This window comes from Pleurodeles waltl, chromosome 3_1 (genome assembly GCF_031143425.1).
Source record: "Pleurodeles waltl isolate 20211129_DDA chromosome 3_1, aPleWal1.hap1.20221129, whole genome shotgun sequence".
Classification (NCBI taxonomy): domain Eukaryota; kingdom Metazoa; phylum Chordata; class Amphibia; order Caudata; family Salamandridae; genus Pleurodeles; species Pleurodeles waltl.
Genome location: NC_090440.1, coordinates 1,453,841,543 through 1,453,913,631, shown reverse-complemented (window position 1 = coordinate 1,453,913,631; position 72,089 = coordinate 1,453,841,543).

Below are 72,089 nucleotides of genomic sequence, written 5' to 3'. Positions count from 1 at the left end.
CAGCAGGGGAGCACGTGCTTCCCGCATATAAATTATACACCCTGGGGAGGTGGCAGTCCCCGGGACATGACTGTAATACTTTGTGGGGGCCTCCTGGTATTGTAAATAAATGCCCCCAGGACTAGGCCCACCCGAGAGCTTAGTTAAAAACAAGCACGGGAGCCTGTGCTTGTTTTTTTTAATTTTAACTGCAGATTCGTGACCCGTTGCAAATTGACGGTGCTCATACCCTGGCCCCTTTTGTATTTTTCGTGATTTTTTTCTGGGACTCAGCTTCAGCCAAGTCACAAGATGGTTGACAACACGTCAACAGCTTCTGTTGTTGAAGTGCTTCCAGCCAATCAGATTCAGGAGTGGACGCAAATCCTTTGCGTCCCTAGATATACAAATTTGGATTTTCTGTAATTTCTCTAAAACTAATGAGCGGAATTACACCAAAACAAAAAAATCACTCTTTCTGGACCAGGACCTACTTTTCTGCCAAATACTGTCCAGTAGTTTTGGCGCAATTGCTTTTCCAAATTGATAAGGAAAAATGAATGGGGAAAATCTGTTTTTGGACCCCCCTTTTTCTCAGCCCCCCTGAACAGATCACCCCAAAACTTTCCAGACAGCAGCTGATGTGACTGGCATTCTTTTGGGAAAGTTATGTGAAGATTCATAAAGCAGAGTCAAAGATATAGGCAAGTACAAAAATGTCTTTTTATATAGACACTATGTCCTAACTATAAATAGTTAGTGGCGAACGCCACTTAGGTCCTAGTTTATATAGGAATTTTTATTTATTTTTGTCAATAATTTTGGTACAGTTTGATGAATCGTCACCTAAATTGTCAAAACTCGTTTGCCACTCACTTCAGTTGCTGTCTTGAAAGTTTCTGTATGATTCGTGAAGCAGGGGTCGAGAAAAAGGGGAGTCCCAAAATGCTTTTTCCCCATGCAATTTCTTATAGGGATTTTAGACACGACTACAGTTTGAACCCCTGGATGGAACAACACCAAATTTGGCAGAAAGGTAGCTCTTGGTCCAGAAAGAGCCCTTTTTAGGTTGCGCATAGCAGCGCGCAAGCGCTGCTTTTCCGACGTGTTGTATTTATGTGGGTTTTTAACCACGCCAACCTCACGCCCATCACTTTCACTTGTTCATGGGCTTGCCTTTCATAAACCCTTTGATGATATTGGTAAATGCTCTATTTTTGTCCCTCCTTTGGGCAGTTTTGTTACTGTCTTGGTCATCGACCCTGTTACCTGGATAATTGCATGTTTGTCGATACGTTTGACTGTGAGCGAACTCCTTTTTCCTTTTGTGTCTCTCCTTCATGCTCAAGCTCATGGCGGCCATGGAGCTTTGAATCAGCTTGCTTATGTTAACTGTTATACTTTACATTTTAATTTATGTTGCAAGAAAAGTTAGTGTTAACGCGTCCTTCTATGTTAATTTATACACATCGGGACTCGTTTTAGGCCGATGAATCTTTGGACCCAGTGGTGAGACACCGTAAGACGAGATAACTGATTAATATACCAATCAATATGTCAATAATACTGTCAACATATATCACCACAATATATCTCACTTTAGACATTAGTAAACCTTCGGCGCAACCATGACCTTTCAGTCATAAATAACCACACCTTATTGAAGTTTTGTGAATTTTATTCCCTATTGATTACAATCTAATAGCAAATGTATTAATCTCAAAACCAAGAAGCAAAAGAGCATAGTCACAATGCGGCAACTATGATAAGGTTTCAACAATGCGATGATCCTAAACATAATATAGTAATAAGGAGGTAAACAAGTCAAAATGCATAGAACCTCTAATATGTGTTAGTTCAGCATAGCACCACGTCAGTCAAGTCAACTACGTCAGTCAAAGTGAATGCCTCATCTAGCCACTAATTAGCATCAGCATGTTGGGCTTCATGCAAAACAATTTAGAACATCAATTTGTAAAACATCTAACTAAGGTCTCTTATCAAAAATACACAGCAGTTGGTACCTAGAAAGAAAAGGCAAACAAATGAATTTCCATTAGCAACAGTATAATTACCCTCCTCGAAATAGGTCAGCATACAGGATCAGACTTCGTCTTCGGACATCAGTTAGATCGCCGTCAATCTATCTAATCGAATAGCAGGGGACACTTCCCTCATAAGGAAGAAAGTGTAATGGGCAGTCTATGGGTGAGGATGGTTTTGTCTAAGTCTCAAATCACCAAATAGAGTGACAGAGTTTCTGGATGCAATTGATATCATTCCCTACCTAATGCTCTCGAGTCTCCTGTGTCATGAGTTTTTATCCCTTTTTCGTAATACATTCCCCCAAAATTCTATTGGACAATCACTACACCCCACTATCTGTAACCTATCAAATTATACATTAAGTAATGCATTTGTCATTCTATGATAATTTTCATTCTTCTAATTGGTCTTCATAATTGACGTTTTTCGTAGGTGGCACATCTGGGGTTACTTCATTTTCTGGCACACTCTTCGGGTCAAGAGTTCTCTTTTCCGCGATTTAATGTCCTTGAAAGAGTCCATATTTGTTGCAAAGCCTATAATTTTTATACTAAAGCTGCTAGCATGCGGATGGAAACATAACTGGTAATGATACAATAAGCGGAGAAAAGAACAAATGCTGGGTCATGGCCTTTTGCGAGTCAGCACACTGAAGAAATAGAAAAATATGCTTTAATATGAGAGCTACATAGCTAGTTTTCGACTCACGCTAACTTAAGATGTATGAATTCTAAAGCAATCTTTATACGTGTTAATATTTTCAGTTAGTCATAATACAAGCAATTAATTCTTACAGTCGACATTAGTTTATGCATGTGAAAAATTCTCCACGTTTAAAATACGTTTCAATGAATAATATTATTAATGCAGCATTGTTAAATATAAGCATTTCACATCTAAAATAGGTAATGTTTAAACTACGCTTTCTCAGTCCCTCCTCTGATGACGCTCGTCGTCACTCAATCTTTCTCTTCTGATTTTAATTTTTCACCTTGCGCATAATACGCATTTCAACATCTTGCCCTTTATGTGAGCTTTCCCATATTTCATTGAACATTTTCTCTCTTTCACTTTCTTCATTTCTTCTGGTTCTTTTGGTCCAATTTCTTTTTATTTTGTCATTAATTTTACATGCCCCCCATAATCCTAATAGACAAATTAAAACAATTAATAGACCCATCCTAATTTTTGCAAGTACCCCACTCCAAATGTTGGTAAATCAGCTTCCCACTCAGGCAATTCCTTTCCCAAATTTCTCCCAAACACCAAGGGGCATATTTATACTCCGTTTGCGCCGAATTAGCGTTGTTTTTTTCTACGCAAATTCGGCGCAAAACTAACGCCATATTTATACTTTGCCGTTAGACGCATCTAGCGCCAAAGTATGAGGAAAGAGCGTCATTTTTTTGCGTGAACGCCTTCCTTGCGTTAATGAGATACAAGGTAGGCGTTCCCGTCCAAAAAAATGACTGCGACACAAATGCGTCGTATTTATACTCCCGGGCAAAAATCACGCCCGGGAGTAGGCGGGGCAAAAAACCCCGCATTTGCGCCTCTTTTTAACGCCTGGGTCAGGGCAGGCGTTAAGGGACCTGTGGGCTCAAAATGAGCCCACAGCTGCCCTCCCATGCCCCCAGGGACCCCCCCGCCACCCTTGCCCACCCCAGGAGGACATCCAAGGATGGAGGGACCCATCCCAGGGACACTCAGGTAAGTTCAGGTAAGTATAAATCTTTACTAAGACAGGAGTCATGTAAATGGCGTCTGGGCGTCATTAAAAATGGCGCAAATCGGGTGGAGGCGATTTTTTAGCGCCAACCTGACTTGCACCATTTTTAAGACGCCCTAACGCCATTTTCCCCAACGCCAGCGCTGCCTGGTGTACGTGGTTTTTTTCCACGCACACCAGGCAGCGCCGGTCTGCTAGCGCCGGTTAACGCCATTCAATAAATACGGCGCCCGCATGGCGCTTCAGAATGGCGTTAGCCGGCGCTAAACTTTTTGACGCTAAACTGCGTTAGCGCAGTTTAGCGTCAAAAAGTATAAATACGGGCCCAAGTTCTTTCAGATCCTTCAAATCTGTACTATCTCTGGTAAGGTTAGTAAGCATGTTTCTAATTTTCTTACTGTTATCTGGAATAAATGAGCAACAATGACGCTCATTAAGCATTTTGCAAACACCTCCACTCTTTGCTAAAAGAATGTCTAAAGCAAGCCGATTTTGAAGAGTCATAGCTCTTTCGGCAGCAAGTTCAGTATCCATCAGGAGTATAGCTCCTGTAAAATTTGTCAGCATGTTATCCACAATAGTAGACAACTTTTGAATTTTCATAGAATTCAAGATAACCCCTACTGATGGGATTATGGCTCCAAATATATCACCAATGACAGCCGCCACTGATTCTCGTTTTTGTCTAGGATGTTGTAATTCAGACGTTTTAGGTATTTGTTTCAAGTCATCAATCTGGTATATCTTTGGAAATACTATTCCCAAATAACATGTCCCATACCATCCCTTAGGGAGACGGTAATATGCATTCAGTCCACAAATATAATAGATTCCAGGGATTGCTAGATCTTGTCCATTTAACATAAAGGTCCATTTACTCTGAAACAAAAACACATGCCTACATTCACTCGTACCCACAAACAAATTGTCTTGATCGGATTTTGGTCTATATATACAGAGCCTACCTACGTGTAATGCATCTATAGCTAATTTGCCTTGTGTCTTGATTGCAGTATAAGCATAATCATTTGCATGAGTATGTTTTTCTAGGCCTTTTTCTAACCTTTCTTTCAGTGCTTTGCATCTATCATCTGTGTGATCTAAAAAGCTTTTCTCTACAGGAGACAATAAGCAAGTCAAATTGTTGCGATGTGCATAAGCAGTTCCAAATGTAAATGTTGGCTCAAAGAATCCTCTAACTTTTTTAATATCATGCTCTTTAGCTAATTTATTTAGGAATTCAATCACAGGCACAAAAGAAAACACAACATCCAAATTTGAATAAAAGTATTGCACATGCTCTTGATTATAGAATCTTGTTAATAGCAAGCTGCAACTAATTCCATAAGTAAGAGGGAGGCTATGATAAGTAACTCCCTCCTGCACAGATGAAGGAATTTTAGTACATACATAATAATCTTTCGCATCCATGGTTTCTACATACTCATTTAATAAGCGATAGAAGACATTAGTAGAAAGTTCCCCTTTTGCATTAGTTCCCTCATGCATATGTCTTGCGTCTTGCTCAAATCTCTCCCACGGTGATAGTTTAGTAGTGGTAGTTTCAGGTTTCGAAGTTGCATTAATAGCTTCTTTCTCTCTCCATGGCATTCCCACAATCACTCCCACAATCATTACTGCACATATAACACCTATTATAAGACCTAACCAACCACACACCTTACTTCCTTTGCTACTGTAAGCCATGTTTGTATAGAATCAGAATAGCAGATCAACAATCAACTTGAGAAGAAAACTCTTTTTGCGTATGTTACAGCGTCTTCACTCACTGCAGGACCCTTTTCGTCAATTCAGGTTAGCAGCTTGTCGTAATCAGGTTTCTTTAAAGTCAAATCCAGGTTTAGTGTCACTTTCCAGTAGTTTCTAAAGTCTCTTTCTCTTTTCAGTTTTCACGAATTCAATTTTAGCCGAGTTTCCCTTTGAATATCTTCAGGTACCGTAGTATTGGCCTGGTACTTCTCGATCAAAACAGAATGCTAAGAATTCTTATTGCCATTCAGAGGTTGTAGCATATGCCCATTCAGGACCTGTATATCTTCTGTTTGCTATTCTTTTTCTTTTTAGCCTTCGTTCACCTTGTTGTTCTCCTTCACTCAGATCATCTGCTTGTGAAGTATCACTTTCTTCTATTATTGTCTCATTCGATATCTCTCTTATTTTAGGATGTGACTTGTCTGGCCAATTATCACCTCTATGTGTCTTGGTTCGGTGTTTTCCTTCAGGACGTTGGACAGCACCCTCCTCTTGTGATACGGTGTTTCCTCTTGACGGACCTGCAACTGGTTCAAGAGACTCTGACACGTTTTGATTTGCATCTACAATTTCTCCTTCTCTTTCGTCTTCTGGTTCTATGCTGAGTTCGGACTATAATCCGTATTCGTCTACTTCTGGGAGAACCTCTCCTTGATTTAGTTCTCCTGCTGCCTCAACTGAGATAGGCACTCTGTCACCTCTCTCGAACTCATTAACAGTTTGAGGGACAAGGCTGTTCTCAGTGGGCTCTCCAGTAGTCTCAGTTCCTTCTTGACTGATCTCTGACTCTGAGATTTCTCTTCCTGAAGTTGCTGTACCGGAAACTTCAAGTTCCTCTTCAACAGGACACGTTACCTTTTTTGTGTGACTGGCATGTATCCAGTTGGGAACCCCGGCACACTTCACAGCAGTGGTGGTCGTCAATATTACTTGATACGGCCCCTTCCAACGCAGCTCAAGACACAATTTTCTCACGTGCTTCTTGACAACCACCCAATCTCCAGCTTGCAGAGAGTGACCTGGTTCGCCAATTGGTGGCAATGCGTTAGCTTCCACCTGGTGAGAGAAAGTGCGAATCACGTCAGCCAAACCTTTGCAGTAATTCAACACCATATCATCTGTAATATTCACTAGTGCATTTGCAGGTACCGCTGGTAATCTCATTGCTCTGCCCATGAGGATTTCATGGGGGGACAGTCCAGTTTTCTTATCTGGGGTGTTTCTCATAGACATCAGTACTAGAGGTAAAGCATCTGGCCATTTCATGTTTGTTGCAGAACACATTTTTGCTATTCTTGATTTTAAGGTACCATTCATCTGTTCAACTAGTCCTGATGCTTCAGAGCGATAGCTACAATGCAACTTTTGTTCAATGTTGAGTGCGGCACACAGAAGTTTAATCACCTCATTGTCGAAGTGTCTCCCCCTATCTGATTCTATAGAAACCGGAAACCCGAATCTTGGTATCAGTTCTCTGAGTAGTCGTTTTGCAACTGTAAGACTGTCATTCCTACGTGTGGGATATGCCTCAATCCAATGACTGAAAACACACACAATCACCAACACGTACTTCAATCCTCCACAAACAGGCATTTCGATAAAATCCATTTGCATTTTGTTGAATGGACCTCCAGCTCTCCCAATGTGGCTCAAAGTTACCACAGTCCCTTTTACAGCATTCATCTGTTGACAGATGACGCACCTGTGGCAAGTGATTTCTGCGGCATGTCTGAATTTTGGATTGAACCAATCAATCTTAAAGGATCTGATCATGGCGTCTCTTCCTAGATGGGCCTGCCCATGGTATAACCGTGCAAACTGCGACAAAAGACTATTTGGCAGAACCAGTTTTCCCTCTTCTGAAACCCACAAATCATCTGCCCTTTGTACACACTGCATTCTCTGCCAGGAACGTTTTTCTTCTTTGCTAGCACGACTTTGTAATGTCTTTAGTTCGTCTAAGGTATCAACCACTCGTAATGCTAGACTTAAACTCATGTCGTTTTCAGGTTGTGGTAACAATTCCCACTGCTCTTTAAATGATATACAATTTAATGCACAAAATCTTGCGACCTTATCTGCATAGCTGTTTCCCATTGACACAAAATCTTGTGATCTGGTGTGGGCACTGCACTTCACCAAGGCAATTTCAAGAGGTAACTGAATCGCATGTAACAAATCTCTTATTTGTTCGCCATTTTTCACAGGAGAACCAGAGGAGGTCATGAAACCCCTCTGTGACCAGAGTTGGCCAAAATCATGCACAATTCCAAATCCATATCTGCTGTCAGTATAGATAGTGACTTTCAAATTTACAGCTGCGTGGCATGCTTTTGTAAGGGCTATTAATTCTGCCACCTGTGCGGAAAACACTTTCTCGAGCCAGGAGGCTTCGACAATGCCAGTTATGGTACATACTGCGTAACCGGCTCTCAATGTTCCTGCTGAGTCTCTTAGAAAGGACCCATCAACAAACATAATGCAATCGTTTTCTTTTAACTGGGTATCCTGTATGTCTGGGCGACGTTTGGTACAGAGCTCAGTCACCTCAAGACAATCATGCTCAAATTCTTCCCCATCTTTGATTTCTGTATTTTCATTGGGAAGTAAGGTTGCCGGGTTCAGCACAGTGCATCTCTTTAGCGTGACATTTGGTGACCCCAGTATAATCGTCTCATATCTAGTGAGTCGTGCATTTGTCATGTGTTGTGTCTTAGTTCGTGTCAGTCAAAAGAATTTCAACTGAATGTGGAACCATTACTGTCAGGGGGTATCCCATGACTATGCCTTCACATTGTGAAAGACTTTGACCAACTGCTGCAACTGCTCGCAAACAACCCGGTAAGGCTGCTGCGACAGGGTCCAAGGTAGCTGAAAAATATGCTACAGGGCGATTTGCATCTCCGTGGACCTGTGTTAAAACAGACAAAGAACAAGCATCACGTTCATGACAGAACAACAGAAAAGGTTTTTCATAATCAGGCATTCCTAATGCTGGTGCCCTGCACATGCATTCCTTCAATTCTAGAAATGATTCAAGCTCCTCTTTTGTCAAAGTTATTGTGTATGGTTTGTCCTTGACTTCTTTTCCTGTCAATTTTATTAAAGGTTTTGAGATGATCGAGAAGTTGGGTATCCACTGGCGACAGTAGCCCACCATTCCCAAAAACATCCTGACATCTCTTTTTGTTGTTGGGGGATTCATCTGCAAAACAGCTGTTATTCTTTCCTTTGATATTCTTCGGGACCCTTTCTCAATCAGATGTCCCAATTATTTCACTTCTTTTTGACAGTATTGCAACTTTCTGGGTGACACCTTGTGTCCATTCTTTCCCAGGTGATTCAACAATGCAATGGTATCATATTTACAACTGTCTCTGGTTTTACATGCAATCAGCAAATCATCAATGTACTGCACAAGAGTCGAATTAAAAGGCAGCACAAGAGGTTCCAAATCCTTTTTCAATATCTGGTTGAAGATGGATGGTGACTCAGAAAACCCCTGAGGAATTCTGCACCAACTGTACACCTTATCCAGGAATTTGAAACTGAACAAAAATTGACTGTCTTCATGAAGAGGTATCGAGAAAAATGCTTGTGATAGGTCTACTACAGTAAACCATTCAGCATCACAAGGAACCTGGAACATTATTACTGCTGGGTTAGGTACCACAGGGCAGCATTTTATCACAATTTCGTTTATTTTTCTCAAATCCTGCACAATTCGAACCTTCCCACAGGGCTTCTTCAAACCAATAATGGGAGAGTTGCACGGACTGCTCAAAACTTCTTTCAGGACTCCCTGTCTGAGAAAATCTGCAATTATTTGTGATACCTCAATGAGGACATCCTTGGTCATGTGGTATTGCGGTACTTGTGGGAACACTGCATTCGGCTTTATCTGAACCTTGACTGGTTCTACTCCCTTTATCAACCCTACTTCTTTCCCAGTCAAATCCCACACCTTCTCTGTTGCGCTCCCTTGTAAATCAACAGGTAGGTCGATCAAAGTATGCATTGGGAATAAAGTAATCAAAGGGTAGTCTTCATTTGTCTCTCCTCCTTCCTCTATGCATTGACTCTCATCTCCCTCATCGTCACTGTTTGTTTGTACTTCTATTCCATCATTGGAACAGGTAATCGAACATTTTGTCTTACATAGCAAGTCCCTTCCTAATAAGGATACTGAAAACAGCAGCTCCAAAGACGGAAGGGCCCTAGAACCACTAGTATCCTGTGTAGATGCCTGTTGTTATGGAGCAGGGGACTTAGCCAGAGGACAGGGGCCAACGTCCTCTAAGTCAAAACAGTATACAAAAAAGGTTGAGTCCCACTTTGAGAGTTATTGATTTTATTGTTATGCCGACAAAATAGTCCCTTTTTATACAGTCAGTTTCGGTTAGGAAAACACGATGTACGGTCCAAGGTCCAAGCATTTAGTAATAACCAAGAAAAAACGGAAGGAGAATCAGCCAACACGTGTTTCGCCCCCTCTGGCTATGTATTTGCCGGGGCTTTCTCAAGGCTGGAAATAAACAAAAATAACAGGTTGCAATTCAAAATTGTTCATTTTGAAAGAATGAGATGTCATTAAGACACCATCAAAAGAGTGAGCTAAAGTAAGAAATCCCGTGCATAGGTCATAAAGAATGTGCTCAGTCCAGATATGGAATAGTTAGAACCAAGTCTTAGGTAAAAAGAGAGATGATCCGTGGGTGCTAAATGGTGACTGTGGTCAGACCCTGATGTATTGAAAATCCAAGAGATTAAAGTAGCAATCCGTTGCATTACAAGTGTATTCTCAACGTGAAATTGTGGTGGAAAAGAAAGAGTGGTGGGAAATAGGTCAAATCAGTCTGTAGTTATCTTCTAGGATCCCAAGAAAAAGAATATAGGTTAGCAATTATTGATTATCCCCTAGGTGAAATTGTGCTCAAAATTGAAAGGTATAAGTGCTCGGGTGCTAAGCAAAACAAAACAAAAGCAGATAAACATACCACATGCGAAAGAGCAGACATGTATTGATTATAGACTAGAAAGTCCTTTTCTGTAAGGCAACAAACAGTCTATCTGTAGGAACATTCATGGTATGACAAACGTATGTTGTACAATTTATATTCAAATAATAAAACAGCCTGATTAGTTGAAGAGTAAGGGATACACGTAACAGTATTAAAAACCAGTTACATAAGTTTGAAATACACATTCTTTTAAATACAGTATAAAATAAAAGTGCCGTATATTTTAGAGTACAGAGAGAGCGTGACACTATTCGAGGTGAGAAACTCATCTGTGGATTTTGAACACCAGAAAAAAGGGAAAGAAAAGTGCTACAAATTGGTTCATTACATTTGACATGTTAGCCAAAAGTAGTAATATTAGGTGATTAATGTCGAACAATAAACTCATTGAGTTTGCATAGCCCACTTCTCATTGTATGTATATCGTAATTCAGGTACGGCAATAGGGTGGTCTCAATATTCACAATTTAGGTTCTGCTATTATCGGTAACAGAGTTACAAATATCAAAAGAAAAAGCGTTCGCTTTGAAGGGCTAATAATCTGAGACCCTTACCTCAAAGCTGCAGAGTTAGGATGCCGTGCAAATACGGCCGAGAATCTGGAGTGAAGCACGGGGAACAGAACGGGCGCGTCCGCGTCTAGAGTCGCGTTTTTTTAAAACCCGTGTCAGAGGGAATAAAGTAAACAGAGAAAAAGGACTCCCATGTTACGCGCTGGGTAGCGCCATTTTGGTAGGGAAAAGACATAGAACGTAATCATTGCAGTGAGTCAAGAGAATACATAAATGAATATATAAAGGGTTCCGTCTTGTCAGAAACTTATATAGTGAGATCTAATGTGTGGGCATTATAAAAGTGTAACAGTAATCCATAGAGGATAAGGAATTACATGCTCACTACGGATTGGAAAGAGCTATAGTAGTGATTCAAAGAAAGTACATTTACATTGAGCAAACTAAAAAACAGTTTTTTTCAAAAGGTCAAAGGATAAGATTTTAGAGGACAGTGTTAGTAGCAGATACATGAGAAGCGGAAAAGCCACAAGATTCCAAATACTTTATGTTAACCAAAAGTACCATTCATAGTTTATGTTAACCAAAAATGCCATTCATAGTCTTTATTAAGCCCATTGTTAACAGTATCATATTTAATTATTAGACGGCTCTCTTCTTGACGTAGTCGCAGTGGTGTGTTACCTCCTCTGGGGGAGGGGATAATGCGTCTTAAACCACAGAAGGTAAACGTACGTTGGTGTTGGTGACACTTGTTAAAATGTTCTACCATCGGCGCCTGGGTATCAGATTTGTGTATATTCCGAAAATGTTCCTGTATTCGAATTTTTAGGGGCCGTGTCGTACTGCCAATGTAGGTCAAATTACAGGGGCACCAGATGGCATAAATGACAAAGGTGCTGGAACAGTTAATGAAATCGGTGATCCGATGGGTACAATTGTTGATACTTACTGTTTTGGGTTTGGATAGGCCTAATTTGCAGATAGAGCATTTGCTGCAGGTATAGAAACCTGCAGGTTTGGGTGGAAGAAAAGTAGTGGAAACTTTGCGTTGAAAGAATGAAGGGCACAGTTTGTTGCGTAGATTCGGTGCTCTCCTGAACCCTATTTGTGGGTAGCTAGAGATATATTGGTTGATCGAGGAGTTATTCGCCAAAAGAAACCAATATTTTTTAAGTGATTTGCGAATGTGCTTGTGCCCATTGTGGAAGGCCGTAATGAAACGAATGGTCGTGTTCTTGTTGTTTTTCTTGGGTGTGTTCAGCAGAGAGTTTCGATCTATATTCCTCACTTCCTTCCGGATGGTATTGAGTGAAGCCTGGTTGTATCCCCTAGACACTAATCTCCAACCCTTCATGACGAATCTGTCATCATATGTGCGTGATACCAAAGATATCCTACAAAAGCTACAAGATATTGAGTGGCAACCTGATTTTTCCCTTGCAACTATTGATGTTGTCAGTCTCTATACTTCGATCAAACACACTGATGGGCTAACCGCAGTGAGTAAATGCTTGTCTACCAGATCAGTCCAATATTTGACACGCAACGCAATGATCTTGGATTTTCTCAAATTCAGCTTGCAAAACAACTATTTTCTCTTTGATGGCAACTATTATCTACAGCTCCAAGGAACTGCGATGGGAGCAAAATTTGCTCCACCCTATGCTTGCATCCTGATGGGAGCTGTTGAAAACCATTGGCTCTGGTCAGACCGTTCGGATCAATTCATCAAACATATAATTTTTTGGGGACGATACATAGACGATATTTTGCTAATTTGGCAAGGCTCAGAGGCTCATCTCCAAAAATTTATTCAGTCCTTAACACCTAATCCCTGGGAGATTGAAGTAACATATCAAATTTCCAAATCCTCCATTGAATACTTAGACCTATTGATTTATGTTGAGGATAACAAACTTATGACTAAGTTCTTTCGCAAGAAGACATCTGCCAATTCGATCCTTCATGCTACTAGCTGTCATTCGGCTAGCATCATCCGTAATATACCTAAAGGAGAATTTCGACGTGCTAGACTAAACTGCTCCAACTTAAATGATTACGACAGATCATCCTCAGAAATGACTATGAGATTAGTGTCTAGGGGATACAACCAGGCTTCACTCAATACCATCCGGAAGGAAGTGAGGAATATAGATCGAAACTCTCTGCTGAACACACCCAAGAAAAACAACAAGAACACGACCATTCGTTTCATTACGGCCTTCCACAATGGGCACAAGCACATTCGCAAATCACTTAAAAAATATTGGTTTCTTTTGGCGAATAACTCCTCGATCAACCAATATATCTCTAGCTACCCACAAATAGGGTTCAGGAGAGCACCGAATCTACGCAACAAACTGTGCCCTTCATTCTTTCAACGCAAAGTTTCCACTACTTTTCTTCCACCCAAACCTGCAGGTTTCTATACCTGCAGCAAATGCTCTATCTGCAAATTAGGCCTATCCAAACCCAAAACAGTAAGTATCAACAATTGTACCCATCGGATCACCGATTTCATTAACTGTTCCAGCACCTTTGTCATTTATGCCATCTGGTGCCCCTGTAATTTGACCTACATTGGCAGTACGACACGGCCCCTAAAAATTCGAATACAGGAACATTTTCGGAATATACACAAATCTGATACCCAGGCGCCGATGGTAGAACATTTTAACAAGTGTCACCAACACCAACGTACGTTTACCTTCTGTGGTTTAAGACGCATTATCCCCTCCCCCAGAGGAGGTAACACACCACTGCGACTACGTCAAGAAGAGAGCCGTCTAATAATTAAATATGATACTGTTAACAATGGGCTTAATAAAGACTATGAATGGCATTTTTGGTTAACATAAACTATGAATGGTACTTTTGGTTAACATAAAGTATTTGGAATCTTGTGGCTTTTCCGCTTCTCATGTATCTGCTACTAACACTGTCCTCTAAAATCTTATCCTTTGACCTTTTGAAAAAAACTGTTTTTTAGTTTGCTCAATGTAAATGTACTTTCTTTGAATCACTACTATAGCTCTTTCCAATCCGTAGTGAGCATGTAATTCCTTATCCTCTATGGATTACTGTTACACTTTTATAATGCCCACACATTAGATCTCACTATATAAGTTTCTGACAAGACGGAACCCTTTATATATTCATTTATGTATTCTCTTGACTCACTGCAATGATTACGTTCTATGTCTTTTCCCTACCAAAATGGCGCTACCCAGCGCGTAACATGGGAGTCCTTTTTCTCTGTTTACTTTATTCCCTCTGACACGGGTTTTAAAAAAACACGACTCTAGACGCGGACGCGCCCGTTCTGTTCCCCGTGCTTCACTCCAGATTCTCGGCCGTATTTGCACGGCATCCTAACTCTGCAGCTTTGAGGTAAGGGTCTCAGATTATTAGCCCTTCAAAGCGAACGCTTTTTCTTTTGATATTTGTAACTCTGTTACCGATAATAGCAGAACCTAAATTCTGAATATTGAGACCACCCTATTGCCGTACCTGAATTACGATATACATACAATGAGAAGTGGGCTATGCAAACTCAATGAGTTTATTGTTCGACATTAATCACCTAATATTACTACTTTTCGCTAACATGTCACATGTAATGAACCAATTTGTAGCACTTTTCTTTCCCTTTTTTCTGGTGTTCAAAATCCACAGATGAGTTTCTCACCTCGAATAGTGTCACGCTCTCTCTGTACTCTAAAATATACGGCACTTTTATTTTATACTGTATTTAAAAGAATGTGTATTTCAAACTTATGTAACTGGTTTTTAATACTGTTACGTGTATCCCTTACTCTTCAACTAATCAGGCTGTTTTATTATTTGAATATAAATTGTACAACATACGTTTGTCATACCATGAATGTTCCTACAGATAGACTGTTTGTTGCCTTACAGAAAAGGACTTTTCTAGTCTATAATCAATACATGTCTGCTCTTTCGCATGTGGTATGTTTATCTGCTTTTGTTTTGTTTTGCTTAGCACCCGAGCACTTATACCTTTCAATTCTGAGCACAATTTCACCTAGGGGATAATCAATAATTGATAACCTATATTCTTTTTCTTGGGATCCTAGAAGATAACTACAGACTGATTTGACCTATTTCCCACCACTCTTTCTTTTCCACCACAATTTCACGTTGAGAATACTCTTGTAATGCAACGGATTGCTACTTTAATCTCTTGGATTTTCAATACATCAGGGTCTGACCACAGTCACCATTTAGCACCCACGGATCATCTCTCTTTTTACCTAAGACTTGGTTCTAACTATTCCATATCTGGACTGAGCACATTCTTTATGACCTATGCACGGGATTTCTTACTTTAGCTCACTCTTTTGATGGTGTCTTTATGACATCTCATTCTTTCAAAATGAACAATTTTGAATTGCAACCTGTTATTTTTGTTTATTTCCAGCCTTGAGAAAGCCCCGGCAAATACATAGCCAGAGGGGGCGAAACACGTGTTGGCTGATTCTCCTTCCGTTTTTTCTTGGTTATTACTAAATGCTTGGACCTTGGACCGTACATCGTGTTTTCCTAACCGAAACTGACTGTATAAAAAGGGACTATTTTGTCGGCATAACAATAAAATCAATAACTCTCAAAGTGGGACTCAACCTTTTTTGTATACTAATAAGGATACTGGGCTTGAATCGCATACAACAAATCAATGCAGGCCTTGGAAATTACCAATTTCAACCTGCACCGGATCAGTAATCGGATTAGTCAGGTACTGGTTTGCCACACCAACCACTCGTATAGTACGCCCTGAGAGAGGTAATCTCTGGACTTCTGCACTTCGAACTGTAGAGCGTGTAGCTCCTGTGTCGACCAAAAATGAAACCTTATAGCCCATTACTTTTCCCTCTACATATGGGCCTCTCTGATCCACCTCTAAAGATGCTGCAAGCCTGCACTCTTCACTGTCTGAGCTGTCATCTGACCAATCCTCATTCATGCCACTTTCACCTCGTAATGGGAATTGTTGCACAGTGTTGTTTTGGTTGGTTACCTGGCCGGTGACCTGCTGAGGAAGCATCACCTGTTGCTGTCCCATCGGAGCCATGGGTAATTGCATTTGCTGTCTAGGCACCATAGGAATCTGCTGCTGCACTGGTTGCATTGACACTGACTGAAAACGCGGCATTTGCATCTGCTGCATGGGTTGTACCCCTGGCATTTGTACCAAATTATTCAGAAAATTCGGGTTTTGATGTCTCATTTTTGGACCTCGTGGATTTTGTAATGTACCAACATTAATGCTTTGCTGAACTGCACCATCCTGCATCATATTTGGACAATCCCATTTCCAATGCCCCATGCCCCCGGCACACATGACACGGTGACATCTTTTTCATTCCCTGACCGTCGTTTTGAATAGCAACATTATTCATGTCCGAACCGCGGTTCACAAACCCTCGACCTCTGCCTCTCGGCTGTGCCTGAAACACACCATTAATTTGCGGTTGTTGCTGTATCATTTGCTGAACTCCATTCCCCTGTATTCCAGCTTGTGCAGCCCTTATCTGCATCACCATCACTTTCTCCTTCAACTTTTTCTGCTTCAACTCAATCTCATCACTACAGTATTTCGCATACTGCAACACTTCATCAATCGGTTTAGCTTGCCAACAAATCAAATGGTTCTTAATCATCTGGCTGACCTCCGGCCTCAGCCCTTCGACGAACCTAATATAAGGTGATTCATGTCCTTCGGTTCAATAGTCTCAGTACCACTGTAATGTTTGAACGCTTTTAATAATCTCTCGTAATACGCATGTATTGACTCCTTAACCTCTTGAGAGGTCCGGTCGATTTTCTGCCAATCGGTCACCTTCGGCAACACCTTTTGTTTCAAGAACTCAATTACTTTATGATAATATTTCATCACCTCTTCTGAAGGTGCTCCAGTCACCTTATCTCTTGCCGGCTCCTTCGTGGGCCAATCTACCCCTCTCTTGCACTCGAGCCACAAATCTGGCAGAACAATAATCTCAAACAAAGTATTCAAGTCTTCCCAGAGACACTTTGCAAGCTTCACGAACCTATCCGTCTGTTGATACCACTCGATCGGCTTTTCTCTTAGCCTAGGATAATCATTCGTAAAGGATAAAATGTCTCCTCTAGTCCATGGCACGTGTACCAAAACACCACCAGCTGTCTCTCTCATAGGTAAGATTTTTACTGAATCTAGATTAGGTGCGGTCCCAATTTTTTTGGACCCTGGGCTATCTCCCTTTCCCTTATCTCTTTTCTTTGCCCATCGGCCTTCCCATTTCTCTAATGCACCCCAAATCTGTGCACTTTGCAACAATTCTCTCAGGTGTGCCTTCATGCCTGCAGATCTCATGTGTTCAAAATCTTTGGAGTCAAAATCTAATCTGGAATTTCTTTTCAAATGTTTAGTGTTTCCGATATCAATATTGTATTTGTCTGCCAAATTCGCTAATCTCTGATGTACTTTGCCTACCTCTTTGGTAATCTTGGGGCATAAGTACCTCAATTCTGCCTCAGTGTATGATTCCAACCTATTTACTCCCATTGTTCCTTCTACTAACTCGGCAGCTTCTGCCCCTAGTCGTACAAAATTGAGGTATTCATCTTGTTTTTCTTTCTCAGGGTCGACTGTGGTCACTGTAGTCTTTTGTGAGGTACAAGTTTTTTCTAACCACTCATTTAGCTGTTGTACTGTAAAACCCTGCAGTGACATGTTCCCTGCATGTATCATTGGAGTGTGTGTAGTATTTGTACTCATGGTTTGGGGAGTCAAAACTCCCAACCCTGCTTGACGCATTGCTTCGAGAGGTGCCCCTACTGGACTAAGGTCCATTAAAGATCTCGGTGGCTCATTTGCTTGCTCTCCAGGGGCCATTATCTGTGGAGTCCCCTTAGGCCCTCCTCTTATCGCTTCCTGTGTCATCACTCCCTGTTCACACACCCCTGTTTTACCTTGTGCATATAACGGCACTGGGGGACCAACAGTAATAGGTAGTGATATAGCAGCAGGTGTCTGACCTGGACCCAGACTCCTTGGAGCAGCAACACCATAGGTCTGCTCCAGTGTACCCGGTACAGGTACTAACGGTGGTCCTGCTACAGGGTTATACCCAGGTATCAGCTGTGGCGGTTGAGACACTAGTTTCAGGGTCGATTCAATCTGTATTAACTTTGGCTTTGTGTATATCGGGTCTGGCGGCAATATCAAGTTTGTAGTAGTCTCAAGCACTGGGACATCAGGGTAAATTCTTTTTATCTGCGGTGGAGGCTGCAACTGTATCGGCAAGTCTGGTGCAGTGGGTACACTGACACCATTCTGTATCAAAGCCGTATCGCTAGTCTGTACCGTATCAGTAACTCCCTTCTCCTGCGTCTGGTTCCCAGGGTCCAAGCTAGTACTTGGAGCACTGTAACTCACCGCATATGGTGGAGGACGATCATGTAACAATCTATCCATAAATTCCTCATCATCTGAATCATCTTCCTCTTCCCAGGACCTTTTATTTTCTTTAGTTTCGCCTGAATCTCTGTCGGTTTTACAAGAGGCTTTCTTTCCCTGTGTCTCTTCTCCCTGGGTTATTGCTGGGAATAACTTCAACCCATCTATGATTCCCCTTCTCCACATTTTGCTCTTGTTGTCCCACCTAGCCTCGGCATCTGATTTTTCTGCCCTTTTCAACCTTCTCTGAAACCTTTCTTGTCTATGTTTAAGGGCCATCAAGTCCCAAATCGCCAAAGCCTCGTACTGTGCCGGTCTCGGAGGTGGCTTCTGTGTGCTTAACATCCACCTCAGGTTTTCTAATACCTTTGGATTAAACGTCCCATGTTCTGGGAACGCTAAACACCCTTCTTTTTCTGTTAATTTGCGCCACTGTTTCATCCATAAACAAGGTGCGACACCTTTTTCTTCCATCACTATGTAAGCCGGAGTACCCTCAGGTGGTGTAGGTTCACCATCAATTGCTACAATATATACATCTCCTTTTAGAGCGCTTTTGAATGCCTTGACAAAATTCATTTTTGCAATTCTTTATTTCGTATTTAATCAGAAATGGCTTAGTTCCCAGGAAACTCTTCACCTGCCCTTTCTCAACCTATTGCCTCTCACGGACGGCAGCCAATCCGTGCACAACCCCTCTCGGCATCTGACCTATCTCAGCGCGGCACCACTGACGTCACACTCACAAACACTGCAGCTGACAAAGTCTTGCCGCTCGTCCACTCTTCACTGACCCCTTACAACTTTGACAAACTAATGCGAATGATTGCGAGCACCTTAAAATGACAACACAAATCTGTCGGTTTACTACAGGGAGGGTAACACATTTGCTTCAGAACTTTACAGAGATTTCACTTGAAGCCTCGGCCGCTACTCTCTCCTTCTCAGCTCAAATCCTACTCTCGACTTGTCAATGACTCCTTCTAGTGCACTTTAGAATTTGTCAAATCTCCATCGAAGGTTTCACACATACATCATAACTCAAACTCGACTTGTCAGCCATGCCCGATTGACCTATTAAACCGCACAGATTATAACATAAACCACATTTATCATCATACTCCGGAGTCTTAGACCTCAACAGGTCCATACACGATAGTCAACCACATGGATAATTTTGAGCAACAAGCGCTACATTCACATGAAGTATGCCAACTTCCCTACTCTCATACTGTGGAGTACGCCTACTCCTGCTAAACAACACTTAATTTGGCCTAAATACACACAAATTTTCACAATCACCTGCAAGATGCATAAGCTTAAGCAAGCGCAAAGACCCTAACCACACATACTATGGCGCCGAGAACATTCCCAACTCATTTAGGCAGGCTCCGAGATCCCGGGAAAGCCATGGCGAACCTAGCAACCCATCATCTCTCCAAATTGCATTATCACAGAAAAACAAATTAAACAATGAAACTCCGTCCCAGGGCCCCCAAGGGCCAAACCGTCGCTCTGCTACCAGAACTGTTAACACGTCCTTCTATGTTAATTTATACACATCGGGACTCGTTTTAGGCCGATGAATCTTTGGACCCAGTGGTGAGACACCGTAAGACGAAATAACTGATTATTATACCAATCAATATGTCAATAATACTGTCAACATATATCACCACAATATATTTCACTTTAGACATTAGTAAACCTTCGGCGCAACCATGACCTTTCAGTCATAAATAACCACACCTTATTGAAGTTTTGTGAATTTTATTCCCTATTGATTACAATCTAATAGTAAATGTATTAATCTCAAAACCAAGAAGCAAAAGAGCATAGTCACAATGCGGCAACTATGATAAGGTTTCAACAATGCAATAATCACAAACATAATATAGTAATAAGGAGGTAAACAAGTCATAATGCATAGAACCTCTTATATGTCTTAGTTCAGCATAGCACCACGTCAGTCAAGTCAACTACGTCAGTCAAAGTGAATGCCTCATCTAGCCACTAATTAGCATCAGCATGTTGGGCTTCATGCAAAACAATTTAGAACATCAATTTGGAAAACATCTAACTAAGGTCTCTTATCAAAAATACACAGCAGTTGGTACCTAGAAAGAAAAGGCAAACAAATGAATTTCCATTAGCAACAGTATAATTACCCTCCTCGAAATAGGTCAGCATACAGGATCAGACTTCGTCTTCAGGACATCAGTTAGATCGCCGTCAATCTATCTAATCGAATAGCAGGGGACACTTCCCTTATAAGGAAGAAAGTGTAATGGGCAGTCTATGGGTGAGGATGGTTTTGTCTAAGTCTCAAATCACCAAATAGAGTGACAGAGTTTCTGGATGCAATTGATATCATTCCCTACCTAATGCTCTCGAGTCTCCTGTGTCATGAGTTTTTATCCCTTTTTCGTAATACATTCCCCCAAAATTCTATTGGACAATCACTACACCCCACTATCTGTAACCTATCAAATTATACATTAAGTAATGCATTTGTCATTCTATGATAATTTTCATTCTTCTAATTGGTCTTCATAATTGATGTTTTTCGTAGGTGGCACATCTGGGGTTACTTCATTTTCTGGCACACTCTTCGGGTCAAGAGTTCTCTTTTCCGCGATTTAATGTCCTTGAAAGTGTCCATATTTGTTGCAAAGCCTATTATTTTTATACTAAACCTGCTAGCATGCGGATGGGAACATAACTGTTAATGATACAATAAGCGGAGAAAAGAACAAATGCTGGGTCATGGCCTTTTGCGAGTCAGCACACTGAAGAAACAGAAAAATATGCTTTAATATGAGAGCTACATAGCTAGTTTTCGACTCACGCTAACTTAAGATGTATGAATTCTAATGCAATCTTTATACGTGTTAATATTTTCAGTTAGTCATAATACAAGCAATTAATTCTTACAGTCGACATTAGTTTATGCATGTGAAAAATTCTCCACGTTTAAAATACGTTTCAATGAATAATATTATTAATGCAGCATTGTTAAATAGTTAAATATAAGCATTTCACATCTAAAATAGGTAATGTTTAAACTACGCTCTCTCATTAGTTATTTCAAGTAACTGTACCTCGTGCCCTTGCCATGCCCTGCTAATTGCCCCAGACATTACATCGCCCATGACACCTTCTATAACATCATTGTTAATATCAGTGTAAAATGTGCAGTACAAAAATGATGAGAAGACTGTGCATGGTGGGGGCACAAGTTATAGTTACTTTAGGACACGAGATATAGTTACTTGAAATAACTCTAACAGCTGAATTTCTATGGTTTTGTGCCTGTAAAATCTGAACCTAACTATAACGTCCCTGTAACCTTTGGTGTTTTTAAGTGAAAAAAATATACATATATGCATGTGTCTGTGTACATATATATATATGTTTATCTCTGTGGGCCACCTTGGTGTTGGGCCTATCACACAGCCCTAAAGCCCGAACAGTCTTTCTTCTCAACTTGGGTGGAATGTATCCCCAAGCTCAAGGCAAGCAAAAGGACATTTGGATTGTCCTCTTTCTTGGCAAGCTGAATGCCTGCAAAAGGAAAACCTACTAAACCCAGAAAAGTTTGAAAACTAGACACCCAGGGAGGCCTGGGTGGTATGTCTTGCATGGAAAGTATGACATTTTCCTACACACAATGTGCTGCAAATATCAAAATGTACTTACAATTCCTAATTTTCTTCAAAGTTCTGTCACACAAACATCTGGAATCTGTGGGTAATCGTAAAAATTCCTACCACACGGCATTATCACACTTGTCCTAGTAAAAACACCAACCCACTTGTGCAGCTGGTACTAGTGCCTGCGACAGGAACAGATCAAATCATGATTAATGCAAGTGTGGTCATAGTTTTGGGCAGGCAAAGCACCCCACTGTTGACTCCCCTGGATGTCTAGTTTTCAAAAATGTCTGAGTGGCGGCTGAGTCTGGATCTAAACACGTCAGCTACCCCCATTCACAAATAAGATTTTTTTTTAACTGGAAATGTTGATGTTGCCACATTATGTCCTGAGTCTGTTGCATCGTGGGCACTAAATCCACCCACACAAGTGGGGTAGTGTTTTTATCGGAACAAGTGTGTTTTTTGCCTACGTTTCTAGTTTGAAGGGCATTCTGCACATGGAAACATAGGTGATCCACACAAGCCATACCGCCCTAGACTCCCCTGGCTGTCTAGTTTTCAGAAATGTCTGGGACTGGTACCTTTCTTTGGGTAGTAAGTGAGCCCATAATTCACAACTAATTACATTGCAAAAAAAGGTTGGTTTTGGGTGGAAAAAGTTGATTTGTCCATGTTGCATTTTGGGGCCCTTCCTGTTGAGGCAGGTGGGCCCCCCCACACAAATGGTGTATTTGTTTTTGCGACAGATTTACAAAGCTTTATATATAAGAAACCTTCATGGGATTCACATGAGTCACACCAATCTTGGCCTCCCTTGGTGTCCAGCTTTTAGAAATGTCTGAGTTTGAAACATTTCTGTGAGTGCCGGCTATCGCCCAAATTCCACAGCTGTAAAAAATGCATTGTTTTTGCTGGGTGAAATTTGATGTCTCCAGGTTGTTTTGTGTCGCTGGCTCTAGGCCCAGCCACACAAGAGGCATGGGGCCTGATTTAGATCCTGGCAGAGGGAATTACTCCATCACAAACATGACGGATATCCCGTCCGCCGTTTTACAATCCCATAATATCCTTTGGAGATCCTAATACGGCGGACAGGATATCTGTTACGTTTGTGATGGAGTAAACCCCCCACCAGGATTTAAATCAGGTCCATAATGTTTTTATCAGACGACATGTGGAATCACAGAATAGGAGAACATTTGTTATTACCAATTTGATTTCTCTGCATTTTCGATTACCAAAACACATTTCGCAAAATGCCCTCCAAATCACATGATACTATGGCTAACCACAAAAATCTAAGGTGTACAAATAACCACTGTTCCTAAACTCAGTATCTTGTGCACATTTCAAAACTACATAGGTTTCCTTTGTGGCCATTTTTCTTCATTAGATTTTATCACATGAATTGATGCAAGGTCAATACATGATTAAAATTAATTACAAATTGCAGCTCAGTTGTTGACTCTGGGTACTGCATGTTTTTGGAATGCCTACAAACAATATAAATATATATGTATATATATATATATATATATATATATATATATATATATATGCAAAAAAGAAGAGAGAACTTTGAGTTTTACAGCTCGGCAAGGATGGCACTATATCAATCCTATGCTTAAAGATTTTACTGTACAAATGGCAAAAGACTTTGGCCCTCATTACGACTTTGGGAGTCTTTTCGCAATACCCCCTTGATGGTGGCCACCAAACACTGCCATGTTGGCAGTCATCCAACCACTGTATTAAGAGTCACACTGTGAAGACCACCAAAAAACAGGCACAAATCCGACACCGCCAGGACACTGGAGGGCGGGAAAGAGGTGGTTCCACCACCAGGACCGCCAGCCCGACAACTTTCCACCCATCAGATTACGACCCACAAATCACCACAGCGGTTCTTCCATGGCAGAAAACCATTGGCGGTCTGAACCGCCGTGCTCAGAAACTCACCTCAGACAGAATACAACACCACATTAGACATTTTGAATACCCACACCTGACACAAATACACACCAGACACACCTACTCACTGCACTTTATAACACACCCCCACACAACCCACAATCCCTTGTGATCAAAATGACATTCACAGACAGTGAGGACCCACAAACAAACTATTTAACATTTGTACACTATAGGCACATATACATTTCACACTTAACACACAACTACATGAACAACACAATACACACACCACTACTACACACAAACTCTACAACCGACCATCACACACAACTCTAGCACCCTACACTGCATCCTTACACACACAACAGCCACCCCCGCCCACAACACAACCCTCACCATGCCCCGTCAAAAGCACCCACTCTTTATTGACGATTAGTTGAGGGTCGTGGTCAATGAAATCATCAGGGTAGAGCCACAACTCTTTGGAGGACAGGTTCAGCAAACCTCCATTGTCAGGAAAATGAAGTTATGGCAGAGAATCTTCGACAGGGTGAACTCAGTAGGCACCATCCATGCACAAGGGAGGACATCAGGAAGAGGTGGAACGAGCTACAGGAGAAGGTGTATTCCATGACATTAAGACACCAATTTGCCGTACAGAAGACACATGGCATGTTGCTGTGAATCAAAAATTGCATTTAGTCTCCTCAAGCTGCCTTGTGTAGTGGTGGGATGTGTAATTGGTGTACAGGCAGTGTTGTTTGTCCATGTGTGCCTAATGCATGCAAATATTTACCATCTGACATATGTGTTGTTTGGGCTGTGACAGGTTTGGCAGTTTCCGGAATGGTATGTGTGAGGGTGAAGTTGTCATGGTGCGTAGTCCACCTGGTGTACCTTTATGTGTGGTGGCATTGGATGTGGTCCATGATGTAATATGCTCGTTCCAGATGTCCATCTGTTGTGACTCTGAACTCAGTAATTGAGTATGGATACGTTATATGTGCTATATTGCCCACTGTAGATGCACATAGCAGTATGCTAAGTAGTGATATATGTGTTTGGTGTTGGCTGCTCTGGCTCTGTGATAGGGTCTGATTAATCACATTGCTATACCACAGATTCAAATAGTATACATCAGATGTAAACTGTTTGGGTGTCTGACTTGTAATGGCTAAATCAGAGTTGTTGTCCATAAAGGCATCACTGTACAGAGTGGCCTGCCATATCATTTGACAGGCAGGTGCTGTGTAGTCTGTAAGTGGAGTTGTCTTCACTGTAATGGAGATATAAAAGAGGACATGGACTAATCAAGTGTTGTTACCGTAGAGGCCTGCAGTGTTTTGTTCTGTCAGTTGCATATCCAGTGGTTGATAGGGGTATGGAGAGGTATGATGTATATTCTGGCATTCAATTGATACTGCATTCAGGGCATGTTGTGCCAGCTAAAAGGGGTTTTGGTTGGCATCATGGGGATGACACCAGAAGTGCTATCCTACTTAGATATTAATGTAGGTGTGAGGGGTTGGCATACAGGTGTGGGTAGTAGTGACATGTAATGACATGATGTAGGTTATGTGTATTAGCAACTGTGAGGTCCTAGACAGGATATATATTGTCACAGATGTGCATGTTTAGCTGTGTATATGGGAGGTATATGTTAACTCTTTTCCCCCATCTCTCTCTCTCTCTCCCTCCCTCCCTCTCTCTCTCTCTCTCTCTCTCTCTCTTTGCATTAGCATCGTCTGGCAAAGGAGAAGGGGAACAGGCGAGTGGGAAAGCAGCAGCCCACGGAACCAGGAAGCTGCCATCAGTGAGAGCGAGGGACCCATTGGGACGGAGGGCGAGGGGAGTGCCACAGGAGAGACTGGATCTACAACCTCTTCTTCAGAATCCTCCTCCAGTGGACACTCCCTGGTGGTGGCGAACCCATCTGGGACCACCCCAGCACCTTTGTCTGCCACCCCCCTAAGTAGTACTGCCCTTCCTGTAGCTCCTCACCCAGTTCCGGAAGCCCACACACCCTGGAGGGTGGGCATCTCTTTCGGCGCAGCATCTCTCCCCGCCCCAGTCAGCCCTGCTGCACTCAGTGAGGAGGCTATTGAATCCTGAGGTCCAGCTCTGTGGGTCAGTTGACCATTGTGAATGCCATCCAGCGACAGGCAGCTCAAGTCCAACAGAGCAATGTGTTCCTGGAGGGCATTCAGGGTCCCCTGATTGGCCTCCAGAGGTCCTTTCAGGCTCTGCCCTCCACACTGACGGCAACCAGTCTCCCTTTGTTTAACCCCTCCAATTACCTCTTTTAAATCCCAAACCCCTCTCCCCATACGCTGCAAAAGCACACGAACACACAAGCATGCATCCACCTGTGTGTAAAAAGGTGTTCTTCTCTGAGTTTTCCCTGTTCCCTACTCTTCTCCCACCCCATGATACCACCAAGTGCTCTTTGTCTTTCCCCAAGTCCAGCCCTTCCACCTCCAAGTCCTCCCCTGCCACCTCTGCCTGCCACCTCTGCTAGTGCCCATGCCCCTCATCCTGCCAAGAAGTCTACCCCTCCCAAACCCAGGCCCATGAAGCCCCCTCCCAAAACCAAGGACCCCTTTCCCAACGACCCCCTCTCAATCCCAAGCCCAAGGACCCCAAGCCCAGACGCCCCCTTTTCCCTGAGGTGCCTGCCTTCCCCCTTGATGCCCCTACCCTGTGGAGGTCAATTTGCAGTCAGGGGTCAAGTAAGGACACCCAGATATGCCATTTGTGCAGTTTGGACTGGCCAAGGACCTTATATATATGTACATAGTTCAATATTTATTTGATTTATTTTTAATACATCTGGCCCAACATGTTGTTGGATTCGATTCTAACATACTTGTCCTGCCTTTTTTCCTACATGGCTGTTTATTGTTAGTGGTGTTTGGTTTGTGTGTGTGTGAAATGTGTGTGTGTGTGTGTGGGTTGTGCTAGCTGTTGTGCCTGGGCCTCCTGTGTGTGTGGCCCTGCCATTTGTCCCACTGCCATTGCTCTGTATTGTGTGTAGGATATGTTTGTGTTTGGTACATGCATGTGTGTAGCTAAATTGCGTATTGTGTTGCCATGTTTTATGGTGGTGTGTGTTGTGTGCACTTGTGTGGTTGTTGTGTGTGTGTCCGTGTGTCTGGTGATGGCTATGCCATATGCATTGTGTGTGGTGATGGTGTGGTGTGATGTATGCTTTGTTGTATGGCAGTGTGAATGTGTTTATTGGTTGCCTGGTATTGTTACGTGTTGTTGTTAGTATGTGTTATCATGTGGAGGTGTGTAATGACATTGCTTTGCAAGGCATCTGTGTAGTTGCGGTTGTGATGTCGTTGTGTGATTCGGTGGTGTTGTGTATGGTTGTGTTAGACAGTGGCAGTGCTGTGTGTGTGTGGGTTGGTGTGTGGATGGCATGTGTGTGTTGGCTGTGGTGTGTGTAATAAGAGTGTGTGTGTATAGTATGGGTGTGTGTGTGTATGTAGGTGTGTGTGCGTGTATGGGTGTGTGGGTACATGTGTGTGTTGCCGGCACTAGCCTTCCTGACTGTGTATGTTATGTGTGTGTGTGGGTACTAATGCCTTTCACTCCAGTGTGTGGTAGGTGTGTGTACTTACGGTTGTTGCCTTCATCACTATTGCTGGTCCTGGAGTTGGTGTGTGAGCAGGAGCAGTAGGAGGACTTCTATTTCCGGCTCCATGGTGGCTCCCGTCACGTATGTGTTCCTGAAGGTGAGTGTTTCCTTTTATAGAGTTGGTTTCCGCCAGGGTTTTCGTGGTGGTGTGACCGCAGCAAAAACCTTGGCGGTGTGCAGCCTCGTAATGTGTCTAGCAGAAACATGGTCACTGCAGAGCTGAAGGTGCCTACCATTGTCCATGGCAGCCTCACCGCACTGGCAGTAGATTGGCTGAGTTCTGTAGGGAAGACCGCCATAGTCATAATTTAGCGGTCTGCACCACTGGGCTGTTGGTGGTATGTCTGCCGTCGCCAACATGGTGATCCTGAGACCGACAAACTCGCATTGACTCCCTTTGTTCCTAGCTAACTCGGTGTGGATTGCACTGTGCTGATCCTGAACTTAAAAACTTTGCTAGATAAACAGACATTTGAGGTGAGCAACTCTAGAGTGTCGCTGGTGTTGCAGGGTGCGCCTTACTGGAACTTCTCTCCACCTAAACTAGGGAACTACCCAGAGTTCTCTCTTCTTTTTTGCATAATTTATGCATAACTCTAACCCTGAAAGGGTTTTGTTTTGACTTATACGGAGTGTTCCCTTGTGTCTGGACAAAACTAAACCCCCTCTGAAGAGCTATAATGATATCAAAACACGTGTCAGGGGTTGTTTTCACTCATTCCAGTTTGGTAGGGCTGGTATTTTACCAGTCCAAATCTGTAATACTGTGCCTGGAGTGGTAAATGGCTTTTGTCATGTTTCAGCATGTCAAGGATGGCACTATCTCAATTCTATTTTTAAAGATTTTACTACACAAATGGCAAAAGATTTTGTCCCTATCTAGCTTGGTGTGGAGAGCACTGCGCTGATCCTATGCTTAAAAACTTTGCACAGCCTTGATCACATGGTTTGCTATTAAACTTGCCACTTTTTGTATTTCCTGACGCCCTGAGTGTGCGTTATATATGGACTTTTGTTCATTTGCTGTTGTGGATTAGATTTTTAGGGCCTTATTTATACTTTTTGATGCAAACCAGCTCCGCCATATTTATACTTTTTGAGGCAAACCAGCGGTAGCGCTGGTTTGCCACAAAAAATTTAACGCCATTCCAACGCACCAGGTGGGCGCCTTATTTATGGATTGACGGTAGCTGGCACTGCGGGCTGGTTAGAGTAAAAAAAAAAATACTCTAACCGGGCAGCGCAGACGTAGGGACGAATGGGGGTTATGCATCCAAAAATGGTGCAAGGCAGCTTAGAGTAAAAAATCATGGCTCTAACCGGACTTACGCTATTTTTTGATGCACGACCCACATTGAAATTACTCCTGTCTTAACAAAGACAGGAGTCATGCCCCCCTGCCCAATGGCCATGCCCAGGGGACTTCTGTCCCCTGGGCATGGCCACTGGACACAGTGGCATGTAGAGCCCCCCCAAGCCACATAAAAAAAATATATATATACTTACCTCTACTTACCTGTACTTACCTGGGATGGGTCCCCCATCCATGGGTGTCCTCCAGGGGTGGGCGAGAGTGGCAGGGGGTGTCCCTGGGTGCAGGGAAGGGCACCTGTGGACTGCTTCCATGGTTGGAGACCATGGAAATGAGCCCACAGGTCCCTTAAAGCCTGCCCTCACCCAGGTGTTGAAAAACGGCGCAAATCAGGCTGGGTGCCATTTTTTAAGGCTCGCACCCTCCTGTGCGTCAAAATGACGCGGGAGTATAAATAAGGTGCACAGGCCTTAAAGCCATTTTTTGGACGGGAACGCCTACCTTGCATGTTATGAACGCAAGGCAGTTTCATGCATCCAGAAAATGACGTACACTGTTGAATTTTGACGTTTGCGAAGTCGGGCGTCAAAGTATAAATATGGTGTTAGGTTTGTGCTGAATGTGCGTAAATTTTTTTGACTCAAATTCGGCACAAACAGAGTATAATTATGCCCCTTAGTCTGTTCTGCCAGTTTACGCATCACCCTTCATGGGCCGTTAGAGCCCAGAAGGAGCGTTATAGTTGTGGATATCTATCTATCTATCTATCTATCTATCTATCTATCTATCTATCTATCTATCTATCTATCTATCTATCTCTCTCTCTCTCTCTCTCTCTTTATATATATATATATATATATATATATATATATATATATATATATATATGATACACCACTGCTGGTTGTTGGAGCTGGGAAGATGGTGATCCTAGCACAGCAAACCACCCTTTTAAAGAAAATATAACAGATGGACCCTGATTTAAGAAAATGGGCTCTGTACGCAGTGCAGCACCACTTTTCTTGCACCCCTTAAAACCCCCCTAATGCCATCATATGTGCACTGTATCTAAGATACATCGCACCATGACAGCAGTTAGGGGAACTAGCATCCAAAAGTTTTGATTCTAGTTTGGAGCATTGCAGGATTAGCGTAAATAATGTTGATGCTAATCCTGCAAAGCTCTTTGAGGCCCATTGATACAATGACATGCCTTCTTTTAACTCCTGCTCTAAGAAAGAGTTAAAAGTGGCAAAATAAATGACACAAAGAAATCTTTTAGATTTCTTTGCGACATTTTTTCAGCCCCCATAATGGGGGAACGCCTACTTTGCAAGCGTTATGTCTGGCACAGGCATAATGTGGCGCAAAGGGTTACAAGTGGTGCAATGCATGCATTGTGCACTTTGTAAATTTGGTGCAGGAATTTTGGCTTTGTTGGGCCACATTAGCGGCAAAACAATTACTCTAATGTGGTGCATGGAGGCGCTAGGAGCTCTTAAATAAGCCCCATTTTTTCTTTGTTTTATTCCCCCCACCCCCAAAAAAAATGTTCCTATGTTTTGCCTATTTCTTCAGTGCCCTCCAGGACAATCGCAAACCCTGGGTAACTTTAGACACACCAGGATAATAGGAAAAAAGGAGGCAAATTCCGCATGCATGCCATTTGTGGAAAAAAGTTATAAAAGCATAAGTGCAAAGTACTCCAAATATAAAAAATAAGGGGGTCATCACCGAGGATAGAAAAGTCTCAGCAGTGGAGGGGTTAAAGAATTTCTCTAAGATGGAACAAATATATTGACCTTTAATAATATGTTCTTCTACTGTTGCAATGTTGTAAGAATTAATACATGCACTGAGGCCCTGATTTCTACTTTTTTAGTACTGCATATGCGTCATTTTTTGACGCAAAAGTGACGCAAACTTATAAAATTCAATCATATTTTGAAAGTTTGTGCCACTTTTGCGTCAAAAAATGACGCAACCGCAGCGAAAAAAAAGTATACATGCGGCTATGAGTCTTTCTTTAAAATGCAACAAAAACATTTAACTGTTTATTTACTGCTACTTTGGTAATAGATACCCGTAGCAAATTTGTTGCTAACACAAACTACAAAATATTAATTACTCAAGGGTGCCTTTTTCCCACTCTCTGCACTTTCAGCTCACATTTACCCTTTTTACACATACTAAACAGCTAATTCGTATTTCAATGCGTTGCATAGAACACAATAAAAATTAAACATCTCATTATGATTAGCACTCTTGTACTGCTGGCTCTTACATTTCAAATATATCACGGATTTCAACTTGCAAAAAGCTCCTCATCTATTAACGTACGTATACCATGTACATTTGCCTTATGGTATTATATTGTTGTGTCTCAACACCCCCCTCCCCCCATTTCTTTTATAGCACTTTCAGGAACTGCCCATTTCCTCTGGAATTGTGTGTCTACTCATGAGGTAAATCACACAAATTTGTATATCTAATAACAGGGCGATATGAAAAGAAATGCGCCCCTAACATATATTCTGAAGCATTAAATGTTACCAATTGCTAAAAACAATACAAATTAAAAGCCAAACCTATATTTTGATGTTCATTTTTTTTGTGATACATCAGATACCACTTTCCTTCATGCGCCACTGTAGCCCTCAAATTAACAACAGTTGTGCTCATCCCCTCATTGAGTCACAGCAGTGCTGAGCTTGTCACATTTAGGTTAACTTTCAGAATTCCTTAATAATACACTTATTTGTGAGGCGCTCTTGTGCAGCATTATGTTTATGGCAAATTTTCAGTATGTCGTACTTCCAGTCATCGTTCCTTGTCTTGGGAGACATGAGACAGTGTTTCTCCTGTATACTTCTATTTTGCTTGCTTGTGCGTACACATGTTCTTTATATGTGTATTCCTACCTTTAACCAGTACAGTCTTTCGGTGATTAGGTCCCATGCCATGTCTTGCAAGTTTACTATCTATTCAACTTCCTAGAACACAAATAATACTTGGGACTCATAATTTTGCAAATAAAAGACACACACTTGTACAAGTATTAGTGTTAGGTGGAGACAGACAGTGGGGGGCCCGCCCTGGCTCAACGTCCAGCATCCAGATCATAGCATTTAATTACCACATTTCCCCTTATTGGGAATCGAATATTCACTGCAATGTTTCATCAACAATACAACTTTTATTACTTTGACCTTACAGATTATTTCAGGTGGGGGAGTCTTATTCAATGGGCATTCAAGCAAAAGTATGAACTGTGCTGTAGTTTGCAGTTTATACATATTATGTTTACTACTTACAAAAACAAACATCAGCTTCTGACTCATTTTCATATCATTTTGTTGAAGATACAGCGTACCATTGTAATGCAGTTGGTTTAGCAGTTTCATCATTTTTGTAGATACAGATGATGTACAGAAAGATTGAAGTTAAAATGGGCTGGAGAAGGCACAGGGAAGATTGTAATTTAGAGTTGTAGAAGGTGGCTCATCCACTGAGGAATGGACGTTAAGGTGGCGAGCCCAAGGTCAAAGGCCAAGTGGGAGATAGTAACATAAGATCAAATATGGGGTGTTTCATAACAATAATATGTTGCAGGAAGGCAGCCAGCATGGCTGTGACAAAATATAGATTCAATAGCAAGAGAATAGAAGAGAAACAGTGGAGTAAAGACTGAGAGACAAGAGGGACAGTGAGAAAAGGAGCAAAGGCGAGGAGACAAGCGGGTCAAAGAGATGAGGTGTGTGTAATTTCCTTTTTGTTTTTTTTCTATGTTTTGTTCTATGCAAATATGTCACCTTTCAGCCACCACTGAGCTCTTAGATACACTGATAAGAAAAAGGGGAGGGTCCCTAATGCTCATAGTTGAAGCTCATTGAAACAACGTCTCTTTTCCACTTCACCTCTTCCCCTCAATGAGGACTTCAGAAAACATTGGAAATGCTTGATTATCACACATCTTCCGTGAGCATATGAATTGTTGCACCACCTAAGGTGTATTGTTTCCCCATTAATGACCACCTTCCATGTTGTTTCATAAGGGCTTTGAAGCAAATCTATGTGCACCTGAGTGCTATGCATAAAAAAGAGGTAATCTACTATGTGGAAAAGAGCAGACGTGATTGCAGAATTTAGACAATGTTTTGCAGTCAGGCAACAGAGAGCATTGCAATGGGAAAAATGTATGGAGGGACGTATCGTGGTCAGTATCATTGGAGGGGTGTAAGGCTGCTGTGAGAAAATGCCACTTTTTTGTGTTCACTCCCATTTTTGTGGAATCTTATTGCTGGGGTTTCAATTCTGTACTGGGGGCACTGCTGTTAGGCACCCAGATTATGTTCTCTGACCACCTAAAAGATATAGACATTCGATAATCCCTGATTGGCACAACTAACTCTCTGTAAGGTCACAGTGTACAGGGAGTGCAGAATTATTAGGCAAGTTGTATTTTTGAGGATTAATTTTATTATTGAACAACAACCATGTTCTCAATGAACCCAAAAAACTAATTAATATCAAAGCTGAATATTTTTGGAAGTAGTTTTTAGTTTGTTTTTAGTTTTAGCTATGTTAGGGGGATATCTGTGTGTGCAGGTGACTATTACTGTGCATAATTATTAGGCAACTTAACAAAAAAAAATATATACCCATTTCAATTATTTATTATTACCAGTGAAACCAATATAACATCTCAACATTCACAAATATACATTTCTGACATTCAAAAACAAAACAAAAACAAATCAGTGACCAATATAGCCACCTTTCTTTGCAAGGACACTCAAAAGCCTGCCATCCATGGATTCTGTCAGTGTTTTGATCTGTTCACCATCAACATTGCGTGCAGCAGCAACCACAGCCTCCCAGACACTGTTCAGAGAGGTGTACTGTTTTCCCTCCTTGTAAATCTCACATTTGATGATGGACCACAGGTTCTCAATGGGGTTCAGATCAGGTGAACAAGGAGGCCATGTCATTAGATTTCCTTCTTTTATACCCTTTCTTGCCAGCCACGCTGTGGAGTACTTGGACGCGTGTGATGGAGCATTGTCCTGCATGAAAACCATGTTTTTCTTGAAGGATGCAGACTTCTTCCTGTACCACTGCTTGAAGAAGGTGTCTTCCAGGAACTGGCAGTAGGACTGGGAGTTGAGCTTGACTCCATCCTCAACCCGAAAAGGCCCCACAAGCTCATCTTTGATGATACCAGCCCAAACCAGTACTCCACCTCCACCTTGCTGGCGTCTGAGTCGGACTGGAGCTCTCTGCTCTATACCAATCCAGCCACGGGCCCATCCATCTGGCCCATCAAGACTCACTCTCATTTCATCAGTCCATAAAACCTTAGAAAAATCAGTCTTGAGATATTTCTTGGCCCAGTCTTGACGTTTCAGCTTGTGTGTCTTGTTCAGTGGTGGTCGTCTTTCAGCCTTTCTTACCTTGGCCATGTCTCTGAGTATTGCACACCTTGTGCTTTTGGGCACTCCAGTGATGTTGCAGCTCTGAAATATGGCCAAACTGGTGGCAAGTGGCATCGTGGCAGCTGCATGCTTGACTTTTCTCAGTTCATGGGCAGATTTTTTGCGCCTTGGTTTTTCCACACGCTTCTTGCGACCCTGTTGACTATTTTGAATGAAACGCTTGATTGTTCGATGATCACGCTTCAGAAGCTTTGCAATTTTAAGAGTGCTGCATCCCTCTGCAAGATATCTCACTATTTTTGACTTTTCTGAGCCTGTCAAGTCCTTCTTTTGACCCATTTTGCCAAAGGAAAGGAAGTTGCCTAATAATTATGCACACCTGATATAGGGTGTTGATGTCATTAGACCACACCCCTTCTCATTACAGAGATGCACATCACCTAATATGCTTAATTGGTAGTAGGCTTTCGAGCCTATACAGCTTGGAGTAAGACAACATGCATAAAGAGGATGATGTGGTCAAAATACTCATTTGCCTAATAATTCTGCACTCCCTGTATTCTGTAGAAACTATACCCATGGAAAGGAAAATTAAATGTCTCCTTCTTCTGCCATCTACTAGTGTGACAGGAAAAAAATGTAACCTAATTTCTGCAGTTTAAACCTACAGTCTGACTTGTCAAAATAACCCTGTTAAAAGGGGAAAAATGCCTGCTCCTCGCCTGACATGGCTATAGAGGAACATTGTGAGCTCAATGTTAATATGGCTTCGACCCACCTTCTTGAATGGGATGCCTTTAAGGCTGTTAATAGAGGCAAATATCTGGGACAGAACTGGAATATTAGACGGACGCTCACCAGGGACATCTCTCATATTGAACAAGGCTTAGTAGAACACAAATTGCTAGCTATCCTGTCACCAGAGCACAAGGAGAGGCTCCTATTGGCACAGTGGGAGCACAGAGCTCTGCTGGAGCACCTCTTTTGTCGTAACTATGCCGCTCACACTGTCAGACACAGATTGGTCAGATAGGCTGGGTTTCCTATTGGCGTGGATTGTTGACCAAGGACAACCCAGGCACCCCATACTGGCACCGGCTCCCTCCTTTAGACTCAGAAAGTCATACACACCAAAACGTTCAGCAACTATACCTCCTTGTACACCTCGGCTATATCCGTAGGACCCCGATATCATAGACTTCTTCTTAGCCACCATACCCTTGCCAAATATATCCCAGACCAGGGGCTTGAGCTAGATGCCGTCCTTACCCAACTCAAGATCCAGGAGGCCATACGAGTGCTGGCCACAGGAAAAACCCCAGGTCCGGATGGTCTTCCATTCTAATTTTATTCGAAATTCTGGCCCCTGTCTACAGACATTATAGGATGAGGCTTTTCAGGCTGCTTGCCTGCTACCCTCGCAACGTGAGGGGTTACTTATCTCTTTACCCAAGCCAGATCTCGATTTCTCCATTCTAGGTTCATACCTCCCTCTTGCACTACTCAATACAGATTCCAAAATATTAGCCAAATTCTAGCCGACCACCTTGGTCCCTCTGGTAAATGGGCTCCTACACCCTGATCAAAATGGGTTTGTCCCAGTCCAGAGCACATCACTTAATCTACGGAGATTATTTCAAGTCAAAGACCATGCTCCTCAGGTTTTGCCATGATCAGGCTGCCTGGTACTAGACATGGAGATGGCGTTTGACTCTTTAGGATGGGACTTCTAGTTTGCAGACCTGCCGTGCTAGGGACTGGGCCCTAGATTCTTTAACTTTGTCAAACTGTTTTACACATTTCCTTTGGTGTGGGTGAAACCGGGGCACTGATTTCTGCTCCTGTAGAAATTCATAGGGGCACCTACTTTTCTCAATGGCTGTTGAACTACTAGCAGCTGCCCTTCCCACACATGGACAGATGTAGGTGATTCCACTAGGTGAGGGTTCTGCAAAATTGGTCCTGGCCAGATTTTTAGCATATCCACATTTAGAATAATGTAGATTTCTGAAACATCTTTTTTCTAAATGTGGATATGCTCAAAATCTGGCATGGACCCGGCTCTCCAGGACTGACTTGGCAGAACCCTGTACTAGACGATGGGTTACACTCTGTTTTCCTTTTTGCTAATGGCCACCTCTTGTGCCCCCAGGATATACACCCAATCTCTCCGGACCCAACACCCATATTTGACAGGTGATCCTCGATCTCCAGACTCAAACTTAATTGGTCGAAATCATGCCTCTACTCCTTTAGTGCCACCATCCCATATCCTGTATTTCTTCTACTGGGTGCCTGCTTGACCTGGCAACCTGTCATGTTTTGATGTTTAGGCATCCATGTTTATAGTGACCCATAGATCTGTTTGACGTTAACCTTACCCAAATTGAATCCTCGATATGAGCATAATCAGAATTTTGGAACTCGCTTTCGCTCTCAGTTGATGGAAGGATAGCCCATGTCAGGATGATTATGCTGCCCCACTTACTGTATTTCTTTGCCAATCTGCCCCTGTTTGTGCCTAAATCTTTCTTTCAAACACTTGACAAACTCACCAGTGCACAATACATGATGCAGGGTGGCATTAGTTACTGACCACGGATGGGGGCTGGCACTGCCCAACTTTGAGCACTATTACATGGCATCACAGCTGCAATGAGTGGCCAGATGACTGGCAGGGATTCATCTATCAGACAAAGAAACAATGACTCCATCCTGGAGTCAGCTTCATGTTCTACATTTACTTCACCTTTGCACCAGGCATCCGCCCCACCCTCTGCACTGTTGCATGTGGCACATTGGTGCTTTAAGAGGAGCCTCTTGATCAGTAAGCCCACTCAGCCATAAGGCCCTGCATTTCTGATGTTAGGCACTCCTAGGGAGGACTGGATTAACACTGCAAAGGAACTTCTCACATAGCATGAAGCAGGCCTTCACACACTAGGGTATCTTTACCATGAAGGCCCCCTTCTACTATTTGAAACCCTTATAGCCGACAAGAGACCCTCGCCTGGTCACTTTTTATTACACAACTCCATAATTAGGCCACTTGCCTGAGCACCCCATGCATCTTACTGTATAATATCCACAAGTGATGGGCACGGGCCACCACCTGACGCAATAGTTGGCTGACTCGCTGAGTACACATGCTGCAACTTCATTGACCCCCTTACGTCATTATTGAGAAGCAGACATGGACCATCCCTACACAGATAAAGAGTGGAAAGCCATAGTGGGGTACCCAGCGCTCCATTTGTGCAACACCTGATTCCACCTAATACAAAACTACATACTCCACAGGCCTATCTTACTCCTGATAAGATAAATCTCTTTTAGCTCCGTACTGACACTGCCTGCCCTCGCTGCTCCCTCCTTGTTGCCAGACTAGTGCATATGCTATGAGAATGCCCTTTCCTTCACCATTACTGACTGGGTGTGATTTCTCGTTTCACAGGCTGTATGGAACGTTCTGTACTTCATCAGATTCATAGACTTAGGTTTGCTTGTAGCTACATTTTTAATCACCCGCAGCTAGAAGTCGCCTACAGCTCCTGCAGTCACTGCCTGGGAACTCTCTATGCAGGCTTAGGATCGAGCTGAGGGTGCAGCTTTTCATAAGGAAGTCTCACGGGGTTTAAGAAAATACCTGCTAGTGGCTAGTTTGGATGCCATCCATCCTGCTTACCTTTCAGGCTGCCCTCACACCTACAACTATGTCACCTGCGATGTCCATGTCCTCAATGCCAGTGACACCTCCCCCAACCACTGACCTATTGCCAGGCATGTTTACTGCTTATCCCTTACCACTGAACCTTCCTACACAATCATGGATGTCACCTAGCCCTCTTCAACTGTCCCTCTATAATTGCCCTTTACTGTTCTTTACTCCTGTTCCAGATTGGTGCAGATGACAAGCTTTATGTTACTTTTTAGTTATGTTTTCTGGATGCTATTGTTTCACAAGACACATAGGGCCAGATTTACAATGCTTTTTTCTTGTTGCAAAAGGCCCGATCTGCTGAATCTGGCCATTTACAACAAGAAAAAAACATTTCCTAATGTACATACCCAATTTACCGAATTGCAAAAAGAGTTCGCTACTCACAATTAAGAAGGGGCGTTCCACGGGTATCCCTTCCTAATTGTGAGTCTCAGTGGAATGTATGATTGTTTTGTGACCCTGAATGCAGTCGCAAAACAATCAGTTAGCCCCAATTTCAAATTGGTGTAAACCAATTCACAAATGGAAATGTGTCCCCAAGGCACCCCTTCCCCTTTGTGAATGGAAGCAAAAACATTTTTTCAGAGCAGGTAGTGGTCCCATGGACCACTGCCTACTCTGTAAAAATCAAAAGAAAAGTTTTAATTTTTTGTCTAAAATGCACCCCGTTTTCCTTTAAGGAAAATGGGCTTCATTATAAAAAAAAACTGCTTTATTTAAAAAGCAGTCACAGACATGGTTGTCTGCTGTTCCCAAAAGGCCACCATCCCTGTGAGTGTGGCCATTCTCAATAGGGTCACAAATTGCGACCTACCTTATGAATATTGATGAGTTAGGTCATTTGCGACACCATTGGGAATCGCAAACAGTGTACTTAACACTGTTGTACATTTTGTTTCGCGACTTACAATTTGCGGTTCTCAAACAGACCGCAAAATGAGAGTCCCAAAACAAAAGGTCGTACATCTGGCCCCAAGTGAATCCTTTTGTCTGCTGCATTGCTGCTTCTCTGATGCTTGTGACATGTCTTTCTCTTTTATTTCTATGCACTAAACATGTGCCTTATATAATTGTAACATGTAAAGTGTATGCTAAAAAGGAAAATCTTGCAATTAAAAAGTTTATACAAAAGAGGGAAAAATTAGCTTTTAAATAGTAATAAGTCACGTCTTTGTAGGCTCACAAGGAAGGATGCTTTAAAAAGGACATGTAGCAATTTAATGTTGCCATCTCCCAACAGTGACAAGCAACTAAAAGCTATTTTCCCTGTGGAATACTCTGGCTGCCCTATGAGTAAATCTAGAGCACAGATTAAAATATGAATTCTACTTGCTATCCCAACCTTGGACAAACTAGAGAAGTGGTTCAACCGCTATTTTTAATATTTATAAAAAATCCAATTCAATGGTGAAGTTAGAATTTTAATAAATATTTAAGAAATATAGCCTTAAGAAGGTTACCCTTTTACTGCCTGAAGTTCCCGGATGCTAATTTGCATTAGCCTGCCAACAGTCACCTGTCAGTGCTTGACCGAAATGGGGGGTGGGAATTGCCCTCAGAGCAGAACAGTCGCTCAGGCTTGGTGACACAATGGGCAGGGTGTGGGGCATGTGATCCATAAGAGCTCAGGAAAGATAGCTGAGAAAGTTTCAGTAATTTCATTAACTTGAAAAGGGCAGTGGTGAGGCCAGGCATTCATATTTTAGGATAAGGGAAAGCCTGACGAATGGAAGCTTTGATATTAAGGCCCTCTGTAGACAATTAGGCACCATTATTCCCAGAACCAGTTTTGTGTAGCTGAGGAGGACACTGCCCATTTCTCTAAACACACCCCTGACTGGCAGACAGACTTCCTCCAAAGGCAGAAGACTTGTGTAATCTTAGATTCCCCCTAAAATAGTGCATTTTGGACCAGTTTGGAGTAAGATGTTTGGTAAAAGTGTGTAGAGTTGCTCCCTGGGCTACTGAACCGGACCAACCTAGACCTAACAACTAGCTCCTCAGACACTTTCTGGACATGTGAAAGAACAGAAGAGGTACTGCACCTGCTGTTTGAGACCAAGTGTGAGACCTGAACGGTTGGGCCTTCTCCAACTTACAGCTAGTACAAAAAAGTGGACTCCAAGGGTCATTTGGCTGATCTCCTTTGTGACACAGGAACACAACAAGCTGCAGAATCATTTTTCCTGAAGTGCCCACCTGACCCATTGCAACTGTGTGTGATTCGACCCAACTGGTGGCCTCTCCCAGATTAAGTTCTGACCGCCAAGTCCAGTACTTGAGGTACTCATTCCTTGGCTATGTCTTGCTAGCCTTCTTCAACAATCTCTGTAAAGTTGGTACTCAGAAATATTTTGGACTTCCACACCTCCAGTGAACAGGGATGAATCACCCAAGGGTACATACCAAAGGGGTGACCTTACTGAGCAAGAAAATAAAGTTGGTCCAGGTTGGAGCTTCTTGTTGCTCGAAAAGTCTGTTCAGCGAACCCTCAAAAAAGCCTATCTGACTTTGATGCAACCTTCCAGGATGCAGTGTACATCTTTACCCCACTGGAGGACTCAAAGCTCCAAAAAAGAGACTAAGGACCTGATTTAGAGTTTGTTGAACGGGTGACTCCATCACAAATATTACAGATACCTAAGCCGTCTTATTGCAAGTGCATTATATCCAATGGCCCCTGTAGGAAAATGCCACTGTTGGCATGGTCACCCCCCACTTTTTGCCTATTGTTGATGCCAGCTTTGATTGGAAGTTTGCTGGAACCCTGCTAACCAGGCCCTAACGCCAGTGTTCTTTCCCTAAAACTGTACCTTTGTTTCCACAGTTGGCACAGCCCTGGCACACAGTTAAGTCCCTTGTAAAAGGTACCCCTTGTACCAAGGACCCATTGGCCAGGGAAGGTCCCTAAGGGCTGCAGCATGTACTACGCCACCCTAAGGGACCACTCACTCAGTACATGCACACTGCCTTGCAGCTTGTGTGTGCTAGTGGGAAGAAAAGACAAAGTCGACATGGCACTCCCCTCAGAGTGCCATGCCCAACAACCACTTCCTGTGGCATAGGTAAGTCACCCCTCTAGCAGGCCTTACAGCCCTAAGGCAGGGTGTGCTATACCACAGGTGAGGACATAGCTCCATGAGCACTATGCCCCTAGAGTGTCTGAGTCAATTCTTAGACATTGTAAGTGCAGGATAGCCATACTGAGTATATGGTCTGGGAGTTTGTCATTACGAACTCCACAGCACTGTAATTGCTACACTGAACAATAAACCCACACTGCTGCCAGTGTGGGATGTATTGAAAAATGCACACAGCTGGCATATTAGAGATGGCCCCTGTATGTTAGCCCATCTGCTAGTGAAAGGCTGATCGGTCTATGCCAGCCTGCCACTTCCAGATCAGTTTCTGACCACATGGGGTGAGTGCCTTTGTGTACTCTGTGGTCAGATACAAAGCCTGTCCTGGGTGGAGGTGCTTCACACCTCCCCCTGCAGGAACTGTAACACCTGGTGGTGAGCCTCAAAGGCTCAGGCCTGGTGTTACAGTGCACCAGGGCACTCCAGCCAGTGGAGATGCCTGTCCCCCAGATGAGCCGCCACTTTTGGTGGCAAGCCCAGAGGGATAATGAGAAAAACAAGGAGGAGACACCCCCTCAGCCAGGACCACCCCTAAGGTGTCCAGAGCTGAAGTGACCCCCTCCTTGAGGAATCCTCCATCTTGTGTTGGAGGATTAGGACCAATAGGGATAGGGATGTGCCTCACTACCCAGAGGGAGTGGGCACAAGGAGGGTGTAGGCACCCTCAGGGAGAGTAGCCATTGGCGTCTGCCCCCGACCCTAAACACACCCCTATATTTAGTATATAGGAGCAACCCTGAACCCAGCTCTTCAGATTCCTGATGACCTCAAGAAAGAAGAAGGACTGCTGAGCTGAAAACCCCAGAGAGAAGAAAAGGAGACATCAACTAACTCTGCCCCAGCCCTACCGGCCCATGTCCTGCTTCAAAAAGTTGCAAAGAAGAAGCAACGCATTCTGCAGGACCAACGACCCCCGAAAGTCCTCCAGGGGACTGCCTGCATCACTGAGGACCAAGAAACTCCTTTGGACATCGGACCTATCCAACAAGAAGACAAAGAAACCATCTTTAAAGGGACTCTAACTGCACTCCAAAAGCGTGAGTCCAAACTACTCTGCACCCAACGCACCCGGCCCGTGTCCAGAGAAACCAACCAGCCAGAGATGATCCCTATGGGGGTTCCGACTACGTGTCCACCCTGTGATGACCTCTTCAGACCCCCACAACAATGCCTGCAGAGGGAATCGCGAGGACCCCACTGACTTCAACTGCCCAGAACAAATATATCAGTCGTCTGGAGAAGCACTGTACCCTCAGCCCCCAGGCTTGAGAGAAACTGACCACTGGTGCAGCAACGACCAGCAGGCGGCCCTCACCCTTGCCGCTTTGGTGGCTTGCCCGAGAAGCCCCCCTGTGCCCTGCCTGCAGCATCCAAGTGACCCCTGGGTCCCTCCATAGTGTTCTATTGAAAACCCGACGCCCTGTTTGCACACTGCACCCGGCCGCCCCTGTGCCGCTGAGGGTGTGGTTTTTGTGCCTATTTGGGGCCCCTCCAGTGCTCCCTCAAACCCCCCTGATCTGCCCTCCAACAAAGCATTAGTTACCTGCAAGCAGACAGGAACCGGAGTAACTCCTGAGCATCAGTATTATCTATTATTGCTTCTGTCAAGCCTCTTGGGAAACCCCTGGACTCTCTGCACACTATAGCCCTCATTACAACCCTGGCGGTTGGTGTTAAAGCGGCGGTAATACCACCAACAGGCCGGCGGTAAAAAAAATGGAATCACGACCACTGCGTAAACCGCCAACACAGGCAGCCACTTTAACACTCCGACCGCCACGGCTCTAGCAACAAACACAGCGGCAGTAACGCCAACAGACAGACAGAAGACCATCCATCCCATCACAACCCGCCAATCCGCCAGCTTTTCTGGGGTGGTACCAATGCCATCAAAAGCACGACGGAAACAGGACACAGAAGGGAAACACTCATCTCTCGACACTCAACGAAGAACCAGGACGCAATGGAGCGTAAGCCTTGGTCCTGCCCATGCTGGTCTACCTCCTCATCTACCAGGAATACGAAAGGTAGCGGCAACGACCACGGTGAGTACTGCACCTAGTAAACAGGGGAGGGGGTGAGGAAAAAAGAGAGTGACATACACACGCATCACGCAAACCCCCCCCACCACCCACAACACCATACACACACACGCAGCAACATTACATTAACACCCCGTAACCCCCAGGAAGAATGCAAGGACAAAAGGAATTGAGTTAAACAGTGATCGTTTAGAAATAGACAGATATACGTAATAAATAGTAAAACAGTATATACAAAAATATACAATATGTACATAAGATGGTACATTGTCCATTCAAAATGTCCGTGGGCCATTGGGCAAAAAAACCTTGGGCCAAGCCCATACTTGACTCCTGCCTCAATACAGAGAGAGCACTGCAGGGGCATCAGGTCGAAAACACACAGGCACCTCTGGGGGATGGAGAAGGGGGGCACCTCAGCCGGAAGATGGAATAACACCACTGCTCCTCAAGGGGGCTCCATGACCCCTGCTTGGTCCTGGGGAGTGCAAGGCCACACTCTCACAAGTCTCTCAAGTGGGTGGTTTGCTCACTGCTTGCTCCTGGGGAGTGCAAAGCCACAGTCTCACAAGTCTCTCGAGTGGGTGGTTTGCCCACTGCTTGCTCTTGGTGAGTGCAAAGCCACAGTCTCTCAAGTGGATGGGTTCTTCCACTGGTCCTGGAGGGGGGCTTGTGCCCAGTGTGCTTCATCCTGCCAAGGATAGGGTGAGTGGATGCATATCTCCACTGGTTCTAGAGGGGACCTTGTGCCCAGTGTGCTTCATCCTGCCAAGGATAGGGTGAGTGGATGCATATCTCCACTGGTTCTGGAGGGGGCCTTGTGCCCAGTGTGCTTCATCCTGCCAAGGATAGGATGAGTGGATGCTTTTCTCCACTGGTTCTGGAGGGGGCCTTGTGCCCAGTGTGCTTCATTCTGCCAAGGATAGGGTGAGTGGATGCAGTGTGCTTCATCCTGCCAAGGATAGGGTGAGTGGATGCCTTACTCCACTGGTTCTGGAGGGGGCTTTGTGCCCAGTTTGCTTCATCCTGCCAAGGATAGGGTGAGTGGATGCATATCCCCACTGGTTCTGGAGGGGGCCTTGTGCCCTGTGTGCTTCATCCTGCCAAGGAGAGGATGAGTGGATGCCTTTCTCCACTGGTTCTGGAGGGGGCCTTGTGCCCAGTGTGCTTAATCCTGCCAAGGATAGGGTGAGTGGATGCATATCTCCACTGGTTCTGGAGGGGGCCTTGTGCCCAGTGTGCTTCATCCTGCCAAGGATAGGGTGAGTGGATGCCTTTGTCCACTGGTTCTGGAGGACGCCTTGTGCCCATTGATGCAACACTTGGGGTGTGGCAGTTCACAGTCCCTCACCTGGGTGTCTGAGGCATGAGATTTGCAGGTAACAGGTTGCATGATAGTCCATGGAGGCCGGGCTAGACTCCATTTGGCAGCGACTAAGACTGCAAACTGTTGGTAGTGCCGGTACTGGTTGGGGTGCTACCAGTGGTGGTGGGAGGCTCCAGCCCTTCTCCTGCAGCCTCGGACGGCTGCCCACTGGGGCTGCTGCTGCTGGTAGTGGTCCTACTGTCAGCGGTGCAGATGGCGCTTCTTGCGGCGGGGCCTGCGGTGGTGCTAGCGGCGGTGCAGATGGCGGTGCTGCCAGTGGTGGAGGGTGGCTCCAGCCCTTCTCCTGCAGCCTCAGACGGCTGCCCACTGGGGCTGCTGGTGCTGACAGTAGTGGTGGTAGTGTGGTAGCGGCGGTGCAGGTGGTGGTGCTGGCTGCGGTGCAGTTGGCGGGGCTGGCAGTTGTGCTGGTAGCCACCAGGCCTTCACCTGCAGCCTCCAACGGCTGAAGTGCCTTGCCTGGTGGTTTATGCTCCTTCCTCACCTTGTCAGATGGTGGTGTGACCTTGGCTTTGGCAGCTGGAGTTTTTGAGGAGGCCTTTCTGGGTTGTTCGTGCTCCTCGGCCTTGCTGCATGCTGTCCCCCTCTTCACCTTGGCAGGTGGTGGAATGGTTTTGTTCTTTGCAGGGGTTGGTGGCACACTGGCTGGGCTGATGGGTGCACCCTTTGAGCCTCTGTGAGTTGCAGGTACCACAGCAACATCGACTTGGTGGCTGAGGTGCTGGCCTGGCTTCTGGACACCCTGGCCCAAGGTGAAGGGTGGAGGGGTAGGGAAGAGGTCAATGTTTGCCAGGAAAAGCTTCTTAGAAACACTGGGGCAGGAAGAGGGAGAAAGTTTGGGAGTGGAAGAGGAGGTGGTTGTACGAGGCGTCTGTCTGCTGTGTTTGGGTGCAGGTGCATTGGCTGGATGCTGTTGGGAGGTGGATGGCTGTTGGGTGTGTGGGTGCTTGCATTTGTGTACTTTGGAAGGAGGGGTTACAGACACACTGGGAGAGGACACAGGGGACGTGTGCATGGATGCAGGGGTGGTGACTGCCCGTGAGGGGTGTGTTGTGATGGGCGTGCTGATGATGGAGGTAGTGGATGAAGATGTAGTGCATGCAGGTGTGAGTGGAGACGATACTGGGAGGCAGGTGGCCGACGAGGAGGAGGGGGACACAGTGGAGGCAGTGGATGCTGGTGTGTCTGCATGGGGTGGGTGCTTGTGTGAGTGACTGTGAGATGAAGTGTGGTGCTTGTGTTTGCCACTTTTGTGTGGTGATTTGGGTGAATGCTGGTCTGAAGGTGTGCTTGGGATAAGCTGGGGTTGAGAGGATTGGATCTGGGTAGAGGAAGTTGGAGGGGGGAGACTAGAGAAGGTTCAAGGGCTGCCATCATGGAGTTGGCCAGAGCCTGAAATGCTCTCTGTTGGGCCACCACACCAGAGTGAATGCCCTCCAGGTATGCATTTGTTTGTTGCAAATGCCTCTCTACACCCGGGATGGCATTCAGTATGGTTAACTGCCCAACATTGAGGGATCTCAGAGATCAAAAGCCTCCTCACTGAGGGCAGCAGGGCTGACGGGAGCAGGGCCTGAGGTGCCTGGGGCGAAGGGAGATGCCCACCCTCTTGGGTGAGCGGGCACAGGAAACACGCTGAGGGGCTGCTGGGAGGGCGGTGCTGGTACGGGGGTGGTGGCTGTACCTGTTGTTGGGGTGGGCACAGAGGTGCCTGTCATTGCCAGGGAGCTTCCATCAGGGAAAGAGTCGATGTCTGTGGTCTACCCTCCTGCACCCCGTCGTGTGCTCCCCTCGCCCTCCGTCCCACTGGTGCCCTCACCCTTGGTGGATTTGGCCTCCAGGCCCATGTGGGATGCATCTCCCTCCATCGCCAGTGCCTCTGCTCCTCCGTCAGATAATGCTAATGCACACAAGGACAGGGTGACAAAACAAAAAGTGGGGGAGGGACAGAGGATACACTTGGTCAATGTCAGCAACAACACTACCGTTGGCGTACACAACACACAGGGAGCAGCCCTATGCACTAGGCCCGTCCACTACCAGTTACTAAGATAGTCAGCAGACCATGGGGTACAATGCCTGCCGTCATAAGCTGTACACCTGAAACCCACAGGACCCTGCCCAGTAGTAGATGCCCACTAACACTATTGGGGTAGGAGTGACTCTGAGCCTGCCCAACAAGGGACCTACCCTGCCATCTTTGCCCTGGCATAGGGGCACCCATAGCCCATATCCCCCACCCAGGTAACTCTTAACGTGCGCAAAGTCAGGATTCTATACTCACCCCCTTGTGGCTGTGTGATGCCTTCAAGCACGCATCCAACTCCGGAAAGGCCACCGCCAGGATGCGGAACATCTGGGGGGTCATGGTGCGACGGGCACCCCTTCCTCGTTGGGAGGCCAGCCCCAGCTGGGCTTCCACCGTCTTCTTTGCCCAGCGGCGCAGGTCCTCCCACCTTTTGCGGCAGTGGGTGTTCCACCTGTTAAAGACCCCCAGGGTCCGCACCTCCTTGGCGATGGCACACCAAATACCCTTTTTCTGGTGAGCGCCGACCTGCAGGGAAAAGACAGCAGATAAAGGATTAGTCATACCGTCAGGACTGTCATACTCATGGCTCACCATATCCCTCCCATCCCCTTACGCACATACATTGACCACCATACATGCAGAACTCTGGCCAGACCACTCTGCCCCCCTCCTACATGTGGCTTACACACACAGCACTCCATACATTCATAGCCCATGCATCATGCTCACAGTGTACTCACCTGTTTGTCTGGAGGACCGTAGAATAACCTGTACTCGGGTAGGACCCATCCAACCGTTTCTCCAACTCCTCCACATTGAAGGCAGGGGCCCTTTCCCCAGACACATGAGCCATTGACGCTTCCAAACAAAGGTCACAGCAGCACTTGCAGTGTAGGTCCTCTCCTGTTGAAGGTCAGGTAGCAAGTGAGTGAACAAATAGAAAATGTCGGTCGCGTCTGCAGCGGGGCGTACCGTCACTGCCGGCGTACATCTCCATTGGCTCCTGGAACCCATAGGACCCAATGATAACCAATGCGAAGTTACGCGGCGGTCTTTGACCGCGTACCGCGATGGTGGACAACGCCAGTGGAATTAGCTCATTTCCACTTGTCCCTCCTCACAGGTCAGGCAGCCGCCATTTCAGGGCGGCATGAGGCATGGCACCTAAATGCATCATAGCAGACACTGGCACAGCAACTGACTGTCGGATTTACATACTGGTTCTATAAAGGAACAAAATCATCATTAGTGCAATAGATGTGTGAATATGACCGTCTGCTCACTGTTTTCTTCCATAGGCTTCAACCGCTGAGGCTGAATAAGAGATGGCGACATCCTCCGGTTTACAGACCCCTGGTGGACCTTGCGACAATGGAGGACAGACACATTATCCTAACCTACAGACTTGATAAGGCCACAATCCAAGAACTGTGTGCCCAATTGGAGCCAGACCTGATGTCAGCCATCCGCCAGCCCACAGGTATCCCCCCCTCTAGTGCAGGTCTTGTCAGTGCTCCATGTCTTGGCAAGTGGTTCCTTCCAAACAACAGTGGCCATAGCATCAGGGATGTCTCAGCCAATGTTCTCCAACGTGATGACCAGAGTGTTCTCAGCCCTGTTGAAACACATGTGCAGCTACATCGTATTCCCCCAGGTGGAGTATTTGGCCACAGTGAAAGCCAACTTTTATGCCCTGGGACATATCCCCAACGTCATTGGTGCCATTGATGGTACACATGTGGTATTTGTCCCCCCTGGAGAAATGAACAAGTTTACAGGAATGGAAAAAGCTATCACTCTATGAATGTGCAGATGGTGTGTTTGGCAGACCAGTACATCTCCCATGTGAATGCCAAATATCCTGGCTCTGTGCATGACGCATTTATCTTGAGTAATAGCAGCATCCCATATGTGATGGGCCAACTCCAGATGCACCGGGTGTGGCTAATAGGTGAGCCCAATTTCTCCACCCAGTATAAGTAGGTGTCTGGGTATGGGGTTATCCCTAAGGGTTAGTGTGTGTCTAACAGTTGTCCCTCGATATTTGCAGGTGACTCTGGTTACCCCAACCTCTCATGGTTACTGACCCCAGTGAGGAATATCAGGACAAGGAAAGAGGAACGATATAATGAGGCACATGGGCGTACAAGGAGGATTATTGAAAGGACCTTCGGCCTCCTAAAGGCCAGGTTCCAGTGCCTCCATCTGACAGGTGGATCCCTGTACTACTCACCCAAGAAGGTGTGCCAGATCATCGTTGCATGTTGCATGTTGCACAACCTGGCCTTGAGACACCAGTTGCCTTTTCTGCAGGAAGATGAGCCTATAGATGGTCTTGTGGGAGTGGTGGAGCCTGTGGACAGTGAGGAAGAGGAGGCAGAGGAAGAAGATGTTGACAACAGAAGTAATATAATTCAGCAGTACTTCCAGCGACACACAGGTAAGACACTGTAACTTCAATTTACTTTCCAGTTTTGTGTTGGACAATGTACATGGCAGCATGATTTCCCTATGTCTATGGCCACTTACTGTACCCTTTGGCATCTCTATTTTCAGATATCTGTCCCATACTCTGCCTCCTGCTACGTGTACTGCTCCCCACCAAAGGTCATTCCAAAGTATATTTTACTGTACATATGACTTGCAATGCTTTGAAAATGTTGAACTAATATATATTTAAATCATTGGACAGACTCCAGATGTGTATTTGTTCCAAGGGTGTTTATTTTAGTGCTCATAAGTATAGGGGGATGTGCAGTGGGCTGGGGCGATGGTGGAGGAAAGTCCAGGGTAGAGTCCAGTCTCTTGCTTCTGCCTGATCGCAGGGACCATTTGTGGGGTGGTTCTTCTTCTGCAGGGGGTGGGGTGCTGGTGGCCTTTGGGTCCTGTGGCGGGGCCTCCTGTTCACTAGCGCCGACGGAGGTGGAGGGCTGTTCTTCGGTGTGGCTAGTGTCAGGGGCCTGTTGTTGTGCCACTGTATCCCTCATGGTCTTGCCCATGTCAGCCAGCACCCCTGTAATGGTGACCAGGATGGTGTAGATGTTTTTGAGGTCCTCCCTGATCCCCAGGTTCTATCCCTCCTGCAGCCGCTGGGTCTCCTGCAACTTGTACATTAACTGACCCATAGTGTCCTGGGAATGGTGGTATGCTCACAGGATGTTGGTGAGGGCCTCCTGGAGAGTAGGTTATCTGGGCCTGTCCTTCCCCTGTCGCACAGCAGTCCTCCCAGTTTCTCTGTTGTCCTGTGCCTCTGTCCCCTGAACCGTGTGCCCACTGCCACTGACCCCAGGTCCCTGATCGTCCTGTGTTTGTGGGGTTGCCTTGGGTCCCTGTAGTGGTGGACACACTGCTGATTGAAATGTCCTGGGAACAGTGGAATAGGCCAACTGGGTGGTTGTTGTGCTGGTGTTTCCTGAGGGGGAGGCTCTGTGGTGGTATGGCAGTCTGGCAGGGTAACCAACTGTCCAGAGGTCCCTGATGGACCAGGTTGGTCATCGTGATCCAGGCGTGCAGAGCTGCTGTCATCAATGTGGGCCTCCTCTGGGGGGGGTGACTGGATGTTGCTGGCACCTCCTCTCCGGTGACGTTGAACAGGGGTCCTGTGGGGATGAAAATGCAATGTTATTGTATCTGCATGTGCATCTTGTGCATGGGTGTGTTTCCCTGTATGGTTGTGATTGCCCTGTCAGCCTTGCCTTGTGTGTGTGGTGATTTTTGTGGGTTAGGTGATTCTCTCTAATGTGCATGCGGTGGTGATGGGTGTTCATGAAGGTCTGTGATGGGGGTCCATGGATTGGTGTTATATGCAGGGCTTGGATTTGGGATGGGTGGGTTGTGATAGTAGGGTATATGTGAGGTGGTGGAGTGATGGGGTGAGGGTACGGGTTGTTGTTTGTGATGGCATGCAGGTAGGGTGGGGAATATAGTAGTACAGATTTGACTTACCAGAGTCCAGTCCTCCTGCTACTCCTGCGAGGCCCTCAAGATGCATTATCGCCAAGACTTGTTCCTACCATGTTGTTAGTGATGGGGGAGGAGGTGGGGGCCCACCACCAGTCCTCTGTACAGCGACCTGGTGTCTTGCAACCACAGAACGCACCTTCCCATGTAGATTGTTCCACCTCTTCCTGATGTCATCCCTTGTTCTGGGGTGCTGTCCCATGGAGCTGACCCTGTCCACTATTCTCCGCCATAGCTCCATCTTCCTTGCAATGGACGTCTGCTGCACCTGTGATCTGAATAGCTGTGGCTCTACCCGGATGATTTCCTCCACCATGACCCTTAGCTCCTCCTCTGAAAACCTGGGGTGTCATCTTTGGGGTGCCATGGATGTGGTGTGAGTGGTATGTGTGAGGATCTGTGGGGTGATGTGTGGGGTGGTGTGTTGTGAGGTGCGTGGATGGTGTATGGGTGATGATGTATTGTGCCTCTGTCTCTCTCTGCTTTTTATCTTTTTTTTTGCTATAAGGGGTTGTGGGTAATGTGGGTGGGTGTTTAATAGTGGTGTGGGTATGTGGGTGTGGTGTGTGTATGTGTGTCAGGTGTGTGTAGTTTGAATTGTCCAATGTGGTGGTGTCTTGTAAGTGTGTGTGTATTTTGAGCACGGCGGTGTGTACCGCCAATGGTTTACCGCGATTGAAAGACCGCTGCAGTGATTCATGGGTCCTGATACTGTGGGCTTATTCCTGTTGGCGTAACTGTGTGGGTTTTGCTATCGAGAGTTTATCACTGACTTTTGGGCTCGCGGACTTGTGTCTGTATAGTGGTGGATTCCTCTGTGTGGGTCATAATACCAGTAGCGGAATACCGCCGTGGTCACGGTATGTTGGTGGCCGTCGGCACGGAGGTAGGCGGCATTTACATCCAGGGTTGTAATGAGGGCCTATATCTAATTTTGATATAGTACATACAAAGCCAGCTTCCTACAGCCCCTGTAATATGGCGTACGGGATATTCATTGCGTTTGTTGCACAGTAATTCATCCGCCAAACTGTAAATCAGACCCTCAGTACAAATGAAGATATCTCAGCTGAGCGTGGTGCAAAAAGTATGTGACCGACAAGAGGACTTCCTTGAGATATTTGTAATTTTCCCACTCAGAACTTTTCCTGCCAAAACCAACGACCTAAATGGTACCTCATCAAAAATCTATCCAACTTAGAGAGGACTTCCTGAGATATAGCCTGCAACCTTTTCCTGCTGAAGGATTTTGACTTCCATTTCAGAGGCTAAGGAGCAAATTTACTAAGGACTTACATTATCCTTGCATGATGCAAGTCGTCACAAGGCAATGCAAGTCCTTATCTGGGATTTACTAAGCCATGCAAAGCCACTTTGCGTGGCTTCATGTGGTTTCATGCATACAAAGGAATGCAGTGCACAGCACTGCTAGCATTACTTTGCATTGGGTAGGCATTACATGGGCGAAACATGGATGTTCCCATGCAACCACCTATGTTTAGTGACGCAAACCCAGATTTACGAAGAATTGTAAATATGGGTTTGTGCCAAAATGATGTGCCTACCCAGTAGACGCATCACAAGGAGAAATATCTTTATTTCTCCTAGTTAATTCCTCTTTCCATGTGTGCTGCAATCTGCAGCATACATAGACGGAGGAATATGCATCTAAGGATTGTTTTGTAAATAGTAGTTTTACTTAGTGGCTTTTTGAGATTATGGATTTTCCACTGTGTTTGCACTTCTAAATGAAATGTTTCAGATGCTCTCCACATGTGTGGTGCGGGATGTTTGTTTTGACTTCTTGACAGTGGTTGGCCAAGCCACATTGGTTGTACTGGTTTGTTCAAGTTAAAGTTGAGGGTGACTATCAACACTTTGCTGCAGTGCACAGGGCAGACATGCCAACCAGAAACTTTAAAGTAGCAAGTCTTTTCTCCAAGACATTCTGGGCTATTGATTCACATAGAACTCAAAACTATGGAGAGTTACAAAAATATAAAACTACATTTGTTTTAAGCAACGAATACACATGTACTGTGTCAATAACACGTTTTCGCACTGGAAAACAGTGGAACAATATGCGCATTACTTTTAATTCTAATTTCAGTTAAAAATAAGGTAAAAAATGTAAAGCAGGCATTTGAAAACATATATATCTTATTTGAAAGTGAAAGTGTATATGTATTGTCGAGTTTGTGTGTGTGGTTGGGTCAATATGAGAAAGAGTGAACATTTAAATGGATGAGTGAGTGTATGGATGGTGGATGAATGAGCATATGACTGCATTAACAATTAATGATTGACTGTGTATGTGGTTGAATGGATACATTGGCTAATGGATTGATGAATGTTTGAATACGCAAATACATGAATGGATTGTTGGATCAATTAAGAGTGCATGAATGGGTAGGAAAGTGCATTGACTGAAGCTGGTAGGTTACACTAATCTTATAGTCTGAGCCCTCAGAAGGAAGAAGTGATAATGTAATTAAAATGCCAAGAACGACCTATTTTATGCCAGTGCCAGGTGGGCCATCTGGGCTCGGCATCATTATGTCAAGAATGTTCGTAATATTTAAATATGGCAATATTTAAGGAGCGTCCCAGAAACATTTTGTGAAACTGGAAGTTCATTGCTCATAACTTCAAATCTTGCACTTCTAAATGAAATATTTCAGATGTTCTCCACATGTGTGGGTGCCGGCTGTTTGTTTTGACTTCTTGATAGTGGTTAGCCAAGCCACATTGGTTGTACTGGTTTGTTCAAGTTAAAGTTGAGGGTGACTATCAACACTTTGCTGCACCGCACAGGGCAGACATGCAATCCAGAAACTGTAAAGTAACAAGTCTTTTCTCCAAGACATTCTGAGTTATTAGAATTCAAATCTATGGAGAGTTACAAAAAAATAAAAGTACATTTGTTTTAAGCGACAAATACACATGTACTATGTCAATAACACGTTTTCACACTGGAAAACAGTGGAACAATATGCACATTACTTTTAATCCTAAATTCAGTTAAAAATTAGGTAAAAAATGTAAAGCAGGCATTTGAAAACCTATCTGTCTTAAAAGTGAAAGCGTCTATGTATTGTCGAGTTTGTGTGTGTGGTTGGGTCAATATGAGAAAGAGCGAACAGTTAAATGGATGAGTGAGTGTATGGATGGTGGATGAATGAGCATATGACTGAGTGCATTAACAATTAATGATTGACTGTGTATGTGGTTGAATGGATACATTAACTAATGGATTGATGAATGTTTGAATACACAAATACATGAGCTGGTTGCTGGATTAACGAAGAGTGCATGAATGGATAGGAAACTGCATTGACTGAAGCTGGTAGGTTACACTGATTTTATAGTCTGAGCCCTCAGAAGGAAGAAGTGATAATGTAATTAAAATGCCAAGAATCACCTATATTATGCCAGTGCCAAGTGGGCCATCTGGGCTGGGCATCATTATGTCAAGCATGCTTGTAATATTTAAATATGGCAACCTTTAAGGAGAAATATTTTGTGAAACTGGAAGTTCATTGCTCATAACTTTAAATCTTATTCCTGTGGATCTGAGACTTTGGCCCATATTTATACTTTTTGACGCAAAACTGTGCTAGCGCAGGTTTGCGTCAAAAAGTACAGCGTCAGCTAGCGCCATTCCAGGACGCCAGCGGGGTGCCACATTTAAGGAATGGCACAAGCCAGAGCTAAGGCCCAATTAGCGTCAAAATAAATTGCACTAACCAGGTAGGGAAGAGGTAGGGCAAACTGGAGGTTGTGCAGCAAAGAATGGCGCTAGTCAGGTTAGAGTCAAAAAAATGACTCTAACCTGACTAGCGTAATTTTATTTAGGCCCAACCCCCTTAGACATGACTCCTGTCTTAGTAAAGACAGGAATCATGCCCCCCAGGCCGATGGCCATGCCCAGGGGACATATGTCCCATGGGCATGGCCATTGGGCACAGTGTCATGTAGGGGGGCCCAAGTTAGGCCACACTATGGCACGTTTAAAAAAAAATCAATAAACTTTCCTGGACTTACCTGGGATGGGTCTCCCCCCCATCCTTAGGCGTCCTCCGAGTGTGGGTGGGGGTGTCCTTGGATGCAGGGAAGGGCCCCTGTGGGCTGTTTCCATGGTCCCTGACCATGGAAAATGGCCCACAGGTCCCCTAACGCCTGCACTGACCCAGGCGTTAAATAATGGCGCTAAGCAGACTTAGTGCCATTATTTAAGGCCCTCCTCCTCCCGTACGTGATTTTTGCATGGGAGGATAAATAAGGCGCAAGGGTCATAGAGTCATTTTTTGCCCAGGAACGCCTACCTTGCATGTCATTGACGCAAGGTAGTCTTCCACAGGTAAAAAAATTATGTTAACTCCAATATTTTGACAATAGACGGGTCTAGCGACAAAATATAAATATGGAGTTATGTTCGCGCCGGATTTACATTAAAAAAAATGACACAAATCCGGCGCAAACAGAGTATAAATATGGGCCTATGTGATTTCCCTTTGAGCTAAAGCACAGAAGAAGGACAAGTCACCACAGTGAGCTACGCATGTTTTATCTGAGGCAAAGTAGGCTCACTGCTGAGCTCAGTAAGTAAATACCCCCCAAGCCCCACACTCACTTCTGGTCTGAGAGATAGTGGGATGTCTATAGATGCCTACCTTTATGTCTGCCACATGAGGATGATTGTGAGGTGCCTCTTTCCCAGTCAAAATAGATTTTTGGGTACCAGCAAGGGTAAAAAGAGAGAAGTTGAGGTTCAACTCTGCTGCAGCTTTGCTGGGGCCAACCAGGCATGAATAGCATCTTCGCTGTGATTTTGCTTTTGACTCAATAGCACGGATCAGGTATTCAGGACATGCTGAATAGAAAGTAGGTACATGCATAGGATGCTCACAGCTAAGCATGAGGCAGAAAATACAGCAATGAACACCACATGCACAAGCTTACAGCCGAACATGAGCCATAAAAAGTTGGCTAATTAAGCTGCATGCACACGAGCAAGAGTAAAGCTAAAAAAACACAGTACTGAGGCAGAACATACATAGGGGGTCATTCTGACCCTGGCGGTCCAAGACCGCCAGGGTCACGAATGACGGAAGCACCGCCAACAGGCTGGCGGTGCTTCCAAGCCCATTCTGACCGCGGCGGTAAAGCCGCGGTCAGAAAACCGGGGCCGGCGGTTTCCCGCCGTTTTTGCCCCGGCTGGGCGAATCCGCCATGCCATGGGGATTCTGACCCCCTTACCGCCAGGAAGAGGCTGGCGGTAACGGGTGTCCTGGGGCCCCTGGGGGCCCCTGCACTGCCCATGCCACTGGCATGGGCAGTGCAGGGGCCCCCTAACAGGGCCCCATGAAGCTTTTCACTGTCTGCCTAGCAGACAGTGAAAAGCGCGATGGGTGCAACTGCACCCGTCGCACGCCCGCAACACCGCCGGCTCCATTCGGAGCCGGCTTCTGTGTTGCAGGCCTCCTTCACGCTGGGCCGACGGGCGCTAACATGGTTAGCGCCCGCCGGCCCAGCGGGAAGGTCGGAATGCCGGCAGCGCTATTTTGGCCGCGTGGCGGCCAAATGGCGGTTCTCGCCTGGCGGGGAATGACCACCATAATGTCACTAAAAACAGAAACTATCTGGTATACCGTATACTTAGTTTATTGCAGAAAAAATCTTCCCAAACATGAATGGAAAGCATCACCATTCGGAGATGGTCACTCTTTCAGGCATATGTGACTACCTACTCCTCTCTGATTATACCACCAGCACGAATTAACTGTTTGGAACATGGTGCATGTAAAGTAAACTACAAGAATGAAACAGCAAATATAGAAATTCAGAGTACTCCAGAAGCTAAAAAATAGTACAGCAACTAAGAGGGATGTAGAAAAAATCCATACCAAAACAAGCCCAAAGGTTAAGTAGGCCATCATGTTCACAACTGAGTAAGTGTGAAGTCAACAAATACACGAATAGAGGGGCACGTACACAATATGACAAGACAGGTAGAACATGAATTACATACTTTTTACACAGTACAATTAATTAAATGGTTGTTCTCTTTGCAGCAGTGTACACCTTTCCATGAATCTGCGACAATCAAAAGATTGTCAAGTCTTCTAGAAGAGAGTCGACAGTCGAGGTGAAGATGAGAGCCAAGTTTGATCTTGCAAGATCAAGCACGCTGAAGTTACAGAAATCATCTTAGAAAGACCAATTTGAAAAATAAAAACAGTACAATCACCATAAAGAAAATTACTTCAATTATCTTCTAAATGGACAGTAGATGTGAGTTTTAATTACCATTATTTGTTTTCTGTTTTTAATGTAGTGTTTTTCACACACAAATGTATTTATTAAAAAAATAACACCCAACGAATATTTTATGTATTTGCATATTTACTTACATCATAGATCAGGTAAGGTTTTGTTTATCATGCGGCATGTTTTACTTTTGGTGGCAGTAGCCTTTTATTAAAGGTAGCTTGTGCATTCACCAAATAGTGCCTGCCAGTTGCTGCTGCTTTAAAAAAAATACACTTAATGAATTGCAGTGGAAGCAATCCCTGGGAGGTCAGATAATACAGTCAATTGCATGACGGTACAAGAGGAGTACTAGTCTGAAGCCCGCTATGTACATTTAGAGGAGTAAAGACAAAATATCTAACTGTTGAAGCCAGACTTAAAAAACGGACAAAACAGATTGTGACACTATTAAAAACATATGTGATACATCTGTTATTTATAAACAATTTTATTTGTGTGACTTAGAATCCCGAAAGCAACCTAGGCCCATGAATAATACAAAATAAAACCAACTGATTTTGCAATATTAATGGTACTTATGTATCAAAACAAATGCATGGCATTTGCCTCTGCTTTAGTCCCATCTTTCTCTTTTTTAGGGTGCAGAAAACGTGTGTTTCCTGCATTTGTTATTATGTAAACATTGTTCAATATAGCTCTGCTCCATTTAGCACACTATTTAGTATGGATTAGAAAAAACATCAATGTGCTTCATTCCCACTTACTCATTCAGAAAAAATGGACTAATTGTTTATTGCACAAGTTCAAACTTTTCACAATCAGGCCTCAATATTACAAATCAGTCTAAGCAGTCCATTGACATGGTGGAACAGTGAACAACTAAATGATGTGGCTCAACTGATTAAATTGTGTGGCAAAGGAAAGATCATTTTGCATCAAGGAAAATTAAACTAGAACTGTTAGATTACCTATTTACATGGAAATCTACTTCATATGATAATGTACTAAATAAGAGATGTGCTGTGAGTGTACGTAACTGAGAGATTACGAACCATTTATTCACAGCAAGTTTATCATAATGATAAACCTCGCTGAAATGCTATACCAAGCGACCCGTCAATGCTACTCACTTTTTTGAGCCAATGCTGAACTAAATATTAGTTTTCGTAGCTGAGCTTCGAGCATGGCTAAACAACATTAATCTAGATAAAAATGTTTTTGTAAATGTAGTTAAAATTAAGCTTAGATGAGCACATTCAATTAATGCTCTATTTATTAGACGCAATTAAAATTCAGCTTTAGTGGGTGTTGGTTGAAGTTCAGCCATCTATGTGCATGTGAACATTTCTCCCAGTGCTGTTTCAGAAAGAGCAATCACAGCATTTCTGAAGCTAAGCAGCGGAGGGCTAAGATGTAGGTCTACTTCCTACCAAGATTCCTGACTCCCAGCACCTGGCAATGAAATATAAAACGTGTATTGAGCAATCATTTTGAAAGGTTGCACTCAGCCTTTTCATGGGATTTTCTCTGCCACTGTACCGGGAAGCAGGTAGCACGAGTGAAACATACATACGGTCTCTAAGATGAAACTGCAGCAGTCATTTGGTTCTTTTCACAGCATTTCTGCTTCAAATAGTGAGTATTTGTCCAGAAAGACATGGAACCCAATAAAAGACCCAAATCATGTAGCCATTCTTTGGTCAGGCAGCTACCTGCCGAGCACAGTCAACGGAGGCCAACAAGAGGTGAGCTCACAAGTAACATTTAAAACATTTGCTAAAATCCTCCACCTTTTAAAAATACCATAACTTTTTGGGATCATGAATGAGAAATTGTCCTTCGTGGAGGTTTCATTTAATGACTGTCCGATAATTTGGAACAGACTCACTTCTGACAGATAACCAACCTGGTACATCATTGTCATGTAGATATCTCTTCAACTCGAGTGGTTTATTCTTTTGATAACACCTTCAAAGAGAATGCTAAAGAACTTCCCAGGTGTGATTCCAAATGCTCTCCCATAAATTAAGCATTGATAGGCTTATCCTACTGAAGAACCGTCGTAATTGGGCCAAAGCAAAATTTTAATTGTGCTGTTGTGATTAGCATAATTTTGTGAATTTCATATTATGTGTGCTACGTTAAAATTCCCGAAAATTATGCCAGTAACCCACATCACATAATCACATGCTATTCTCAGTAAAAAAAATAAAAAGTAAAAGTGAGCACTAGAGAACAACTCGAATGGCCAGAAAATGCCAGCTTGCACCACTTCTGTTTTTACACAAACATAAAGCTTGATTGACTTGTATTTCACGCAATTACTCATCATTTTGTACAAATTTGCATGCCTTTCACAACATTTTTTATAATTACGTGAAAGCAATTTACACAAAGTTCACACACCCCTAATTCCAATTCACTCCACACTAACTACTTTGTTAGTTTTCTTTCCCTCCCATTTGCTTTGGCTCTACCTTGTTTCACAACACTATAAAGGCAAATTACATCATTTCATGTTACTACTGGCTAAAGAAATCTTCCATTCTTTTTCAATTAAAATCTGTCTTGATTTTTATGTTTAGAACTTAGATTGTACTAACTTTAACCTGTGTACATAAAATTTCAGGAAGAGAATTTGTCGAATGAAACCACCACAGCAGATAGAGGTTTCGTTTATTTCAAAAGAAGCTAACGAAATCTTAGTCTGATTAAAACGCTTATGAAGAATGTTAGGTACCCTGCAGTACCTTGGGTAATGTGTTCCTATTCAAGGTTTATATCTCTTGGGCGGAAAAAATAAGGGGGTCATACCGACTCCCGCCGGCGGCGGTAACCGCACGCCCGGCGGGAGCCGCCGAATGACCACACCGCGGTCAAATGACCGCGGCGGCCATTCTGGCTTTCCCGCTGGGCTGGCGGGCGACCGCCAGAAGGCTGCCCGCCGGCCCAGCGGGAAAGCGCCTTCAACGAGGAAGCCGGCTCCAAATGGAGCCGGCGGAGTTGAAGGCGTGCGACGGGTGCAGTGGCACCCGTCGCGATTTTCAGTGTCTGCTTGGCAGACACTGAAAATCAATGTGGGGCCCTGTTAGGGGGCCCCTGCACTGCCCATGCCATTGGCATGGGCACTGCAGGGGCCCCCAGGGGCCCCACGACACCCGTTACCCATTACCGCCATCCTGTTCCCGGCGGTGAAAACCGCCAGGAACAGGATGGCGGTAAGGGGGTCGGAATCCCCATGGCGGCGCTGCAAGCAGCGCCGCCGTGGAGGATTCCCTGGGGCAGCGGGAAACCGGCGGGGCATTCTGACCGCGGCGGTACAGCCGCGGTCAGAATGCCCATGGAAGCCCTGCCAGCCTGTTGGCCGCCAGGGTCAGAATGACCCCCTAAGTGTCTTAATATACACCCACTCAATCTCTCTTTCATGTCAATATTTATGCAATGTACCAAGCATGACTTGAAGGTTAATGGAACTAAAGTATCAAGCATTTTAGGCCAGCATGTAGGCAGATGTATCCTTTCGATCACAAGCCTGAGTTGCACACATTCAGTTACCATTGTTAGAGAGGAAGTCAAAAAAGTATATGCCTATGTTTTTGGATGGAATGTGACTTTTTTGAGTCTAAATACTTCCATGTGTTAAGTTTTGGGAGTAAATGGCTTCTATGCCAATAAATATGGCAGTCAATAATTGAGAAAGTAACTAGTCAGAATTCTCCTGATTCTCGGTTTTCAATTTTTAAGAGCATAGAAGGTAGAGCGAATGGTAATATTTGTAGGAGTTCAAATCATATCAGGGACAATGAGCCAGTGATGTTTCAAATTGAAACAACTAGAAGCCAGGCAATTCAGGAATACTTCTAAGGAACAAGACGTCTTTGACTTTCTGAATTTCCAAATTTTGGAGTTGTTTTCCTTTTTTGAGCTTACACTCATACATAATTGGCCTACTGGAAGCATTATACAGCAGTATTCCTCTAAATTTAGAAACACATAAGAAATATTCCTAGTTTGAATAGTTCCTTTGGTGTATACTCCAGCTGGATAATGGCACGCTGTTTCATAGTGTGGAGATTATGGTTCATGAGAGCAATTTCATGCAAGGTGAGAACTTGAATGCATGTAGATGTTATAGATTTCACTGATATGAATAAATACATCTAACAATATGCATGCAAAATGTGACATTTTAAAGTGGAATTAGTTGAAAAGTCTAGTCAGTTCTTTTATATATCACCTAGTGCACTAGATTAAAGGTATAATTCATGCATGTCTAACCTAACATAACAAATGAAGTGCATTATTTTCCATATGATCTAACTGAAACGCAATAAATAATTAAAGAAGTGTGATGCAATTGAAAAATGAAAAACGTTTTCAAAAGTATACATTTTTAAAAGGAACGTGTGATCTTTTCAAGCTGGAGGCTAAAGTTATTATGAGACAGTAAAAACATGAAAAATGGTTAAAATGACAATCAAGACCACAAGTAAATCCATGACTTTAAAACACTAGAGAGCACCCACAAGGTCACCTTAAAGATTTATAACAACACTTTTATGGGGAGACTCAACCATGAAATTAAATTTAAATCTGAATTTAAGAACATAATGGCCATGTTGATATATTTCCACAGTAGTAAACCATCTAATAGGTGTGAACAAAGTGGGATTCTGTACACAGTAATGCACACAGATTTAAACATCACTACACGCACATTGCATCAAATCATGGTTGGTATATAAAAACTGAACATCATTTACAAGAACATATTACGGAAATGTGCTTCTGTCAAAAAAGGACACATACATTTGCACCATTTCAATTGCCTGTCTAAAAGGATATAGAACAAACATATTTTTCAGATGCCCATATTACAGAAAGATGTTCGTTACCATAATAATATGATAATAAATGAATGGAGAATGCAGATTAACATGGACCACTCTTCCAGCAAAAAAAGCACCACACCTAAGAGCAAGAGCTATGTGCTTCAGGCGTTCCCTAGGTCTGATTATGGCACCATGAAAAAAGTCACAAACTAGTAGAAGCTCCTTCTCCAACCAGAGAGCAAAACGTTGGAATTTGATGCCTGAACAAATAAGAAAAATTGGCAATCACCTTGGTTTCTGGAGAACGCCATAACATGGGTCTCTCCATCTATATATTCACACGATGCACATGTTAATCTACGTAAATGGGTAAGTAGATATGCACAATTGTGCCTATCCTCACACCCTCTATAACACTTTGGGGCGTATTTATACTTTTTGGTGCAAAACTGCACTAATGCAGTTTTGTACCAAAACGTTTAGCACTGGCTTGCACCATTTCTGAGCACCAGCCAGGCACCATATTTATCGAATGGTGCAAGCCGGTGCAAAGGGTAGGCTAGCATAAAAAGAAAATGACGTTAGCCGGGTGGGGCTGGGAGAAGGGGGTTTTGCACCAGAAAATGACGTTAGGCAGGTTAGAGGCAAAACAAATGACTCTAACAGCCTAGTGTCATTTTCTGGCACAAAACTATCCATACCATATGACTCCTGTCTTAGAAAAGACAGGAGTCATGCCCACCACCCCAAGGGCCAGCACAGGGGACATTCCACCCAGTGCCACGCAGGGGGGCCCATTTCAGGACCACCAAGGGCACTTAAAAAAAATGCTTACCCATACTCACCCATACTTACCTGGGATGGGGTCCCCCATCCTCCCCCTTCCCTCTGGTGTGGGTGGGGGTGTCCCTGGGGCCTGGGAAGGGCACCTGTGGGCTTATTCCATGGTGTTCCACCATGAAAATAGGCCCACAGGTCCCTTAACGCCTGCCCTGACCCATGCATTAAATAATGGTGCAAAGCAAGCTTTGCACCATTATTTGACCCCCTTCTGTGTGATTTTAGCATGTGGGATAATTTTGGCGCTAAGGCCATAGAGTCATTTTTTGCACAGGAACAAATACCTTGCATGCCATTGATGCAAGAAAGGGTTCCACTTCCAAAAAATGACTTTAACTCCATAAATTTGGCACTAGACGGGTCTAGCGCCAAAGCATAAATATGGAGTTAGTTTTGCACTGAATTTACGTCAAAAAATGATGCAAATTTGGCGCAAAACAAGCATAAATATGCCCTTTTGTGCTTATTTGCAGCGCAGTACGCTGCACTGTTTTTTTAAACACATCTTTGAACCGCACACACCCCACGCACATACCCAATTTAGCTAATAAAATCGGAGTGGTTATGAAGCACCATACAACGTCTGCAATACAATAAAAAACAATGCACGTATCTCTGATATGTCAATAATGATGGAAACAAATATTATACTGAAGAAATCTTTATCCATAATTATTGTTTTGAAAAGTAGAGCAACTCTTGTTTTTCTGTTTTGTCTGAGATGTATTTGATCTATTTTACTATGCAAAATGTGTGATATGTTTCCATGCAGAAATTCAAGGTGGGGAAACGCATTAATGAGTGGGGAGTCTCATATGCCAGCCACCAGAGTGAACATGCAGTGCATGTAGGTGCACCCCCCAAACCATTTTGTTCGAAGCATCGCAGTGAGGTGCAAGAATGCAAAGCGTTTCAATGGCAGTTGCTCTGTTGGAACAAAGACCTCCAAAGTGTGGAAGCTTAACAAAGTGAAGTATTGTCCATGAGATCCAAGGACACTGTGGGCAAAATTTGGATTAAGGGCTAAAGCAAATTACTCCTCAAGGTGACATTTTAAGGAAGATGGTAATTGCATTGGCATTCGGGTGGGGATGGCAAACGCTGTTTGCCATCAATGGTTCTCATTAATGAGCAAAACGATAATAAGACACTTGCAGATCTTTTGTTGATTTCTTTCTTCGTGTATGATTATTTATTTATATGAGTGAGTGAGTGAAAAAAACCTTTAAATAGTTAATTAAACCATAAAGGATATAGTAACACAGTACATATAAGCACAAGGTAAAACAGAACATAAAAAAAAAAAACTGATAAATCATCCATAAATATAAAGCCTTAAGTATTTGAGGCGGCGGATCTTTGATATAGTATGACCTAAAATATTAGCCCTTAGGTAAAGTATATGTTTGCCAAGGTGATTCAAAATGAAATGCCTATTCTGAAAGGAAGAAGACCAAATAAAAATAAACATATTTTAAAGTTACTGTCTAGATGTAATTTAAGTTAAACTTTAAAACTGGTTTCTAAATAGTACATTTGTAGGAACAGGGATCCTCTTATTTTGGCACCAACATTTTGGTGACCACATTCATAAATTTGGCTAGAGCATACAACGTTTGCACATTATTCACATTTAAGGCGTACTTTACAGCCTCATTCAACTTGCTGCACCCACCTTTCAAAAAGGCTGTCATCTAGCAGACAACAGCTCCAAGAACCCTGCGGCAATCGAGAGCTCTATAAACACTGTCAATATCAATCAATATTTTGCCTGTGGTGCTGAAAATCGTCAACATCATTCCTGCTACAATAGATAATTGTAATCAGGATACATAATTCGATCAACCATGCCTGCCATCCTGAATATGCAGTGGGAAAATTTGAAGTCTTTGAATAGGGGATCATGAGGAGGTGAATTGTACTGTAGAGAGGAAGATGAGGCACTTTGGATCTCATGCAGGTAAAAACAAGCCAATCGGAGAGAGCAGGATTTCATATGCGTTTACTTAGTCACTTTGTTTCAAGATGCTCTCAACTGAAGACTAGTTTTAATAGAGTAGTTTTCAGGAAGTTTCTTGAACGTGGGTAATGTAGCTCCGTTCTCTAGTACACAAGTGCTATCCAGAGTTTTTGACCCTACACGCCAGAGCACTTGTGCCCGTAAAAAGTATTTGACCTCATATTCTTAAATAAATCCCAGACATTTCAATTCTGCAGACAAATATAATGCATATTGACCAAAAGGAGATTGAGCTTTGGTAGTGATTGACATTTCCTAGAGATAACTTGGGTCTTGTTCTGGAATGAACTATAACAGATGTTAAAGGTTTTCAGTATTATCCTTTATTCTGTTCGGGTCCAGAACTCAATTCATCAAGATGAAAGGCTGACTCGAGGCTGTCTAGATTTGAAATTGTGGCCTGCTGATCACACACAGATGACAGCAGTGAATGTTTAAGTCACAGTGCAATCTTGTTAAGGCTACTTTAAATCTCATGGCAGTAGCCCAGTCGAGGCTGCAGCTGTTTGACTGGCCGTGGGTCCAAGGGGAACCGCTGTACCCAGCAATAGGAGGACAGAATGAAACCATACGTATTCATCCTATCTAGGGCAAAGGTAGTGGTGAAAGCCCCTGGACAGTATGCCAAAAGTTCATCTTTAAGTGGATTCCAACAGAAACCAGAAAGACGGTGACCCAGGCCCTCGTCAGCAGCAGACTTGACTACGGCAACGCACTCTACACAGGCATCCCAACCAAAGACATCAAACGCCTCCAACGTATCCAAAATGCCTCCGCCCGACTGATCCTCAACATACCCCGCCGAAGTCACATCTCCCCTCACCTAAAGGAACTCCACTGGCTCCCGGTAGACAAGAGGATCACCTTCAAACTCCTGACCCACGCTCACAAGGCACTTCACAACACCGGACCCTCCTACCTCAACACCAGACTCAACTTCTACACTCCAACACGTCAACTCCGATCCGCCAACCTCGCCCTCGCCATCGTACCCTGAATCCAGCGCAAGACATCCGGCGGCAGATCCTTCTCCTTCCTCGCCGCCAAGACCTGGAACTCTCTCCCCACATCTCTTCGCCAGACCCAGGACCTCCTCGCATTCAGAAGGCTCCTCAAGACCTGGCTCTTCGACCGCTAAACCAGCAGCGCTCCCCCCCCCCCCCCTCAGCGCCTCGAAACCCTGACGGGTACATAGCGCGCTTTATAAATACTATGATTGATTGATTGATTTAAGAGATGCTTACACAGTTAAGTTTTTGATCTCCTGCCAGAGTGCTCTATTTGACGGAAATGTTGATGCAGTTCATCAGCTATTGACGACAGATTTCACAGGATGCCTGGGCTTTGCAGATATTAGCCGGATTCTGCCTGAAGTTGATTGGGTATACCATCCAAATCCGGTGGCCCACCCATATAAGGTTTACACAAACAGAGGAGTACCTGCTGGACAGAAACGTTCAGGAACTTACAGAAAAAGGGTGATTGCCATGTTGATACTATTTTGCTAGGATTTATGATTAATTTGTTCGTAGCATTCAAGACATACTCAACATAAATGTGCTCAGTTGTATGTTTCAAAGACTTAAGTCAGTGGTTGATGTATTACCACTTGAAAATGGAAGAGACCCACTTTCTATGGGATACCTTGGGCAAGGATACCGGATGGCACGTATCGATCTGCACGACTTGTATCTCAAGATACACATCTAGGAACTACATTGTCATTTTCTATGATTTCGGTGCGCAGACCAGACATTAGAAATTTCCAGTCTGCCATTTGGCTTGTGTTGCACCACATAGTGTTTTAGAAAACCACTCAAACCAGTGGTAGCGTGCCTTTAGGCATGTCTGATTGATACTATTCCAGGATGAAAGGTAATTCATGGTGCAAAACAATGTAGCTGTCCAGTATCAGATGCATATGATGACCCCTTTGTTGTAGAACCTGGGCTTTGTAACAAATTGTGACAGGTCAGTGCATGATCCAGCCTACAGTATGGAATAATTGGGATTTAAAGTATATTCAGTCAAGTTGGTCCTGAGTCTCTCTCTGAAAAACGTTGGATGATAAAGAAAGAAATGAAAAAAAATATTTCGAGCCCGTGGATTTGTTTGCAGGACTTGGCCAGATACTTTTGCGAAGTCATCATCATCGATTCAGACAATATTTTCCCATCCACTACAATAATGGGTCTTTCAAAGGGTTAAGAGTCCTCATCTCAGGAGAGATTTATTTTTTGCACATCAGGTCTCATGGTCAGGCAAATATGGAAATGGAATGGAGGTTAATTCACATGAAATCTGCAATGGTCAGGCAATTTTTAGGCTAAAAAACAGATATGGTTGTGGTTAATACACCAGCTGTATAGGTGCCCGTTGTGGAAATGTCTTAACATGAGTACCGTGGTTGCAACATGTGTCGCCACATCAATCACCAATTGCTTGAAGTTGTTAGTGTAGCCTTTTGCAGTAAAGATTTTCGCCAAAGAGAAAGTGCAGGGTTATAACCTTCGGAGAATGCACTACATACCAATAGTACATAATCACAATTAGCTTGAAGGGATGAAGTCATGGATGTTGTCTGACATGGCAAAAGCATTTTGTCACATTTGTCTGGACTGCAGATTTCAGTGATTGTGGAAAGCCTGCAACAGCTGCTCACAGTATGGCAGGCATTCTACAACAGTAGATTAAGAGTTTAATCAGTTTGTGAATCCGAGAACAGAAACTGAAAGCTGGACACTTTAGTGGTGCACTTGCTTCAGGAAAGGTGGGGTCAGTTAGATTTGTTCACATTCTGGCTGAAATTTTAGATAAAAAAATATTTCAGCTGAAGACGCAATCTGGGTGCGCTGGAGCTCAATACATTATCTGCAAGTGTGCAAAACACAGTAAAGCACACCTTTCTTCCATTCTGGATTATCCCAAAAATTGTGATTCAGGACAGCAGGCAAGTGGTAGAATTGATCCCTGTCACCCCTTTCAGTATGATCAAAGTCTGGTATCTGGATCTAGTAGAGTTAGCAATACAACTTCTGACCATACTGCAACACAGTTTTACAATCGTGAGATATTTGTTAAGGGAGACGCAACCCCTAAAAAAAGAGGGCTCCCTAAAAAAGAGGGCCCCCTAAGGCTTATAGCATGAAGGATTTGAAGAAAGAAAAGTTAGGAAATTAGAGGCCTTTGGAATATGATGAGCAGTCATCAGGAACTCCTGGGTACCAGGTATCCACAGCAGCTACAAGACAGCTTAGTCTAAGTGGTCTAGCTAGTTTTTGGAATACAATTTGCATCCATATTTAGCCTCCATAATGTAATGAATTTTCTTTCAGAGCTAGCACTAGAAAGTAAAGCCTACTATATGGTTAATATATGTCTGCTATTTCAGCAAGGCATGCATATATAGATGGTGACTCATTTCGTATGTCGGCTACTAAAGATGCATCTGTGAATCAAGCTGTACGGTCGTGTTTGTGAATAATAAAAAATTCTGGATTCCATTAAAGACAGCATAGTGAGTATTATTCGTCAAGACAGAAGGAAATGTGCTAGAAGATACGGGGAACTTCATTGATTAGTGCCCATACAGACGTACAACACATGATTATCTCTGTTTCTTGTTTGTTTATGAATTGCATTGCTATTTTTTTCTGTTTCTTTTGGTCCATCACTGGTATTAACAATTCTGTATTTTTCTGGTGATAGTCACATAACGGAATAACGAACGCAATTGAGAAAGGATATATTGATGAGAATGAATAATTTACAATTAGTGCATGAGACTTCCAGAGGAGAGTTGGAATTTTCTTTACATCAAAGAAAAGGGGAGAGGAGTTTTTTCTCAGTTATGTTATGGACAAAGGGACGTATCTCATGACTGGTTAGAGTAATGATTACAGTATTTTGTTAATTTGTGGTAACTACAGTATTAAAGGTGACACATTTGTTTGTGTCTCTAGTACATGGGCTAAGAATATAAGAATACGCTTTCTAGGCACATTAGCACTAGGGATTTTGTCAATGTGCAACACAAAATGAAAAGCCAGTTGGAGTGCAAGCATCTCACAACCCAACCAGCAGGACTTGAGTGAGATGGATTTCAGGTAATGGTCAGTTATCTGAAGTATCACAGGAATAATTTGTGGACTCCAAACCCTCTTTCATATTAAAAACGCACAATTAAGTATGTTAGAAAACAATGGATATATTTTAAAGATTTCTTTCAAAATAAAAATTCTATCCTAAAGGATACAATATGTGAGATAACTATTATAAAAACAGACAGAATAATAGATGCAGTGTTTAAAATTAATGGGAACAGCAGAAAATGTTTCAAGATATTAGCAGTTTAACTTTATATCAAGCCCAACCTCGTAGTTGTGGCTTACTACGCTAAATTCTGCACCATACTTACAAACAATGGGTAGTAGTGGTATCATAGGGGTCACCTCCTTAAAATTCTCCAATAACGTACATTTTCACAAAAGTCAGAAACAATCAAATAGTTCAGTCGCATGGTGTCGGATGGTAATATTATGCTTTAATACCCACAAACCATATGCTAGTGCCCCACAAAGGTGACACCATAAATATAATCCTAGAGATACCGCAGCACTCCTAAGCAGTTCACGTTGATGTAGTCATCCAGATAGACACAGTTGGAATAAAAACAATTATTTGTCATAGAAACATTGATTTGACAAGATGAAACACTTTCCAGCCACAATCGACACGTGTTTCATCACCTTCTGCACCAAATGTAAAGTCTAATTTGAGTTTCAAAGATGGTTCACATTCTCATGCCTGCTTCGAACAATGAAGTAATTGCTCAATTTATTAGTATTTTCTGCTATTCTTGCTTTTGTTGGAAGGAAGGCTGATAAGCCCCCAGCAAGTATATACTAAATGCATATTCCTTTAGCCTTCAGCAAAAGTAGATAAAGCTATTCAGTTTGACCTGTCTCGTCTCTGTCTTCTTGCACAATGTTCCTCTCTAGCTCTTCATTCTCTATCCCTAACTTAGATAACATCTAGACTTTGTTTAATCTTTTAGAAGAAATAATAAGCAGAAATAAGCTAGATTTCCTTTTACTTACTTTCATTCCGTGAATCCATGCTCTTCAAATATAACAATAAACAATAAATTATATTATCAGCTTCCATGAAACTTTGTTCACAATTCAATGGCAATTATTTGAAATCCGAGAACACTCAGAAAAAATAATGTGAATATACATGAGTAGATTTGATTATCACATTCAAACAGCAAGAAAGATGTTTGAGAATGTGTAAACAATGTGTTTAATTTTAGGTTTCTGGACCACTAACCCATAATTTCCATGGGAAAATCATGAGAGAAAGACCGCATTTCTCAAATTTGGATCATCAAATCCATGGGGAGAATAATCATTTTTCACAGGAAGAATTCACCAAAAGTCCTAAAATTAGCATGGTATCTCCAATAGAGAACTTACATTGTGTCTGAAAACTGATATCAGCCTTTCTATATGCTCCTTTTTGTGACCCTCAAAACCAGAAATTCGGTACAATGCATTTCAACAGGGCAAAAACTGGGGAATCTTATTGCCAAAGAAAATCTAACTGCTATGCTTCTTGCAACTTTTCATCTACATAGTACCTGTAAAAGCACATCAGATAAATACCCATTTTGTGAATTTTACACCAAATGTATGATTTAAAAAAACAATATTATCCAAGGTGAAAGGCATTTCAGATTTTCAGTCTGGAGTAGAGTACGATCCATAGCTTCACATCGAGCTCTCTGATTTCATCCGGATCCATAAATACCTGTGAGCAGGGTGCCATTTGTATAATAGTGCTTAAGTATTTCATTCTACAAACTAGACTACTCATAATAAAAACGTAAAATGTATGTATATTCCTTTGTGTCTTTGTTCAATATAATATCTGGGACTCTCCAAGATTACTTAATAGTTCAACTTGATTGGGTGATTGATTGACTGCATTACTAATCAATTTATCGTTTAGTCGTTTCAGGGCAAAGCTTTCTAACTTAATTTTTCTTCCATGATCACGATCAGCAGTAATCCTTTCCGTATGATTATGCATAATCACTTGTCTAAGCAGGTTGTATCCATTGGTAATGGTGATTTTCTTATCAGTGTGACTACAAAATCAAGATGCATTTAAATACAAAGAGGCAGGTAATGTCTTCCTCAGTTTTATTACCGCTCATTAAGCAGCATAATAAAAAGGGTTTCACAAGTTAAGCGCTAAAATAGCTCTATAACCTGGCCACAATTCTACAAAGAAAGTGAACACAACCATGTCATTCATCATAATCTTAAAAACAATTCCACAGGTTCGGCTTTCAAGGGGTAGAAAACAGGTAACTTGTATTGTCAGGCACAGCTGAAAAACTACATAAAACATGATTATTTATAGGCTCTAAGGGCCATATTTATACTTTTTGACGCAAAACTGCGCTAACGCAGTTTTGCGTCAAAAAAATTAGCGCCGGCTAACGCCATTCTGAAGCACCATGCGGGCGCCGTATTTATTCAATGACGTTAGCCGGCGTTAGCCGCCGGCGCTGCCTGGTGTGCGTGAAAAAAAACGACGTACACCAGGCAGCGCCGGCGTAGGGGGATATGGAGCTTGGGCGCCCAAAAATGGGGCAAGTCAGGCTGAGGCAAATTTTTCGCATCAACCCGATTTGCGCCATTTTTTCCGACTCCCAACCCCCATAGAAATGACTCCTGTCTTAGCAAAGACAGGAGTCATGCCCCCTTGCCCAATGGCCATGCCCAGGGGACTTCCGTCCCCTGGGCATGGTCATTGGGCATAGTGGCATGTAGGGGGGCACAAATCAGGCCCCCCTATGCCACAAAAAAAAAAAAAAAAACACTTACCTGAACTTACCTTAATGTCCCTGGGATGGGTCCCTCCATCCTTAGGCGTCCTCCTGGGGTGGGCAAGGGTGATATGGGGGGTCCCTGGGGGCATGGGAGGGCACCTCTGGGCTCCTTCCGAGCCCACAGGTCCCTTAACGCCTGCCCTGAGCAGGCGCTAAAAAACGGCGCAAACGCGGCCGTACGTCATTTTTTTTGACCCACCCACTCCCGGGCGTGAATTTTGCCCGGGAGTGTAAATACGGCGCACATGCCTCGGAGTCAATTTTTTAGACGGGAACGCCTACCTTGCATATCATTAACGCAAAGTAGGTGTCCACGCTAAAAAATGACGCAAACTCCATGGACTTTGGCGCTAGACGCATCTAACGCCAAAGTATAAATATGGAGTTAGTTTTGCGTCGGAATTGCGTAAAAAAAACGACGCAATTCCGGCGCAAACAGAGTATAAATATGCCCCTAAATGT